This window comes from Taurulus bubalis (genome assembly GCF_910589615.1).
Source record: "Taurulus bubalis genome assembly, chromosome: 19".
Lineage (NCBI taxonomy): Eukaryota > Metazoa > Chordata > Actinopteri > Perciformes > Cottidae > Taurulus > Taurulus bubalis.
In genome coordinates, this window is record NC_136607.1 from 11,547,766 (window position 1) to 11,609,285 (window position 61,520).

Below are 61,520 nucleotides of genomic sequence, written 5' to 3' on the forward strand. Positions count from 1 at the left end.
GCCAAACTGATGTTCATCATGTTCCTCTGTTATACATCACACTGAAGAAACAAATGTTGGAAAGTCAATGATAACTAAATATCGTCATATTCTTACAACGCTGTTTCTGTTCCCACTATGGGTTAAACATTTAGTTTCCTCCTGTATAAATCAGGATCTCACGTTGTACAAGTCGAGCACAACAGCTCACCAGAGTCGTTCCCATTAAATACCTCATTTAGCCGTGTGATGTAACAACCTTTGAAAGTCCAAATGAAAAGACGTAGCAGGCCCTGCGTCGGCCTTTGAAGTGAATTCACTCATGCAAAGAGTGACTGTAAATGACTGTCACCCCTGCAGTGTGCACCCCATGCCCTGCAGCCAGAAGGATTTCACCGGCGTCCAGCCGAGGACTGCGCTGGCACGGCCTCAATGACCTCTAGTCTCCAGGCAACTGCCTCTGAGAAGAAGAGTGGTGTGTTTTGGAAGTTTCAGAAGTCACAAGTGAAAAGGGACTCCGAGCAGCTGGAGGCCCCCCAATAACCAAAGTAATTGTTTGGCACGTTCGGTGATGGAGAAAAACAACTTGCTCGTAGTAGTTATTACCACATTATATTGGTCATAATATGATGCTTTGCTGGAGATGAAAATTACCGCTGAAACATTAGAAAAACAGTAGAATGCACCATGCATTTGAAATAAAAATCTAATGACATAAAAAAAAGCCTTACAAAAGGGGCCATTCTGTCATCAAATGAAAACTTGTATTTATGACACATGAGTACATTTAGCTGATAATGCTTTTTTACTTCTGCTTAAGTAAAATTACATGACTTTACTGGTTATGGAGTATTTCCTGATGTTTTTTTACTTCTTCCGCCACTACCTTGAACTTAAACATCATTTGAGAGCTATACAATAAGGTGATTTGTCTCAACCACGCCCTTGTTTTACTTTTAGCCAATTACAACATTTTAAACAAATCCCCACAAAGTAAGAAAGGAGCAAGTTAATAGTAGTACAATATACATTAACACATAGACAAGCTGACTGTGAACGTATGTATTTATTTTGCTGCAATATCTCGTGCACTTCATTATGTGAATGAACTAACAATAAGATGCAAATGTGGAGGTTCATTTTTTCTTTTGTTGCATTTTTTAGCAAGTAAATACTTGTATCATCTTACAGGTAGTTTTAAATATTCAAATGTCTTCATATTTAACTTAATTCATGTGTTAGGTCAGTGATACGGGCCTGGGGGGCTCTGGATATTGACTCAATATACACTAGAAAGAAAATGCAAAAAATCAATAAATTCATAGGTCAAAATGCACTGTACCAGCTTTACAGGGATCTTTGTAGTCGATTGCATCACCGAGGGTAAAATGAGAGTCCACCAACTCCCAATCAGCCGCCAGAGAAACGCGCAGGCTGCACAGCAAGAACAGAAATGTTGGAGCGACTTCCATCAGGCTACTTGTGATTAACTATCTACGAGAGGTAAAGTTGCTGACAGCAAGAAGAGAAAAATAGCGCAAAAAAAAAAAAAGTTCCTCGAATGCGGCGGTGTGATTTCAGAAACTCAGCGTCTCCATGCGGCTGCGGGGATTCGCTGCCAGGACGGAGAGCAGAGCGCACACAGTTCACAGCACAACACACAGCCATGCATGTGAAGCCAGAGGGTGCTTCACCTGCAGGCAGATGGGTTATGGCCGTTTATGTAACGTGTGAGCGCGCTTCATTTAACGTGTATTTATTCATTTCTTTACGTTTTCATGTGTGTGTAGTTTAGTTCTGGTGGACCCGAGAGAATCATTTGAGCAAAATGAACAGTTAAGATTAAAAAAAGAAAAGCTTCAATGTCTACTTTACGTGCATGCTGGGACAATGTATTTAAAAACAGCATTCCTTTGGCTTTGGGAATTCCTATACTTTAAAAGATCAGCTGTACGCTGACTCTTATTAAATACCAGGCTGTTTCTTGAGAGCTGCTTCAAAGACATTCTCAATTGGTGTTGATTCTTGACCGGATGCACCACCTGCAGGTTACACGGTCCAAACCACACACACTTACACACCCACATAGGGTGTGGAGAAACTCGCTCATTAATGCAGGAGCTGATTGAAGAACAAGCTAAAGTACAATTCAAGAGAGGAAAAAATCCACTTACCAAGTGTGATGAGTTCAATGTCCTCCAAGCTCATTCACCCCTTTATTGTTGCATGTAGTTTTTTTAGCAAATACATAAACTTTTAAATAAATCCTGTTTTCTGCTCTCCAGCCGAAGGTACTTTACTGCTGCAGTGTGTCATGCAGTGATGGCAAGCGAACATTCAGTCTCCTCTATAAACTGTTTAATGTTGGCACAGACAGAAAGGACTACTGCCATGTTTTTTTTGTTTTGGGTTAAAGGCCCAACATCTGTCACTTCAGTTTAGTTGGTTTGGTGTCAAATGATCTCTCTATTGAAGCTGCTAATGTTGCTTTAAGATTATCAAAAGTTATTAACCGAGTCTTCTAGTCTGATGCAACATTCAGGTCTCAAAACGGCCTGTGTATTTCAGGCACACATACAAGTAGACACACAAACGTTTTGTTTTTTAACACCTTAAGGGAACAGTTTGATATTTTCACTCATCCTAAAATACAGGCACACGCTCGTAAAATAGACCAATGTGTTTCTTTCAGAAATCTCACAAGTGTTACCTTTTATTATAATACTGAGATTATTCAAATATACTTTGTCATTGAAGAGAAACTCTTACATTTGGGTGTAGCATTTTCAAGCAAGGACCTGAGACACAGAGTTCAAGAGTTTAACTGAAAGTCAAACTCTGCAGTGATGAACTTGTTGAAGGAATACACTTACGCTTTATTGCAGACTAAGGAGAGAGGATTGATACCACTCTGATTTGTACAGTAGGTACAGTATGAAGCTGCAGTCAGCAGGGGATTAGTGTAGATTAGCATAAACCCTGGAAGCAAACAGCTAGCCGGCTCGGTCCAAAGGTAACAAAATCCACCTCCTGACTTTTCTTCAACATGTTAGGCTATATCATTAGCAGAGTGCTTCATGGCTTTCACAGTTGATAACTGAACGTTCTTATCTTATTTCATATTATGAAGAAATTCTGTGGATGCAGTTTAGTCATAAATGTATTTCAATAATTTCTGAATGTATGACCCAGCTATTGTCAATCCTCTTCTCAGGTCAACCCATTAAGTAATTCATCTTTTTCTTTTATGATCATTAATCAAGCTGGAAACTGCACAGAAACTCTAAAAGATCAGATTTTTGGTATTCTTCTCCTATATCATTTCTTTTCTTTAATGATTACCTTAAAGATTTCCTGTCCTTGACATTAGATGGTCATTTTGTATCAGCCGTTCCAGCAAAGTGTTACATATGAAGAGATAAAATATGTCATTATTCCAGTTTTTACTTTTAAATAAACTGAACAGTGACTTACATGTTGCATGTGTTAACCACTAAGTGGCACTGATGGGTAGATGTTGAATTGAGTAAACCTGCAAGAAAAGTGAAAGAACACAAAATAGTTCTATATATATATACATACAGTATATATGTTCAGTAAATGCATATTTGCAAGAAGAAATAGCTGGTGAAAGATGTCAGGTCAATCAGACAAACAACACATTGAATCCCCCACTAAGACTTTTTCTTTGTAATTGTTGATGTGAGCTCACGGCACCGTGTGCTAAAATGATTTAGTGTGAAGAGAGAGAGGGAGTCAAAGACTCCAATCAGCTTCACTCCTCCTCAGCGCACAACTGCTGCTGAGGAGATGGGACGCTGACCCAGAGAGGAGCGCTCAATGTCTTGGAGATTTGTGAGAGGGAGAGTGGCCAAACAACTCCAACTGGAGAGCATTGATGTTCAGCTTCTCTTTGGTTGAGCTGGTGCTTTCTCTTTACTTGGGGTGATGTCCCAGTGCTGGTGCAGGCAGGTCCTGCTCGGTGTGGAACTGGGCATGCTGGTGGCGGTGCTGGTGGCCAGCAGTGCAGGACAGACCCATGACAGGAGGGAGGCCGGGTCGTCCTGCTACGGAGGATTTGACCTGTACTTTGTTTTGGACAAGTGAGTGAGACTACTTATACTCAGGTTTTGGTGCATGACTCATCTGAGGTTCTTTTGAACACAACTATTATTCAAAATCATCTCCAGAGACATTAATGGGCCACTTGCTAACGGCAAAACACTCATTCAGTCATCAGATCTGAGGATTTCTTGTGGCTCAGGATATGACATTATTTTTACCACAACATCAGAATCAGAATCAGAAACCGTTTATTGCCAGGAAAGTTTATACAAACGAGGAATTTTGCTAGGCGGAACGTGCATGCATTAGAAGAGACAAACTTCAATCAACAGTGCAATGATATTTAAATAAAGTATAAGATAAAGTGCTCAGACAAACAGATAACGTTAATATGAGTGGATGTTAAAGTGACATGTGTGTTTAAGTTAAAAAGTGTATGTTAAGTGGCATGAGTGTTTAAATATGAAGTGTGCAGTGAAGTGACCGGTAAGAAGAAAGAAAAGAAAGAAAAATAGTCCGAAAAATTGTCCAGCATTTTCAGATTTTTGTTTTTAACTGAGGAGTAAACTAATCAATAACATTGTAATTATTTGTCATTCGGCCCTGCATCAAAGTATTTACATCAATTCATTGATTAGTGATTGGGTCTATAAATTGTCAGAAAATATTGAAGCATGCCTATCACAGGACAGGTGAGGTCTTCAGATGTCTTGTTTTGTCTGACCAACAGTTCAAAACTCATAATAATCAGTTTAAAAGTCATAAAAAAAACTGAAAAGTATAAAATAAATCAAATACTCAATTTGGAAAAACTGGAACCAGAGAATGGTTTTCACTTTGGCGTGAAAATGACGAAAATATTATTATCGTAGTAGTTGTTATAGTATATTAGTTGGCTGTGTCATTTTATTTTCCAAACATAGGAGCAGATTTCTCCAGACGTGAGTGCCCTTTGAGTGCAGACATAAGGGTTCAATTAAGCTGTGCATTAAACTGTCATGATGTGAAGCTCCTGAACGAGTCATGTCATGTGTCAGTGGTCCATGAAGTCTGAAAAACAGAAGCTCACACAACACAAGCTATAACGTAGAAGTAGTAAGAGTTGACGAAACCTGTGTTTACACAATGATAAATCATTTGTAAAGTGCTGATGGGCTCACTTCAATGATAAAGTGCACAGCAGGGTTTCCTGTTGTCAAAGTGTGGCCACGTTCCACAGACAGTCCCGACTGCAGCCCTCTCTGCTTCAGTCTGCAGAACCCTTTCTCCATTAGAGCCAGATGTTCCAATGATCCAGAGTTATTGGCTGTCTCTGCACTGGAGTTCACATCACAGGATAACTGAAAACATAAAGAGAGAGAGGAGAAGAGAAGCAGTGCAGCATGAGAGGACATTATATGTGCAGCACGATTCCTTTTCATTTCTGTCTTCCGCTTCAAAAGCTGCGTTCTTCTTCTGACTGTTGTATCTTAGTAAGCACCACAAGGCCACAGTTTGGCTATTTAAACTTTTCTTTTATGCAAAATTGTACTTTGTGTGTAATCTAAAATTAATTTTGCAGTACTTTTAATCAGACTCAAATAATTTAATCTATCAACAGTCACCACAATTGGGGTAGTTTCATTTCATTCATAAATCATTTAATTCAAGCAAAAATGCAAAAATAAATAGCTAGTTCCAGTCTCTCAAATGTAAACATGTACCACTTTTATTTGTATACTCAATATATTTTGGGCTTCAAACTGCAGTTCAGACAAGACTAGCAATTGGAAGATGTCCCTTTTGCATTTTCAGATGTTTTATAGACCAATCATTCAGCAGATCAATTAATAATGACAATAATCATTCGATCTAAACTCAGCTGGAGAATGACTTTTCAGTCCTTTAACTGCAGTGCATGCTGCAGTGTTTACAGTTTTTATCTTGTTAGAACTGATGTACAAGTGCTGACTCATTGTGTTCAACATTATCTTTCATGACAATTTAGAAAACCATTTAGAAAATTCCTCTCTTTCAGGTCTGGCAGTGTGCAACATTACTGGAACGAGATTTATTACTTTGTTGACCACCTTGCTCACAAATTTATCAGGTAGGTCCACACAGAAACATCAAATTTAGAGAGAAAATGTCAGAATGTAAACCATGAGTTGTCTCCTCTTCTTTCTTTTTTTCCAGTCCTCAGCTACGGATGTCTTTCATTGTGTTTTCAACAGAAGGACGGATTCTCATGGCACTAACAGAAGACAGGTGCATACATGCACAGCCTCACTAAAACGCCTTCATGATTTTATTTGCACGTCTGTTGCGTTTTCTTATATTCAGTTGAATCATCTGTGCCATCTCTTCCATTTCTATTAATATACATGTTTAACCTCTGTACTACGTCAATGATCAGAGAGCAGATTCGGGCTGGACTGGAGGAGCTAAGCACGGTGCAGCCAGGTGGAGACACCTTCATGCACAGAGGTTTTCAAAGAGTAAGCCATCTGTTAAATCAATGGGAAACTGATCCTAGTAACCCACCAGTATGGCATTTAACTTTTTTTTTAAATGAGGCCCATTTAAAGTTATAGTCACTGACGCCTCTAAACTTCTCTCTCAGGCCAGCGAGCAAATATATTACGGCACTGGCTATGGTGAGTAGTACATTTTCCCTTTTAGCACCTCATCATTCTTTCTACTCTTTTTTTTAATCCCTGCATCATAACTCATGTGATACAATCATTGAGACAGAAATAACAAAAACACAGCCATTTTTTCATCAAGTGACAATTATGTTAAACACATTTAGAAAAATGGATTTCACTGGATGAGAAGTTTTTTTTAATCATAATTCAACTAGCTTTATTATGCACTCTGACTTTCAGGTTACCGGACAGCAAGTGTTATCATCGCCCTGACGGACGGTGAACTGAGGGAAAACCAGTTTGACCTGGCACAAAGAGAGGTGACTTGAAAACCACTAAATGAACCATTATATTAATGCACTAGTCTCCTTTTCTTCAAACCCAGTCTTCTTAAATGCCAGTCATAATAACGTATAATGTAACGTTATAGTCATGCAATAATATGCATTATATTGCTTATGATTCCCCTCACATGGTTACTTGAAAATACTATAAAATACTGGAGATCTTAAAACCGTAAATCCACACTGAAATGCATACGGCAGAGATGTTGCCGTCTTTGGGTTAAAATCTTAAAGGCCTGCTGTGCTTGTGGCTGCACAACTCAGTGATGTCACAGCAGATGGTTCCAGCAGCTGCCATTGACATCATAATAACATCAGCAGCAACATCACTGAAGGAGGTGTGTCCACAAGTGGAAAAGCTTTCAAGTTTCGGCCCATAAAGAAAGGGCGGTGCTACCGCATTTGTGTCTCCATTGTTATCAACTAATCATTCAGTTACTGACGCTTATTCGTTGCTTGTTTTGTTCAATGTCTCAGGCCAGCAGAGCACGCCAGCTGGGCGCCACTGTGTACTGTGTGGGAGTAAAAGACTTCAATGAAACCCAGGTACATCAATCTGACAACCAACAAACCAGTAAGCCAACTGATGAATCAATCAATCCACCAGTTAATCGTTCAGTCATATGTCTCGTCAGCTTTCAACGATAGCTGACAGTAAGGACCATGTCTTCCCGGTGAATGATGGATTTGATGCGCTACAAGGGGTCATTGACTCGGTGCGCAAGACACAAGCATGGCACTTTCATATCACAGAAAGATGATTAAATGCCTCATTGAATACCTTGATCTGCTGTACTATTTCTTCAGCTTTTTATGTTATTATTATTTTCCCTTTCAGATCCTGAAGAGATCATGCATTGAGATCTTGGCTGTAGAGCCCTCCAGCATCTGTGAAGGAGGTGAAGAGGCACAGAAGAAAACACATTAACACCTGTATTATTTATTTTATACTATCATCATATTTAGTTTAGATACAATACTGCAATTGGAAGTTACATACAAGCACATTATATACAACATATCTAAGATTATTCAGAAATACACATGCATAACCTACTGCAAGGAAAATGATATGATGATAAAATATAAAATATGGTGCATTTAATCCCACTTCAGAATCTTTCCAGGTGGTTGTTAAAGGAAACGGTTTCCTTCACGCCCGAGACGTACAGAAAGTTCTCTGCAGCTTTCGCATCAATGAAACAGTTACTTTGAGTAAGTACATCCTCCAAGGCTTAGCTAGAATACATTGTATGTCTTCTTTAGGATGTTTTTTTTTTTTTACTGAATTAATCCACATTTTTAAATATACTATGGGTCAATTTAATATGCGTTATGTGAACGCTCGCAGTAACAAACCCACAATGGAGTAAAAGGAGTTGGATCAGTTGACCAGAAACAGGACGTCAGATTAATGCTCAACTTGCTGTGTGTCTGCTGGATGTGTAAATAGGCAAAATAACAAACACGTTCACTACATCAACTTTAAAAAGGCCGTACATCTTCAAAAGCGAGAGCTTGTTGTGGAGTTGTGAAGCACAGTGTCCACAAAGAGGGGTAAACAGCGAGTCTGGCTCAGTCCAAAGGTCACATAACCATAGAGGAATGCAAATATGTGAATAAACTATGCACATATGTATTGTGAAGCGATCGACAGAAGACAAGCGGAGATGTGTAGGTGTGTGAATCCAAACTATTTATAGACATAGATTGGGGATTTCACTCGGCAGCCATTAACGTCATTGTTCCAAGTTGGTTTTGGCCGTGCAGATGGAGATGGAGATGGGTGGAGGGAGAGCAGCTCTTTGTGGCTCACCATGATTTAAATCCCTGTCCTCCCCCCGTAAAAAAAAAGCATCAACACCATCTTCCCCTTCTTTGAATCAGCTGGTATAACGCTCAACGCTTCTCAGATGTCTGAAGGGGAATGTGGATCTCATCAGGGACGAGCACTGTCTTTGCACACACTAGACACTCACTCAGCCAGGGCAAATAAACCACAACCCTCCCTCATTTGCTTCATTTTCCATAAGGAGAGGAAGTACAGGGATTTAATAACAAAAACAATATTTTAAGGCTTGAATCTCCTGAAGTTTCAGGACTGGTAGAGGAAAATAAAGTCAAATATTTCCTTACTTTCTCTTTCACCAATGATCCTGACTGATTACTTCTCTCAAATCACATCATTACAGAATATTGTCATACAAGTTCTCATGTTAGTTCTATTTCCACAGTGAAAAGACCGTTGGTGGTGAGGGATACCTACCTTTTGTGCCCAGCTCCTGTTCTGGAAAAAGAGGGAACGTAAGGGATCGCTTTCACCGTGCACAGACAGAGCTTTCTGGCTCGTAGACTGAGCGCTGAATGTGCCAACTCTCCCACCATTTTCTACAGGTCTGCCACCCTCCACGTCAGCATGAATAATGGCCTGAGCTTCATATCGAGCTCCGTCACAATTACTGCAGTCACTTGTGTAAGTACAATGTAAAGCAAGTCAACTCACGGATAAATGTACTCCATCTAATGAACTTCAATCTAATCTTATGCTTCTAATTATTTTACCATGTAACTCCTGCTACGAGTATTGTGTTGTTGGCCATATGGAATCATTGATAACAAAAAACGATTTTCTTCTTGTGTGGGTAAGCCGTTTCATAAAGTTTGTCTTTAAAGAAACTTCTCCTACACACATGTCTGCAGCTGCAGCAGCTTGACCCTTTGACTCAGATTTCTGCATTTCATTATCATGTTATAAAAGGTGAAAGTAATCCATAATGTCCTCTGCAAGTACTTCACCCTGAAAAATGGTGTTGAGTCATCTAAAAAAAAAAATCCATCTAGTTTTGGTTGAAAAGTGAAAATCACATCGATATGAAACAATTATGAACATTATTTAAACGCACAAAAGCAATGTTTTCAGAAAGCAACATGAGGCTTGATGAGCTAAAGACTCCCCCTGGTTCTGTCCCTTATACTTCCTCCTCCAGTCTGATGGGACCTTTGTGGCCATGGCTCTGCTCATCCTGATGCTCCTGCTCATCATCATTCTGCTGTGGTGGTTCTGGCCTCTCTGCTGCACCGTGGTACGACGGCCATCTTGGATCCTCCCAGAGTGAAGAACATACAAATGTGTTTATGTTGGGACACATCAATACACTTTTTTTTTGTTCTTCATGCTTGCAGGTCATCCATGAACCTCCTCCTCCAATAATAGAGGACCTCTCTGTAAGCAGTTTTATTTTGTCATCACTTTTCTGCACCTCATTCTTTTACAGTAATCATTACCTTGTTCGTGCAGCACAACCCATCTGCTCATCAGCTATGGCATAATCTATTTGCTTTACTTTTGTGAACAGTAATAACGTTTCCTTCTTTAGGATGACGAGGACGGTTTTCCTAAGAAAAGGTGGCCGACAGTGGACGCCTCGTACTACGGAGGACGTGGAGTCGGAGGCATCAAGAGAATGGAGGTAGGGAGAGAGAATGGCAATGCAGATAGCAAATTAATTAATATGTAATGAGACCTAGCGTTCTACAATATTTTCCCGATACTTTTAATCTAAGAAACAAAGATGAATAATATAAATATTTTCACAGTGGGTATGTTGCACAGCTGCTATAATCATGAGGTCTTTCTTACATTGATTCAACATCAAACCAGTGTTTCATGCTTTATCAGTGTAATCTACTGCATATCTGTATCTTTCAACCGGCTTCAGGTTCATAGACGAAACACGTGGCCACCTTGAATCTAGCACTCGGCTACTTTGAGAGAGATCACACACACAAATACAGCAGGAGTACAAAGAGAAACAGGAAGTGGCTCATTCCTTAAAAGAGATGATTATGCAAGTCCTTACTGGAAAGGACTGAGTCACTTTGTTGTCGAGACTACTTCGAGGAGCCAATGAGAGTCAAGATGAGGCCATCTGGCCAGTAAACATGCAAATACGACAGATTTAGCAAATTGCCGGAGGCTAGAACGTGTACTCTGTTAGAGAAGGAGCCTTAAATCTTGTGCAAAGGCTTGGATTTTGCAGCTTGAGAAGGAAAAGGTCCTTTCAAATCATGCGAGGAAAAGAAGGTAAAAGGTAAGCAGAGGAACGAAAACTTCAGAGTCATGATGTCAATGGATTTTTATGGAAGAAGAAGAGGCAGTCATACATCTGAGCCACGTGTCTGATACACGACTACGTGAACAACAGAATGAGAGTGAGACATCTGCAGGTTAAGAGAAGTGTCTGTTGTTGAAGAGGAAGATGGTCAAGGAGACAGAAGTCACCTTCTCAGTGTGAGATGCTTCACTAGTGCAGAGGAATCTCTGCTGTTAACTTGAAGCCTCCAAAAAGAGCAATGGAAAATATGCACAACTTCATTTATGTGCTTTCTCTGCCAAGTTAAAGCCTTCATGGCTTCTCTGTGGCAGCTGCAAGGGAGTTAATCTGAGTAATGAAGTCCCAGGGTTGCTTTGACAGAACTGGTTTCACTCTGGATGTGATGGATCCTTCTTGACATTTACTGAAGCTCTTTTAGTGGTCCTTTGAGTATTAAGTTATTATAACTGGAAAAAGTGCTTTTAATGAAACATTCTTACATTTGGGGAGGCTTCTACAGGAGTGCTGCATTTGTAGGTGTTATACTATAAAACAGGTTAAAAGTAATTTAGGATAATATTTTGAACCATGGGAGCAAACTTTAGATTTCTTGTGGATTTCAGAGGACTGGGTTTAATTAAACTCCATGTAGACATGCTACAAACATCTGGATATTAAAGGAAAGCGTAATTGTTACATGTGCAAATAAAGCAGTAAGTTGTTGCAAATATTTACATCATTTACATCTGTTGCAGTCATTTAATGTAGATGCATTGGTAAAAAAAAACATGTATTTTACTGGAGCTAACATAATCAGCTGATGTGATTTAATTGTAATATTGTCTTGTAATATTAAAATAACAATTGAGGATTGTCTCCGAGTCTATGAGCAGCTCTGCGAAGCATATAGCTGTGTTTTGAGCTAAATGCTAAAAGCCAGCAGGCTAACATACTTACAATAACAGCGATAAGATGCTTAGATGTTCAGCCATATTCTTATTCTGAATTTATTTTAAATTATGAATAAATGTGTCCTATTTATCACTGATAGCAGCGTTTCTTTCTGTTCAGGTCCGATGGGGTGACAAAGGCTCCACTGAAGAAGGAGCCAAACTGGAAAAAGCTAAAAACGCTCGTGTTGTGATGCCCGCAGAGGAGTTTGAGGAGTTTGATCGGCCTTACTCCAACGTGCACAAATCTACCCGCCCCCAGAAGTGGTACTCCCCCATCAAGGTGCTCTATTATTCACTTATACTTGTGTTATTCCCTCAGGACTTTTGGGATTTGGTGCATACTATTCTCATCATGTGCTTGGATATCAGATATCCGATCATATGATGCTAATTATAACGCTAAAGATAGTTTTTTTTTATTCATCAATATTCAACATCCAAATTCTTCTTTAAAAAAAAAGTTCTTAACCTTAAAAAAACTTAGCCTTGTCTACTAGCTAGTTTTTTCTAGAGCTTTCAACCACATCTTATAGTCATCCTCAGTTCTCATAGAGATGTTTAACTGTCAGCAAATGTATTTAATGAGATGGATCACATTGTTAACATTGTACAGTATGGTAAATATCCGATGTTTTAAAACAGACATCATCCTTACGATGGCGTCTATCCACACCATCATTTTTAGTGTTTCTGCGAATGACATGTGACCAGGAAATAGTTAATAAAATGTGTTTCCTAACATATTAGTCAGCTGGATGGACGGTAATAAGAACCAGACATCAACTAAGCTAACCCCTGAGTATGGAATGTGTTGAGCTGGTGTTATTTTTAACTAAATACATTCTTTGTTTATCTGCCGCTCTATTATATAAAGCTTCCAATGCAAGAATCAAAGAGAGACATCTGGAGCACAAAGTGGAGCAGATACAGTCTGGCAGAGCAACAATCAAATAGACAAACTCTGTTAGTCAACTCAGCTTTTAAAGGATGGTTTGGCCACTGCACTGGAATTGTGCTAAGTCTGGTTGTCATAAGAGATCACTGGTATAACATACTGGTTTGTATTTGTGCTATCATCTGATCGACTCTCTACAGGGCAAACTGGATGCTTTGTGTGTATTCCTGAGAAAAGGCTACGACAGAGTGTCTGTGATGCGACCTCATCCTGGAGACAAGGTGAGAGACATCAACAAGCCAGACATAATGCTGCAATTTCCTTTATGCAGTAATGTAAAACAGCATCATCTCAGTCAGAAGATAAGCTGTAAGAAAACAAAGCAATCAATATGATTGTGAACAAGGTTACTTTTTGCAGACAAACGTGTACAAATTTGCCAAATTCATGACCTCAGGGAATAAAAGGAGCTGCGGATCAAAGAACGTAGTAGAAACCAAGTTGCATGACATTAGATACACTTACAGTATTCAATGGACTACATTTTAATTTTCAAAAACAGTCAACGCTGCATCAAAGTGACTCCAAGCAGCAAACTCTCAAGAGGCAAAGTGAGGAGACAAAAGGTAAAAACAACTGCAGTATTGTCTGGAGGAACGCTCTTGTCTGCAGAAGTCATTTTGAGTAAATGCAGCGAGCGTCCTCCTCCTTCCAGCGTCAGCTCTACTGGGCTGGCAGGAACGGTGTTTCCTTCCATGACATCCACTAACAAAGGAATTTACTTTTTCCATCTGTTGAAAGCTGCACCCTTCCAAACCTGCCAACCACGTTGCCACAATATAGATTCAGTAACGCAGTTTCTTGTCTTTACAGATTAACTTCTATTTACATCACACATTGCACAGTTAAGTTAATAAACACAACAAGCCTCTGCAGTGACCTGTGATTACTTTTTTCTTCTTCTTCATCACAGGGCAAATGCATAAACTTCACCCGAAACAAATCCTCCCCTGCTCCTCGCTATCCCATCTACAACCATCCCTCCACGCCCGTCTACACGTTGCCCCACAGTTGCCAACGCCACCCTTCAGAGGGCAGCCACGGCTTCTATTTGCCCGCCTCGCCAACTTCAACACTCCCTCCTCTACCGTCCACACCTCCCCCATCCTCCACCAGTCCTCCCATGTACACACCGCCTCCAAACAGAGCACTGCCCCCTTCCAACATGAGCTCAGTCTCTGCACCTCCATCTCCAACCGGCTCCCTACCGCCGCCACCTACGGGTCCACCTCCATGCAGAGCGCCTCCTCCGTCCCGGCCTCCTCCACGCCCAGATCATGAGAACCAGTGAAGATTATGAAAACAAAGAGATGAGGAGAAGGATACAAGCTCAGGATGGAAACCTGAAGGAATCCTCTCACCGTGCCTCTGTCCAAACAGAGTGACTGTATATCGTTGCCTTTTGAGGCTGCAGCTGGTGATTTAACTCCTGCAGAGTCTGTTTTCCTCAACACGCATGAACTCTGGCTTTTTATTTTTTTCAAAGTCTAGAAAGTGAATATTTAGCGCAGTGAGCACATCTTTGGCTATTAAACGCTATTGGAGCTAAGCAATGTATTCTTTTTTTAAGAACACTTTTTCCTAATATCAAAACAGACACAAGCGTTGCAGTTATGGAGTCTCACAGTGTTGCCTTTGCTTGATGCAAATCTTTTGACCTAAAATGAATCTTTCACTGCTTTTGTGGAGTGAAAAGCAATAATCATCGAGTGGCTCAGCAACTCTTTCATGTGTTTTATACATGAACATCTGTTTGGCAAGTGTTGCCTTGAACAACGCATATTTTGTCAATGAATATTCATTAAAATCACAGAAAGATATACAGTACATGATATTGCATTATATGACTGATTTCCATGGACAATGACACTTTTAATTTTTATAATCTATGTCGGTAAACGTAGGAAAGGCAGCTACGGAATAGTTTGACATTTTGGGAAATACACTTACTTTCTTGCCAAAAGTTAAATAAGAAGATTGATACCACTGTCATGTAGTATATGGTCAATATAGAACTAGAGCCAGCAGGTGATTTGTTTAATCAGTAAGTAACTATAATAGTCACAGTGTGTCACTTCCTGTTAAACAAAGCTTGTTTTTACATTTATTTGTGTCTATGGAACAAATGAACAATGTTTATTGTGTTAGTTAACATAGTTCTCCTAAAATAATTGAGTTAGAAACCAGAGACTTTCATCTGTAAAGATGTCTGCAAGAACACAGGAGTTACATATTTGGCTGACTGTTGCGATTCAAGTTACTGACAAAAGTGACTTCTGGCAAACTGTTGCTTAGTGGTGACAGTTTAGGATTTACTCATAACTTTAAACGCTCTCCAGACCAGAGGTTCACCTCAGCAGGTGATCTTCTGCCCTCACTCACTGTGCATAGGTGCACAGACATGCATCCAGCTGAACACACTTCCAATGAAGGTTGAAGACAGCATGCAGCTTTTACTGGAAGCAGTTGTGAAGCTGTGAAAACAATGAGTAACAACAAGCGTTAGACCAAAGGTGTAAAGCACGACTTAGTAACATGAAAACAGGATTCACAACATTGAAAAAGAGCTGAATGCAGGTAAAACCACATCAAGTTCTCATAACCAGTACACCACAGTAATTAATCAGTTAATAAAATAAAGTTTTAACTGTTAGAACGATGTATTAGCTGCAGACATTTAACAACAGCTGATTTGATGAGCAGTAAGCTGCTCATGGAATCCAGCAGAGAGGTTGCAACCCACTCATAGGAGTGTATGGTGCGAACCACAGACTGTGAGGCCAATAAAAGTTGTCCCGTGTGCATGCTAAGTGGTTGTTACTTATATTACGGTGGCCCTATCCATAGCCAGTGTTTGCTTTGTGACCTGCTGTAAAAACGTGTTGGTCAGCTCTGTGAAGAGGACCCGCCTCGTATGGAGAAAAAACAGCTCATTCTAAAGTAACGGAAACACAAGGATTCCCATTTTCAGGGGGTTATACACTGAAGACACATATTACCAGATTACATTTCTGCCAATAGATCCCCTGAATGTTAAACACTGTACCTTTGATCACAATCAACACATCACATACAAGGAGCAGCCTACTAACAGACAAGGCTCCAACAGTGCATTTGATAAAAGCTGACTGTCATGCTGGCTTTCACACTGTCATAACTTATATTAACTTAATGTTATTAGTTGCATCTGTGCTTTTCCTGCTATGACCAGTCAACATGTGTGCTGTGGGACTTTGTGATGGCTGGACTTCTATTTCAATGCTCAGAATTCACACCCTCAAATAAAATGGCTGATAAATATATTACATTACATTTTATTTAGCTGACACTTTTATCCAAAGCGACTTGCATTCAACCATGAGTACGAACTCAGAACAACAAGAATCAAGAAAGCCCAAACTACAAAGTGCTATAAGTAAGTGCCATTTAAAGTGCTACTTTTTATTTTATTATATATCGTGCACTATATAGTAAATAGTGAGTGATTTCAGACACAGAGTAGGGCTTTTATTGCTGTATAAAGGTTGGTGACATCATACTATTCTCAGTGCAAATGCAACCTGAGCAGAAGTCTAATCAGACAGAATTGAAAACACCTGTGTGCGTGTGCAGGGCCTTAACTGTAAAAACAACTGACGAAAGATGATACAGTATGTAGAAGACTTGTTTTAGATCGGGCCCCTGTACCTGACCAGACAATTAAATACATTCAAAAGGGATTTTATTAAGTTTGCTTTTATGCCCCTATGGTTTCAGAAACATTTTTGGTGACATATCCATTGATCTTACAGGAGAAAGCATTGCATTGTCTGTCAGAATAATGAAGAACAATCAAAATAAGGCTTTACATCTTTGACAAGCGGCGTTGTGGTTGAGATGGTTGTTGTTACACCTGGTACGGATGCCCCCAGATGTCTCCATATAAAGCTATTTCGGTCACCGCTAGATGCTTATGGAAAAACTGTAAGAATTTGCTTGGGAGGAAAAGCACATCTGGGCTGCTCTGCTTTCCTGGCTAGCACTGCAGGAAATGTGCATAAGTCTAGAAAGTGGATGGATTAACAGAAGGAGGAAGAACGTGAAATAGTTTACTTCGTAACTCGAAACAGTTTGGACTAAATAGTTTCCATGTTGGGTAAATTGTGTATAGACTCTCTATAATACAAATGTAACTTGATTTTCAGAGTTTGGAATTATGCAATAAGCCAGTCAGCAGAATCATATTGCATTCAGATCTACTGAAATAAATCCTAATATATATTTTCCATGTGCTTTCCTTATTGTCTTCGCTCTTTCTTCATTCGTAAATGCTTTCACAGATGCATGCAGACGGACTCGCAGTCCTGTGGGCAGTGAGCTCATGAAGGCGTGTCTGAGAAAGCTGCCAGGAGCAGAGGCAGTCGGATTGGAGGAAGACAATAAAATCAAAATCCAAATATGATGCCATGCTCTGGAGGAGGTATTTACACAGCGTAACACTTTACCAAGTGTATTTGCAAACAGCTGCAGTCAACACAATGTTTGATTGTACCGTCCCGCTGAAGAGCATATGTAACTTGAGCATTAAGTTGAGCCCTTTGGGTCCACTTAAAAGTATTCTTTGTCTTTTTGACTGTCAAACACATAACACAATATTAAATTATTTCCTATCCGAGAAGACAACTAAACAACATCCATATGCTGAATGGTCGACTCAACCTTCCTTGACAGCATTTGTTCAGTTCAGTCCTACCTTGGCTACACAAACAATAGCAGCCACTGAGGTCACGACTCACACACAGCCTTGAACTAATTTACAGGAAAGCCTCAGACTTATCTTTTTTCCATTCACGTATACAAATCCTGACGTGTTTACTCTGATGAAATCAGCTCTCGACCCGGGGCACTCTCTTTTTCCATGTGCTCTTCATTGCTACTTGATGTTAAATCAAAACAAGCAGCTCATCTTTCACACAAGCTCAATTTACCTTTTTCCTCCCCAACTAGATAGAGGATTAAACTGTAACTTGCATGTTTTAGTGCTGGTTTATCGGGGGCTTAATCTGACAAAGGGTTTACAGTACATTTCGGTAAATCTGTATAATGTGGAAAAATAAAAATGAAGATAAACTAAAAACCTTCCGTGAAAGACTACTTTTAGTCTCCCTGTCCCAGATTCAGCAACAGCAACAGTTGAGCAACAACATCCTGCTGTGTATAGGGACTCATCATAAAGTAAACATCAGCAAGTCTATCAACACACTTAAGACATGAAACAACTTCTCAGCCTCATTAAGGCCTTGCTGATCTCTTCTTAAAAAGTAGCTAACATTCTAACAGGCATTTGGCCTCATGTCCCATCTCAGGCCATGAAAGCCTGGATCCCTGAATATTAAACGTCAGCAATGAGGCACAAGCAGAAAGACCAGGATGTCATTATGTTTACACACCTTTAATAAAATCAGTTAAGTTTTCACTGATGACATTTTCTTTAGTCTGGTATTAATAGCCAGATAATATAGGAATATACAAATACTTTGCACGGCAAGGCAGCATGGTTTACAAAAAGTCCTCATCTGTGAAAAAGTATGAAGCAAAACTAGAAGCATTATCTTATCACTTTGAGAGAGACTTACTACAAAGCTGGCTCGGTGGAGGCGATGCTGGTATTTTCTTGAGAATCCCTTCTGATCCGTCACCTTTTAACCACAGACATGATATGTTTCATTTAAAATACTAAGAACAAAAGAGCAAAGGCAAACAACATTAGCAGGGAATACATCATTTCAAGTCTCTAAAAGGTCCAATAACACTGGTGCAGTTTGTTGGGAAATGGCAGCATCAACCTGCAAACAATTATTAAGCAGGTAAATTGAGCAGAAAATCATGTAAAGTCCTTCCGAATCTTAACATCATACTGGTTCCAGTCATTTGGGATTTTGCGTAACTCGTCTGTGTTTTCTCAAAAATCTCTATAAAGAGTTTACTGTGCTTTTACTTGTTAATATTGAAGTAATAAATGCATGAATATGTGTTGTCCTTCAACTGTCTAAATAACATTTCATATATATTTCATTTCCAATGGTTTCTTTGGCTTGCAGCAGAATGTTTGGTATGTTTTGCAGCATTTAAGCTGAATATTGACCAACAACCTGCAACCATTTGGAGAAAACAATACAACTGATATTAAAAAGGCACAATCCGAAATCTAAGTGTAAACATAAGGAAGAACAACTAGAAAAGTTTAGAACGTGCAATAACTGCCAAACTGGTTGAAATGTATGGAAAACAATGCATTAAACAGAGGCTGTTCAATATTACAGCAAATAGCAACGTTTGTAAAGGTCTCAGTAAAACAGCCATATTTTCAATTCTAAAAACACACTTCATGCTTTTACTCATTATTTGAATAAAACTGTTATTTAGCTGGCCAAAATGACAGATTGACAAAACCCTTTTTGATATCCTAAATTCAGTTTAAAATCCAGTCCAGGACCAATCCTTCATGGTCATCTCAGAAACATCTTAGTCAAAGTTCACAATGTTTTAGTATTGAATGATGCACTGTTGTGTCAAATGACTGAGGTAGAACATTCATCTTTAAACAAGTACGTAATCGGTAAAAGCATAATTTACTCGTTTTAATACTGCAGTAATAATGATAAAAATTAAACTACACTAGACATTTTGGTAATACTGCGACTGAACTCTGACTCTGCATATTTTCAGCGATGTTTATAGAATCAAGGATTCCCCTGAGAGCATCTGGGCTGGAAAGGTGCGCCAGTGAACGGGTCTTCCAGAGGTCTTCCCCCGATGGTCCAGGAATGCAGCGGCCCCACCGCGACCGAACCCACGGCGGCCTGCTGACCGATCCTGGAGACGACCCGGTGCACCGCCACCGGCTGCTGGAGCAGAGGCGTCTTCGTGCGCAGAGGAGGGGCCCGAACACCACGAGACTGAGGGCCGGGAGGAGAGGATCCTGGGAGCAGGCGGCACTGTTTGCTGGTTTGAATCTGCTGTGTACCAGACTTTAACATGCACGTGTTAGCAGCATTAGCGTTGGTGGTTTCCTGCCTCTTTCCAAACGGCGCCTTGAGGAAAACATCAGCAGGTTGAGATGAAGAAGAGGAGGAGGAGCTGCTGAGGGCTATCTTGCTTTCTTTGCCTGTTTTAAAAGGGGCCAACTGGAAGACATCAGAGCGGACTGGGCTGTTTGGGGCCTGGAACTGGGATACTTGGTTGATGGGTGTAAGCGGCAGGCTATTGGAAGAAGCTGGTATTGTATGTTGTATGCTCCTCTCATCTGATGGCAACATGTGTTTATTATGGAGACACGCAGCAGTCCTCTGCTGGATCCTTTGCTTCTCCTCAGTGGGCTGCACAGACGCCTGAGCAGCTGGTAGCACATTACTGTTTAGCTCCCTCTGCAGGTCTGTATGTGGAAAACACGAGAGAGAGGTCAGATATGAAGACGCATGAAAGCTTTGCCGACATCTGAATCTTATAAACATATTTAGCCATCTATGATATTAACCAGAGAAACGTATGCACGATTACGTTTGAATTCTTAACATGTGTTACACGCTCTTGTGCTTATTTTGGAAAGGCGATTTAACACTGGTGGACAATAACGTTGTATTCTGTTATATGTTTATCTGGACAATCTTTCCCAAGAGGATCAAACCCTAACAACTTAAACTGGTCACAGGAAAATAGAGTTGAATTTTAGTGAACATTTGTTTTCTCAAAATAACATATCCTGTATCTGCAAGGTCAAATGGGTGAAAATGGCACATCATGCACTCAATTTCTCAGGCCGATAAGATATTTCAAAGTTCCAATAACGATATATTGGTCAATATATATATATTTTTTAAATACATTAAACACATTTTTATAAAAATACCTTTTGAATTTGATTATTAGAGATTTGTGAACAAGACATGTACTGAATGGGACATGTAATAGTTGAAAAGAATACTTATCAGTGCTCGCTGGAGACAAACTATCTGCAATAAGATAATATTGTCTGATTTGTTGGTCAGAAATTATCCTAACCCACTTAGTTACAGGTGAATCCCTGACTCTCGACTCCAGTTAGCCGAGTGAAAAATAAAAGCCTCTTGGAAGGTAAACAAAAATAAATTGACATTTTAGTGGGGCATGAAGGTCTTACCTGAGTTGAATTAACCCGCTATATGAGCAGAATAAGAATTTGATTAGTGCATCACACAATTTAATATTAAATTAACTAAGCCCTGAGCATCTCACTCAAAGTACTTAATGCAGACATATTTGCACACAAGTCTGATGAGAAGCGATAAAAAGAGCACAACTGTCCATTGTGAGTCTGATGTTAAACATCAGACTCACAATGGACAGTTGAGAGAAAAAAAGGATTGAAAATGTATGCAGCAAAACCAGAGATATTGTCTTCTTCCTTGTCAAAACCTGGGGCCTACATTACCCAGAATGCAACTTAAACCGACGACAGTTCATCTGAGATTTAAAAGCGTTATGCTAGTTGCGGCCTGACTGACTTTACCAAACTTTGTGCAGCTCTCTGGTGCCACAAAAGGATTTCAAGTTTTGTTCGTGTACTAAAGTTGTAAGTTATTCCCCAAGACCTGTAAACAGACTTTGTTAAAAAAGGTGGAGTACAACAGTTTAAAGATGAGACATTTTCCCATGTATTCAAAATGGGCAAAATACTTGGCCATTTTTTCTCACAAAACACTATAAACCCAGTAATTTTGCGTAAGTTTCATGTTCTTTTGTTGAGTTACATAAACCACTATCCTGGACCACAAAGACAATCTTACAATCAATACTCAACACATTGACATTCACATTTGTATTTTATTTGCCATCCCTTTTATAATTCTTTAATTATCTCACAAAAATAGAAGGAGCACACGATACCACAGCTCGGATGCAGGTTTGGGCCATAAAGACAAGTGTCTCAAAACACTCAATAATATCAGATAAAATCGACAGCTTTCATTTGTGGCAAAACAACAGAGAACATGAGGGGCTTCTGTTTCACATCGAGGACTAATCATAATCTCACTACCTGCTCGGCTTCACCGATTACAACAGCACACTGGCGGCTACAGGGAGAAAGCTCGGGAGTTGCATAGGTTCAAACAGTGACTGCAAATGTTGTTCAGAGCGAGGATCATAAAGAGGATGATTAAACACGTATGTAAGCGTTTAGTTGCACATGCAGCACCTACGGTAAATACAGCTAAGAGACTGATGCTTTGAAACAAGACACTTTCAGTTTTCGTCAATGTTCTTTCAAAGACCAGAGGATGCAAGATAAAATGTTAACGCAGGAGTTCTAAACAAAAAAACAACAACTCTAAATCTGAGGGGTAAAAGGAATACAATTGAAATAGGACAAAAACAAAAGGGTTTAAATTCATGATCATGACTTCTTATCATCCAAGAACAACAAATGTACTCCATGATTTTGGCACTATTTTAGATTCTGAATTCTAATATTTAGTTTTGAGGTGATTTATTAGATATTACGCTTGTGCAAGTGGAATATATCTAACTAGCAAATGCAAACTCATTAAGATGTGTAACATTTCTTGTTAGGTTTAAAAAAACAATTAACAAAATGTCTCAAGTCTCACCTCCAGAAGGAACTATTTTAAGTAAATCTCACAAAAACAATCACTTCCTAAGATGACAAGATGAAAAAAAGTGGTGGAGGCAGTTTTCCCTTATAACATGCGTGCCAAATAATTGAGTTTGATCCTACAGAAGCTTATATATTGCTGATTGGAGCTCATCATTTCAAACCCTGTGCAGCTGACTTAATGCTCAGTGTTGTATCTCCAGATTCAACCTGTTCACACTTCACAGAGCCCCTCACACATTTACCCATCAGACAAATCGTCTCAACTGTAATGTGGAGCGCAGACTTCCACTGGGGAGCAGGAGGCCAAAACGTATCCAACTCTCAGATGTAGCGCTGACTTCCTGAGAGAATTTAGGGGGGCTGTGCTTTCAGAAGAGATTTTAATGACAACGCAATCGTTGCCATATTTGCAGAAAACAATAACACCAACAATTCTGACTCCACACACACATACATACTTATCATATCACTGTATACCAACACACATGAACATAACATTCAACAACACTGCCATGCTTTTCGATATGAATCATGTGATCAGTAAAGCAGGTAAAGCAAAACAAAGCTTTACAAAGTACAAGTTTCGGAAAAGGTTCTAATTTAGCGATGAAATGAAACAGGACTAAGATTCGAGGTTCCCGCTTTCCAGAAAACGGGTTTGAATAAAAATATAATCCTTCATCTGTCCATGTAAACAAACAAAACACAGGCTCACTTTCTTTTCACAAAGGTAGAGGTGCTGGAATAAGACATGGGATTCAGTCTAATCTCCAGGTTGAACAAAGACTAGGATTTTAATGTACCGACAATAGTTGGATAGGTATAACCAAGAAAAACTTTCTCAACACACAATTCCACAAAGAGGAATGAAATATTTATATAGAGTATTCTTCAATATTATTCAGTGATTATGGTGTCAGAATCATAGATATTTTTTATTAAAGACTAATATTCATTTTTTACATTCATTCTCTAACACTCTATTCATATTAACATTTATTAACAGGAAAACAATGTCATATATATATATATATATATATATATATGGATATATGAGAGATTTCACAAGTAAAGCAATATGTTTTTCACAAGTAAAGCTTCATGACAATGACTTCCTATTTACATGGGAAGAATAACCATCTCCATGGTCTGGATAAGAGCCTGCAGGGGTCGCAGATATCTATTTACATAAATTAGGAGTGAACAAATGTCAGGAATGTAGGAAGGATTGCACAATGCGGAATGAATGCTTGTGTTGATATAAAACAAAAAGTGCGAGTGAGTGAAAATATATTTTTTAATGCCATATCCGACTGTTTCTGTTGGTGTCAAAAATGTACCTGAATAGTCATGAATGGTCTCGCTCTAGATAAAAACTACTGCATTTCTACTATTTACTATTACTGCTTATTTTTCAAATTATTTTCATGATTTCATGCATTTTCTGTTGATATGGCATACTGCTATAAAAACTGTTAAATGAACCTGATTTGTCATTTAAAATCTCAAACGGCCTATTGCTTGCCCCAAGGATGAAATCAAAACAGCAGCAAATGAGAACAGCTCCTCATTTAAAAAGTGTGTCTGTAAAGACATAATTTACTTATTTAGACTGACGCTGATATACTTTCTCCACCAGTCAGCAGTATACTCACGGATTATTTTCTGGCACCGTTTATCACAATGACTCAGTATGGTGGTTATGGGCGTTTTGTTTCCAGTTTTGGATTTTTCATTCTAATCTAATCTATGGCGTTTTAAATTGTTGAAGATATTCAATCCAAAGACGGAGGTAACATTTATGCTACTGTGCAAATCAGGCTACATGACTAACTTTCCCCTTTATAGAAGAAATAAACTGAGCATATTTGAACAAATGGTCATTCAACTTTTCTATGGTTCCTACTTTAAAATGTGCAAATAAATCTGGGGAGGAGAATTTAAAAAGGCAAACAACAACAATTTCACTTGTGCACGATAATAACTACAACCACTTATAACTATGCATATTGCACATTACAACAATGATCTTCTATTGTTTGCTATTAGACATAATGCAATATTGCTCAAACAAACTGGATCGTAATAATACATCCTGATTGACAGAGAGATGTTATGGTTAATGTTTAGAAAGGATGATGTTAGTGTTCTGGCCACTTTTTAACCCAATGGACAATACATGAGACTACAACAAAGAGAAAATGTCAGTGAGAGGGTGAGAGATGAGAGGTGAAGAGAAGCCAGATAATGCAATTGATACGGCGGAGAGGACAGGTATGAAGAAGCGCTGAAAGGCGAAGGACGTTTCTACTGGAACTAGAATGGAGATGACAGCCAGGGGGGGGGTGTGGGAATCTAGCTATGACAACAGTGTTGATTGCTGTTATGCTATGCCAGTCTATAATCCAGTGTTATAGCTTCTACAGGGGGAGCCGCCTACAAGTCGATGAGCTGGTCCACCAGCAGCATGGGGCGGGCCAAGCTGGGCAGGCTGGATTCAGAGCCGCCACTGTTACTGCGCGAGTGGCCTCCTGAAACTGGCCGGAGAGACAAGGGAGAGGAAGGCGAGACGAATACGGGCAAACAGAGGGAGGAGGGGGGGGGGGAGAGAAGCAGAGGAGCGGGAGTCACGATAAGCACACAGAGCAGTCAAGGAGGGGGAGAGAGAGAGAAAGAGAGAGAGAAAGGGAGAGGGGTAAATTTACCCATTTACCTCCACTGGTTTTAAAACATTTTGAGGATGCAAAAATAGTGCAGGCAGCTGATCCTGTTATCAGTAGGTTTTACGACTTCATTCATAATTTAGCCAATAAGCATGCAACTGAAGGAAGCCCAATAAAGAGCAAATCACTGTGTCTTTAATCCTAAAGACCAACGTGACGCACCAGGTGGAGAATGTAAAGACATACCTTGGGAGTTCTTTCGGCCTATGACGGGAATGGGATCAAACTCATCCTCGGGGCCTCCCTCTGCAGTGGCCTGCTGGGGCTCAAAGTCTAAGATGAGGAGAGACGAGTCTGCAGAGGATGAAAGAAAGGTGGTTTGTCAAAAGAAAGCACAATTATGGCAGTGTGTGAGTGAACAGTTTGGGAAAAGGAGCATTGTGATTGAATAAAAAAAGAGATAGATGGTTAGAGGTAGATGCTTCATCGACAAATTGTTTAGGCCAACAACAATAAGACTCAATACCTTCATCAGCGTGATAAACATTTTTATAAAATCAGCAGTTACTTCAAAACCATTTCGGAAGCTCTTTAGTGGTACAAAGCCTGTTTGATGAGATATTATGAGGAGGAAGCAGCAGTCATTAGGATCATGCAGCTGATGAACACAATCAGGCTGTGATTCAGAGTTGGCTGGCGCTGTCATCAACTTTCAAATGCCATCGTTCACCTGCCAATAACCTACAACTGAACCACAGCTGTGGAGCTCTCAATGTGGGACACACATTGTGGGTAATCCATTAAAAGAAGCACTCTGCTATTTAAAGAACACATGTTTTTATTAATGTGAAACAGATTTAAGCCGGACCATCACTCTATTGTACACAGGGAAACCATTAGAGTGAATGGATAAAGTTTTTAATTATTTACGTGCCTTTAATGTGGAACATATTTGAAGTTATGTCATAACAGTCTGTCAAGATGAATTTATTAAGACGATGAAAAATCTTCTGCTGACACCCATTGTTTAATAATTTCATAATACATATCTTATGACAACATATGTCAACATCAAGTCTGAAAGTTGATGTAGTTTCTGAAGTTTGTTTCAGAGTTTTTCTGCCCTCTAGGGTTGACAATAGTTTAGGTCCAACTGAAATTAAATGTAATTTTTTGCCTTTTAAAGCATGAATATCAGCTCTGTAGATCACGTGAACGATGTTCTCATTTGAGAAAAATAAATAAAATCACAAACCAAAAGTGAGAAATTTGTATTCTATATCTTTTGGTTTCATGGTATCTTTGCATTGATTCATTGGAATACTGTTTGCTATCTGTCTATATCGATGGAGAACTTGTTGCTATACAGAACAATCAAATCTTTGCATAAAAAAGTAATGTCAGTTGAATGTAATAGTATTAAAGAGCTGCTGTACTATTTTAAAACTATACAAGGGCTTTCAAGAACTAAGTGGAGAGACACATTGAAGAAGTCTACAGGGTCTTACAGCTTACCTGCTACAGGCTGTGCACAGTCTCCAGACAACAGACTGAAATCATCTAAAGCAGAAGCAGCTGAGGTGGGAGCAGAAGAGACGGAGGAGGTGGCACTGCTCGCTGCCAGAGGGGCGGGCGGACCGGAGATCAGAGAGCAGCCCAGGAGAGAGTCGTCTGTGGTGAGAGGGTCTGCGACGCCAACGGTAGACAGGAAAGAGGGTAAAGTTGAGTTAAATAGTGCACTAACCCTCTGACTTAGGTCACTGCTACTAGTTACACAGTTGTAAGATTTGAAGACCTTTTCAGCTCTTAGTAACAGAATACATGCCTGCTTGCAACGGCACATACACACCTTTTGCAGAATCTTCCACGGAGCCACCGAAGGGATCGGACAATGACAAGAGGTCGGGAAGCATGAGTGAAGAGGTGTCTGGAGATTTGAGTCCTTCAATCAGCTTCTCTGAAGAAAATAAGGAATCACGACACGATAAAGGAGACGTACTTGAGCGAAGTGCAATAACAATATCAGCTGTTTCAAACATGTAATAGGCTCAAAGGGAAACGTAATTATCCATTTTGATCATTTATTAATTTTACTAACGATTAATGAGGACAATCAACACATACATTAGGTTTCTCAAATATCATATGTCACGATTTTGTTTTTTATCTGGACAATATACTGTATATAAATAATTTGACCATACTAAAGGCGTATTTGTGTATAATATTATGGATCCACGGAGAGAGATATTTACCTGGAGCATCTGACAGGTCGAGGATACCAAAAGGATCCGGGACAACCAACAGTGAGGCTCCTGACTCCAGATCCAGAATGGTTGATGGTCTTTCAACTAGGAAACAGAAGCAGTGTTTTATGGCAAAGACTTATAATCCATTACGAAGCCCAACAATTAGTCTAAAAATGGATAATGGGGTGAAGAATATTGTTCTTTCTTTGTACGTTTCATTACAAATGCTTCAAACTTGGTTTAAATATTTAATATTTTAGGCCAGTTATAACTATTAATACCAAGTGAGTCTTTGTTATCTGTAGCTGGTATTAAAAAAAAAAAAGACTATGGGTGCCTTGCATCCAGTTTTCCAATTAATTCACATGTCTACATACACACAACACTTTCTTGAGTGCATTTGTATCACTCCATCACACCAAATTAAACTTTATGAGTTCTCTCTTGAATATTTCCAGACTATGTGAGACTCTAAGCAACAGTGCTACTTAAAACAGTATGACAGTATCTTTCTCGTTATAGAAAACATTTAAATAAAATGAATAAATCAGTGGCTACATTAGTACAGCAGCAGTACTATCAGAACTCTTTACATTAACATCGTGAAAGTAATGTCATTAAAATGTTGCATTTCCCTCATTCTGACCAAACCCATTTATTTTATTTACGTGATGCACAATTGGCAGCTTGCTTTTGAAAGCTTCTTAAAGCCATCAGATTAATGGATCAGGTGCATTAACAGGTTTGTATTACATTATATTCCTCCAGACTCAAGTAGTAAAATGCATTAGTACAACAGTGGGTATGGAAGTGGGGAACAATTTATCGAGATATCTTTACTGTAAATCTCCGTTTGAGCTACCTCGCCAAAGAATTGTCTTAACAAGCGCTCAGTGCAGTCGAGGACAGCGAGGTCATGTCCCACCTGTCCCCCCAAGATATGGAAATGATAACAAATGTTTGTAAAGACCAATCTTTAAATGCCTCCACAACTAGCATCTAATTGGTTTATTTTTTCTGCAGTTTAAGAAGATTAAATTCCCATTTTGTATTTGTTTGTTCCAGACCCTGGTTACCTGCGTTCATTAGGAGTTTAAAGCTTTATCATTATTATTGTATGAGAAATTAAATAGTGAAGTTTTTGAGATAGAACCATTTCATAAGAAGGGGAATGTAGCTGTTGCACATAAAGAATTTGCTTTTTATGAAATATCTATACATTTCTTTTGTTAGTTTGACATGCTTTTGTAGAAACAGCGCGACTGTGATGATGCCCCTAAGGGGACTGCAGGGTTTTATGGGATCAGGTCTATGAAGAAGAACAGTGAATTTGAAGACTACCTAAAAGCAAAGAAATGTGACATACCTGTATCTTGGAGTGTATTATCCAGAGATGAGGCCTGCAGGCCTGGTATCAGCTCCTGAGAGGATGAGGGCTCAATTTCTGAAAGTAGGTCTGAAAAAAGGAACTTCGCAGTTATTAACAGTTCACAACATATAACAAATACTACACATATTCATAGTACTGTACATGGTAGTACTCATAATAGTACCAGTCGGCTTTTTGTCCTCGGTTTTGAATTCTTCTGCAGTGAGATTGGAAAAGTTGTCATCGTCAAAAGGGTTCCATGTGGGGGTGATGGTGGCATCGCCGGACGCAACAACAGAGGGTCCATCTTTGTTTTGGCTCTGATCTGAATCACCAAAATCGAGCTCAACAAGCTGGGCGGTGCTTGGTTGAGATGTAAGTGATCTACGGATAAAAATACACACAAAATATCATAAATAAACTGACAGGCGACTTGAATTTGAACTACTCTTTAGGTTTATGCCAGTACACGTACTGGTTGAGGGGAGCTTCTTCGTCAGGTCCTTGAGGCTGCAGTGAGGAGTCGCTCCCTAGAACGCCAGCAACGCCGCTCGCTGTGGCGTCACTCGGTGTGCGTTGGTGGCCTCGCTCTTCAGTTGTCTTTGGAGAAGCAGGTGGAGTCTGATCCAAAAGGGGGGGAAAGCAAAACACACAAGATCAAGACATAGCCCACAGAGGTCCTCACACGTCACAGAAAGTCTCACAGCCAAATGTGTTTAAATGTTAAACACAAATGTGTCCAGTAGCCATGTTATTAACTTTTCATTTCAATCACATCCACATATAGTGAAGGCAAAAAGTCTCAGACCAAAAAAAATTAAAAGGGGGCAAGATTAAAGCTAACAAATAGAGGTAGTAAATATTATTACAATATTTGTATACCTAAGGAACAATGTAAACAATATATGGATATGTGGATGAAGAAAACACCAGGCCATGCCACTTAAACCATTATCGTCAAAAAAGAAGAAGAATCTAAATCAATTCTGACAGCTCTACAGTGATGATGACGTTCAGCGTTGTTTGAAGCTGGATGGTGAGCAGAAGGCCACTCACCGTCTCCGCAGCTTTTGCGCTGATCTCAGTGGAGGCGGGCTGAGCCTGGGCCGCTGATGTCTGAGCTGTCTGCTGCTGCTGAGATACAGGTATCTGATCAGAGGCCGGTTTGCTGGGTGAAGGCTGAGCAGCTGGTTGCTGAGCCGCTGGCTGCTGAGCCGTTGGTTGCTGAGCCGCTGGCTGCTGAGCCGCTGGCTGCTGAGCCGCTGGCTGCTGAGCCGCTGGCTGCTGAGCTGCTGGCTGCTGAGCCTGCTTGCGCCGAGCTGGGCGTTGAGGTGGAGCCGGGCTCGATGGAGTCTGAGCTGACTGCTGGGAGGTGGCGCTGACCACAGAGGGAGGTGTGGTCTGTTGCTGGACTATTGGCTGTGCTTGCTGTTGGACGTCAGCCTTGGTCGCTGGTGACACGACTGCTGCTGCTGTTGCTGCTGTTGTTGCCTCTGCTCCTGTAGCTGCGGCTGGCTGCACCTGCTGTCACACAAAGACAGAATCAGTTGTCACTCATTACATTACAAATCATCTTAACCACATTAATGTTCCAGGTCCTGTGAGCAGCTGTGAATTTATATTTGTGTAGGACTGATAGATATGCATATTTTGACTATCCATTTAGGCTTACAATTAATTGGTTTCCTGATTTAGACTGTAATAGGCTCATCACAATTCCCAAGAGCCCATGGTTATGTTGAAATGTCTTGTTTTATAAGAACAAACCAGAAGAGCAAGATCTAAAACTCCCACAAGTTTCAATTTATAATGATTCAAGACAGAGTGAGGCATCAAATCCTCATATTTACACCCAATTTAACGTGATGAAGGACAATCATCAAAACTGTTGCATAAACGTTTTCTGTCAAACGGCTAATTGATTAAACAAACAACACTCATGTTAAGACCTATTTATGCCAACCCTGACACAAACAGCCAAACATGCATTATACTTTACTGAAAATGTTTGTTTCTGTCATTTTCGTACAGAAACATATGTTTCAGGATTTGTATGTACCTGCTTCTGTGGAGCCACAGCCTGACTTGAATTGTTTTGTGACTGGACGAGTGGCAGAACTGAAGGCTGTGCCTTCTGCGACTGCAGAGCTGCAGCTGGCTGAGAGAGGTTTAAGCTGACTCCTGTGGGATGTTAAAAAGAGGACAGATTACAAATTACTCTAGGAAATGCAGAGAAACGTGTTCATCTTAATACATATACAGATGTGGTTAGATTGCATAAGTCTTAACTTGTGCAATTGATCGGTTCCTGTTGAGGATTGCGGTATTCAGTGTGTGCACAAACGATTAGAGGGATTCCTATCTATGCACATCTTTATTCAAGAGCTCAGTTTCCTTTCCTTACAACGGATATGAGAATAAGGACGGAGTGCTGTACATACCCACAGGCTGAGCTGCACCACCTGGGAGATTAGCCCGCTTGCGAGGGGTGAGAGCAGCAGGCTGGATAGGTAGGATGCCAGCCGCGGGCTGGGTATGGGATGCTTTGGGCCTCTGACGAGGGGTGATGGAGGTTTCAGTGGTGGGAATTGGATCAGTCAGTCTGGCAACAAAGGGAGCATGTTGGCCTTCTTGGTAATCATGGCAAATAGTGTTAACATAATTATTTAATGAGTATCAATGCTGACTGTGTCTAATTACTTCCACAAAATGTCGTGTTACAACAGCTTTAATGGTGACACCATGTAAGCAGGTCATGCTTGCCTGGGTTTAGCCTGGTTCTTCTTTGCTGCTGCAGCCTCACTCGCTTTGATTGGCTCAGGAAGTTTAGAAGGAATTGGAGAATTCTGGATTATCGAAAGAAAAATGCAAAATCTTTAAAGCAATTGAATTTCCATAAAACAGCATTATCAATGACAATGGTACAGAAACAATTGGACAATGAAAACTTAATGAAGAATATCATCAACGAGCATTTTTCAATGTTTGAAACTGATGAATTAGTGCAGATTTTCCTCCCACAGTGCGACAACCGGTCGGTCAGGCAGACAGCCTATAGCAGATTCCACTGATATAACATGAAAATCAATTCCAGATGAGAAAGCCAAGCATTTCCAAATAGTTCAGCTGACGCAGGTGCTGAGAGACACTGACCTTTATATTCTGGACAGGACAGGTCCGCTGAGCTAGTTTAAAAGCAAAGAAGGACACCTGGTAGATATCTGGCCTTTTGTCTGTGTCTGGCTCCAACATGTACCCTGAAAAAACACCATGAAGAAACCAGACAGTGTGACTCACAAAGTGGAGCGTTTTAAAAGTCAGTAAGTATTCACGCACAAGTACATGCCTTTGTGAAAACATGAATTAATGTTTAAGTAGGACTAACGAATGAGGCAGTGAAGATCATAAGAGTAGCGCGAGTTGTCTGGAATGGTGAAACTGCCATCGCAGATGGCCACCTGGCTTTCACCAAAGGGCAGAGTGAAGAAGCACACTTTGTAGAGCAAACAGCCCAGCGCCTGGAGAAGATAATAACATGCACGCCCCGTCACACCAAACAAACACAAGAGAGGAAAAGGGGTTAATAAAGAATATCAATAACACACAGTAAGTCACACAACACATACCTTTTCCTCTCTAAATACCAGCGGATACGATGTTAAAAAGCATGTATTCAATTAGCAACTTTTAAAGTACCCTTTTAAGAACAAACAGTCACTAGAATGTATATATCTGCTACTTAACAAATCCACAGGTTTAATATTAGTCATGGGCCACTATGTCCAACTTGGATTCTACTGTAAAACATACTGTAGCCATGATTGATACATATTAGATTAACAAGGTATACCACAATCAATACATTGATCATGTTTTACAGGGCAATGGTCTTTTATAAGAGTGTATGTGTTTACTGCTCTATGATTATCACAGAAATCTTCCCTCCTCACTCACCCAGACATCTGCTTTGGTGGTGATGATCTTGTTATTGTAGAGGTTCACCATCTCAGGAGCACGATATGATAAAGTGGTGTATCTGAAAAGAGACATGGACGAATTAGTAAGTATAAAGCAGGACAAAATGACTGTTTTTATTGTGGCCTAAACATTATTAGGTGCTCATAGATGCACATAAATGCAAATGAAAGTAGCGATTTCATGCATTACAAATTACATTTTGCATCAAACAAAGCCAAAAAGTGCTGTGCAGAACCCTGCAGTATATTTGAAGTATGAGGTGAAAGATTCAATGAGTCTGTAAAATGAAAACAAATCTGCTTATGAAAGAAAAACTGCAGACAGTTTCTGTGCAGCCATAACTAAAAGGATTGCTAATAAATAAGAGCTGCAAATATCGTCAAAGCAGACGAAAAAAGAGGCACAAACTTCTTGATCTCTTCCTCCACAACAGCCGCTCCTTCAGTCTGTGGGCTCTGGAACTTGTTAGTGGCGCTGCCAAAGTCACACAGCACATAATGACCCTTGTCATGCAGGAGGATGTTCTCCACCTGGAAAAATACAAGAGATGAGACTGACACACAGTCACGTAGAGCAACATGGAGGTTATACATGAAAGGACCCTGTTAGGAGGCAGAGCAGTAATTGATCCAGTCTGCCAAATCAAACACAGGGTTTCCTGCTTCGTGCAACATGTAAACTGAGATAATGATGAATACAAGAGGTGAGGCCATCTTAAAGTCTTTAGGATTCAAGTCAAAATTGGCCTTTTCCTTTTATAAAGCTCCACAACACTTTCACACACACTCCATAACTTTTATTTTTTTATTTGTAAATCAAAAAATCTGAACTGCAATAAAATGATGAGTTCTAAAGTTGTGTGAATTAAAATCGACTGAGTGACAGAAACTTAAATAGGATACGACAAGCACACTGCAGTTGACTGCGCTCAGCAGAAATAGAAAGGCATTTGACAACTGACAATCTCCTCTCTCCTCCTATTAGAGCTATCCATAATGAAACACTACATTAGGAGTTGCCCCTGAGTTAACACAGAATGGGCTGCCTGTCCTGTCCTACACACTGCAGAGCATTTCACAGGAGAACAATGGCAAAATGTGTCACCTTAAGGTCTCTGTGGATGATGGGTGTCTTGCGCTGGTGCAGGCGAGAAACAGCATCGCAGGTGTCACAGAAGATCTGCAGCACCTCCGCCTCAGTGAAGCCGGTCTGCAGCCTCTGATTCATCAAATTGACAACCTGTCCGCCTGCAAACAGAAAATTCAATTATACAGCGCCACAAACAACAGGGAGACCGCGTCACTGGCATATGACTGAACCTTAATTAACTCTTCTTTTTATACACGGATGTTGTTCAAATTATTCTAAAACTTCTACCCCAACTCAAATTCCTTGAGTATTTGAAGCACATTTCCCTTTCAGCACTCACCCTTGCAGTAGTCCATCAGTATGAGGACCTCCCACACATCCCTGGATCCCATAGCCGTAATACTTGAGTCCAGGTAACCAACGATATTCTTGTGACCGATAAGGTCTTTCTACAAGAACAGACACGGTAGTGTTAACAAACCAAAAAGCACAACTTCTGTAAAGCTGTTGCATAGTGCACACACACACACACACACACACACACACACACACACACACACACACACACACACACACACACACACACACACACACACACACACACAACGTGACCCGTAAAGGGGATGGAAGAATTTCATATTGACATGATTTGCATTTGTTATTCTACAAAAATGCCACAGAAGTGACTAAATGATATGCAACATACAACAAGTGTAATACCAGAAATCATTTAATTATATCTGATTATTGTTTAAAGATGCAGTTGGAGGCCATAACCTGCAGAGGGAGCTGGAATGGAAAGCTGAAAATCAGCAGCCTATTAGGTAATGAAAAAATGTCAAGTACTGCTCCTGAGGTGAAGCACTGTCTGTCAGTCAATGGGTCTGTGTGTGTGGGTCTGTGTGTGTGGGTGTGTGTGTGTGTGTGTGTGTGTGTGTGTGTGTGTGTGTGTGTGTTTATTGTATAGAGCGGTGAAGAAAACATGTCATGTGATGGAGGAGAATGACACACCAGAGATCATCTTTAAAGCAAATTTCAGGGCCCGTCATCCTTGGTTTGAAAAGCAAAACTAGGACCTTAGTTGTTAGAATGTACTGTATGTGCTTCTGTTTAATGTTTATACAATCAGCCATTTTTTGTAAATGACTGTCCATTGCTGCCTTCATTCCTTCCTGAGTAGTGCTTTTCAGACAGAGAAGAAAAAAACCTTTGTGAGAGCTAACTGAATGTAGGAATCCAGCTACAAAAAAATGCTTTGAAAATAACTCTCCAAGCCTTCTGATTGAATACCTACATATTGTGACAACCCACCATGTACATGTCTATTATACAATCTAATTTCTGCCATTTTCACCAGGTCAGGTAATACAGGGATAGTCTTCCATGTTTTTAGCATGTGATCGTCATGTACATTACATTTATAGCAGGGACACATTCAGCTCAACGTTATGTTATACAAGCAAAGGGATAGGAATTTGGCAAAGACCCCACAGTGGAAAAACTAGAACTTAAGAACGTTTTACCAATTTCGACAATGAATGCTTCAAAAAATATCATGGTGTTCATATAAATATCACATACAACTCATTCAACAACCTTGCAGGGGTAGAGCAGAACATACAAGACAATACTATGAAAACGAAAATAAAGCACACTAGATAAATAAATACAGCTCAACCATCCAAACTCCTGCAGGCTGGATGTGTTCTCAGCACTTTTTCAAATAAATAATTTACATGTGTGGATTTATTGCAATTGTCAGGCACAATTCGAGTTTCATTTAGTTTTGTAGTTGCCTTCATACCGTATGTGATGTCCCATAGAATAATCACATGAGCTCAGAGGGAGAACAAGCAGAAATATTTATCTTCAGCCACTCACCATTATTTGAATCTCGCACTTGCACACCTGCAGATCATGCTCATTGTTGACATACATCCTCTTCAGGGCGCATCGCACCCCTTGATTTGTTCGCACGAGGAACACGATTGCAAAGCCACCTACAGGATTGAGAAAGAGAGCAAATTAAATTGTCAGGCCTTAAAAGATATGACAGACATATCACACGACAAGATTATTACCAGATTACATTACAATCAATACAAAGTAAGATGTAAGAAGAAAGCATCACAACATTTCTTAGTGCATCTGAATTTGGGAAATGTAGCTGACATGCTCCTTTTTACACTCAATTACTGCCACAACTGTTGCAATCTATGTCCATGTAGCCTTACATCAATACGGACAATCAGGACCAAATGGTGCAGCCTTATAGTGTTATGTATTAGTCATGTCATCGCTGGAGGGTTTTACGTAGAGGCCTACATCGAGGCCAAACCATCTGGTATAGCTCAGATCACAAATTCACTTTGCAGAGTTTAGTTGTGACAGAGTCATCAATTGCAGGCAGACATCACAGCTTATACTCCATCCTCAACTTGACATGGGTGAAATGGTAATGTATGACACAGTAGCATTATAAATCGGCAAGAGATACCCATGAGCATGAGTGCATATTGCATCAATATTAATAATACTGTAAAGGAGACGTAATCAACCACACCGTGTGGTTAATAACATTAGTAGCTTATGTTCAATCAAAAGTCAATAGAGTTAAGAAATGTACGGAAGCAAATACATCACCACAAAATTGTCTTATTACATTGTTATACTGTAGTAAATGCTCTTGGCACACACAATGTTCAAAGACACTATTTTACTCATTCAAAACAATAGAAATAGAAATGTAATAACAACACAAATGTGTTGTGCCCCCAAGTTTAAAATTATGAATGATCAAGCCTCTCAGTCAGCATCAGTATTCTACCACCACTAATATTTATAAAGAAATGCAAGAATCATGTGTTAGCAATAGCTTTCATTGTAAACTAAACTCAATTATTGATAAATAAATAAAAAATGAAACAACTGCTGTCCAGCACCAGGTAGGTCTCCAACTCCATGAATCACACTTCTGAATCATAAAACAGTGAACTGTTAGTCAGAGCACAGCTGAGAGAAAGCAGTAGGCCTCTTTTTTGTGCATTCATGTTTTCAAGATACATAGATGCAAAGCTGCATAATTCCTGTGGTGATGGAATTAGGCTACATCCCTGCTCTGCCATGCGAGTCATGCATGTGGCTTGCAGGACACACATCATACTCTGGCTTCAACATGCATGAAACTATAAGTGGGGAAAACAAACAAACCCTTCTCACCTTCAGCAATGATCTCCTCGACAGTAACTTGGTGCCGCCCGATGGTGAAGGCTCTGCCAATGAAATTTCCGCCAGCATGACTGGACCCAGAGCTGCCTCCTCCAGAACCAGGCCCAGAGCTCACCAACTCCCGACGAGAGTCGAAGAACTTCCTCATGTTAGCGAATTGACAGGAGTATTTGCGGCTTCAAACGCAGACGCTGATAAAGTGCTTGATTCCCGTGCACTGAATTATTGCACTGATATATAACGCAGGTCAGATTGTAAACCTGAAGAATTCGACGCTTCGAGCAAGTCTTATTTGCAGCCTCAAAACATGCAGCGATGCCTTTGTCACTTATAATGTTGAGACAACACCGATTTTTGGTGGCAAATGTCCCATTTGCTTGACAAAACGGGCCAGTTGGTGATAGCTAGAGCGGTCGCGACTCGCTGTTATGTAAGTGAATTACACCACCCAGGAGGCTAAAGCATCTCCGGAGAAAGTATTTCTTTAGCTATCCATGCAGCTGTTCATGGTCGGCTGCTGCTGCTGCTGATAACACAAGGTCCTTCTCCATCTCGTGTAGCCGTTACCAAGCTAGCTAAGTGCTAGCTGCTTACGCGCTATGACATTTCGTGTAAGGTTATCCAGGTTATCCTCTGAAGATAGTGTCTCCGAGTGCGATGTATCCGACGTCTAACTTGTGTGATAGCGTTCCCCGAAAAGATCTTTCCATCCTCAGTCAAGTGAAGTGACCGTTAGACGGCACATAGCTGCCTGTTCAGATATGTAATTGCTCCCATTTACATTAAAGCTGTGATTTAGGTAAGCTAGCGCGTTAGCGCGAGGCAGCCGTTTATCAACACATTCACGCGCAGAGGCGACAGCAAACTAAAGCCTCCGTCTGTTGCAGCTGGAAGGAGAAACCATATCATTTGACATCTACCAAAACATTCGGCAGAGGTTTCAACCCAGCAGCCTAATCTCTGCAACCACAGCAATCTTTGGCTGCCCGCGATATCGCTGTTGCTGCTGACGCGCGGACGGAATTGTGGGTAATGTAGTTCGAAGCGCCGCTGCAGCCTCCCCTCCCCCTTGCGCATGAGGTCATACGCCGCATTCAAGTGATTTCGCTCAGCTCGTACACACCAGAAGTTAGGAAAAACGTTCACTGTCAGCCTCGATTCATATCGGATATTTAATATGATTCTGTTGAGGTGTGCTTTTACCAAAAAGAGTTAAACCATTGGAAAAAATTGTGCTGGCGGTTATATCTAAATAACATCAAATATCAACTGTAATGTGGCTTTCTAAAATAAACTACACACAGTTTGTATTCTGGTTTCGCTTGTACAAATGTGTAACCAAATACAATAAAGATAATGTGGGCTGTTTATATGGCCTGCCTATATCTACCAGTGGTAGAGCAAATTACTAATGTAAAAGCACTAATACCACACTGTTAAAACATATAACGTAAGCTAATATAAATGTTTTTTCTAATTATGTTTTCAAATATTCTATTTTTTTTAAAACAAAAAAACAAATAACAGATTATTGAACCGAGTAGCTTCTACTTGTACTAAGCCTGTTGTTTTTATTCGTTTGAGGAGGAGCATTTTTAAAACTATCTCTTTCATTATGGGTTTATCAGCTGACTATATCGTTTTGTTTGGATTGTACAAATTCTGAAAGTAGTGGGACATGTGTCACAAATAGGCAACCCAGAGCTCAAAGTTACACCATTCCAATGTGTGTTCTGTTCAATCAATAGTATACAATTCAAAATGAAAATAAACAAATAATAATAATTAGAAGCAGCACATTCTCACATCTGTGCAATAATTTAATTCAATTTATAAAGTAACTAAATCTGCCAAATAATTGTAGCGAAGTAAGAAGTACAACATTCCCCTCAGGTGTTGGAGCTTCGACATTCCGTGAACGCAGCGTGAAAGGATGATCCCTGTAAAAAAAAAAAAAAAAAAAAAGAGAAAAAAAAATTAACATCAAAGTGGGTGGGACGTGACACAGCTATAATACATAAGCTTTAGTCTTCTGGTACTTTGACGCTTTAACCTTTTGACGTGCTTCACGCGGATACTTTGTCTCCAGGACAGGTAAGCTGCTGCTCGTGGTCAGGAAGTCACGCTTCCTTGGGGCTTTTTGTCGTCGGGTTCGGCAGAGGACTTAATCCTCCGTCTGCAGGGTGTGCCCACCAACTTCTAAGCAACTGTTCAAAAGCTTCGCTTCCTGAATCACTTTGGTTGCGACTCTTTTCTTAAAATTGTTATAATCCGACTCAACTATGCTGATAATCATAGTGTAGAATTTGTTTTTACAATTTTGTGCAATACATTTCATTTTGAATAACTTTGGAAACAACTATGTGCTAAAGCCTTTTCAGTCTTTGCTTGTTATAGGATATACTCCCCTTTACGATTGCGTAATAGCCAGTGAACTTGCTGACGTCGTAAAATACAACAATATCCAATACATAAATAAATAATCTAATAAATAATGCATTTGAGATGAATCCCCACACTTGCATCCAGGATACTTATCCCAGATAAAACTTTGACAGGTGAATGTAAATGACCTTCAAGCCCTGACACGCATAATGTGCATGTTTACACAATTAAAGTGAACAACTGTAACACCCTGATGTGGTTCACACGTGGAGCTACTTCAAATAACCCACGTCATGTTGCAACAGGATTTCATCATATTTTAATGAGTTGTGCTTGAGAAACAGGATCCACTTTGTGTTTATTTACATCTGTGATCCATGGCATGCACGTGTTGGGACGTGTTTGTACTCACCTGTATTTACATCACAAAGCACTCAGGTGAGGCTATTGACATACAGAGTTAGGTCAATATGTTTGATTAGTACGTGTCTCCACTCTCCAATTCCAGGACAGGAGTCATGTGTTTGTAAAAAAAAAAGTGCTTGAGTGAAAATGGAGGCAGTCAATGTAGAACATAAGGATTGTGTGCATGCACTTTCTGCAGCACTAGTGTAAACTAAATAAGTATTCTCAATAACTAAAAGGATTTTGACAAATACATGATAATTGCATCAAAGGGTAAATTGATCCCTACCTGTAGGAAACAGAGTAGGAGTAAAAAACCCTCCATTGTTGCTCTTAGTGGAGTAATTACAGGTGTGTCCAAACAAACAGCAGCCAAATGAGATGAGCTCTGGGACGCCAGCTCAGACGACGGCTGCAAGAGACCCCAAGACCAAATGTGTGTGACAGAAACCCTTATCGAAGCTAATGAACTGCATTGATCAGAGGTCAATGAGGGTCACATGAAAATGCCCCTGACACCTGACGCTGCAGTGAATGAGTTATTATTGTATTAGTATTGTTATGAATGTGAGTGACAAAACTAACATTGTGTGTTCATTCTTTTGTAGCTTTTTGCACCTCCAGTTTGGAAACCCTCATTCTTTCTACAATGGCAGCGGTAAGTCCGTCCCATAGCTGATTCTCCATCTGAACAAACAATAGTCATGTAGTTTACATTTACTACATCTACATTTGCATTTATTTGCATCACCAGCGGAGAATGTACACTGGACATGAGACAGTTTTGTTGTGCTTGGTTTTGAATAGGCCCGGGCAGCAATTTAATATTAAAATGTGTAATCTTGTATTATAATTATATTGTATATATAAAGTTACTGTTGGTTCACGATTGCTACTGTAACTGGTGATACAAGTATTAAGTCTGGCTGGTGTTTGTTTTTAACTAAATAGAGACACAAGTTGTGGTATGAAATTATAATCAATATTGTTTTTAAGTTTGCATTTTGAATCAATGTGAAAAGTCTTATAGCAGTTTTGAAAGTCTTTTTAAATTTTGACTAAAAAATTGACCATTCTATCTGTGGAAATTATTCTCCTAATAGATGTATACAAGTCGGCTATGAATTAATCAAAAAGACATTTCACAGCTCTTAAACTTGAAATGATAAAATATATCTCTTTCTGAGACATGAATGATCCCCTCCAAATGTTTTTAAAGACATATAAAAAATACTCTACGAATAATTATTTGTTTGAAATGTTCGACAAACCCCCAAAAAACTATTTACAAATTCTTAACAGCACACCTCTTTCCTATCAAAATCCATAACCGTTAATTTCAAAAGTTGAACTGCTTGACACAAGATGTCTCTTAATGTGCAATGGATGTTTCAAATCCTTACACATCAAGATAAGAGTGACGCTGAAAGGTGAGCAGTGAGGAACGTTCTCCCTTCATCAGAAACATGTGAAAACAGCCGTCTAGTGTCAAACTGCACATGCATCCTCCTACACAGCGAAGTTCAATCTTTCAAGTGAAAGTAACGATAAGCAAACTCATTTTTAAGTGTGTCTGTTTATGTTTGTATTTTTTTGTCAATTATGATCAGATTGGAAACCGTGGATCAGTGACTGAGGCGGCTGGTTTTAATGCCGAAGCAGATTCCCAGAGTCTCAGAGAAGCCATGAAGGGAACTGGTGAGTGGTCCAGACGCTGTCATCTAGAAACCACCGTGAGCTAAAGATGTGTTTGACTGTGTTATTAAGACTAAGCTTCCGTGGGGAAAATTACTCTTTTCTTTGGTCTCTCGCCTCCACTCGAGGAAACTCTGAAAGCTAAACACTGTGTTGTCATGGCAGCTTTAAGTTTTCTATTTCCATATCCCATTCAGCTGGGCGTTGCCTCACCTCTACACACGTTGTTGTAAAGCTTTCTCTTCACTCCTGATACGGAGGGAAGATTACTCTTGGCCTTGCTTATCATGCAGGAAGTAGTAGTGCATTAATCTCATTATGGGTTGCTCTGTCCTGAAACCATGTTGGCAGGTCTGCACCCCTCAAAGAGAAACTAACATTCAGGAGCACATAGCAATGCTATTTCTTTCACTATCGGCACATTTATAGCATAGCATGGTAATGCTGTTAGCTCGCATAATCATCGTCAGCTGCCTCCAGTTTGAGGGCGATTGAAAGCAGATGGTTTCCATGTTGATGCAAACAAACAACTGGGTGTTGCTGCTGGTGCCGGATTCCTCCATGTCCTTCACATTGGGGCTAAACTCTTCTTTTCAAATTAAGCTCCAAGAATAGGAATATATGATCATTTTAAGATAGATATTGGTTAAGGCAGGGGTCTCAAACTCAATTTGGCTTGGGGCCACCGCTGGTATTGTGATCTCATCGGAGGGCCACACAGAAAGCGCAATATTTTTTTGACATTCATAACATATTTTCGTAAAAAAGGCAACCAGCAGTTTCTATACATTTTTATAATAGTTTTTAACAGTGCAAATATATTTTATTTTTTTAAATAACTTATTTAACTGCACCGAACCAACACATGCATTACATTTGTACTTTATTCTATTTCTTGCCAGACACCTGGCAGCGCTTTTGCTCACACAGCTGAGCCACATTGACCCTGATCCAGGTCACAGTATAGAAACCCTGATCCAGGTCACAGTGGAAACCCTGATCCAGGTCACAGTATAGAAACCCTGATCCAGGTCACAGTGGAAACCCTGATCCAGGTCACAGTATAGAAACCCAGACCCAGGTCACAGTATAGAAACCCTGATCCAGGTCACAGTATAGAAACCCTGATCCAGGTCACAGTATAGAAACCCTGAGTACAGCTTCACGATGGGCATCACTAAGCCTGGACCTGTACTTGCATTTATTAAAGTCCATAGTCGAGAAAGGTTTCTCACAGATATACGCTTCCAAAAAGGTACATTACCCGACTGATCACTTTTGTCAGCTCAGGGAAGGATGGAGGCAATTCTCTCAGAAATGGTCCAGTCATGTCTGGTTTAGCTTTTAGATCACTGTTGCAAGTCCATACGTTCTATTTGCAACAGACTCGGGACTGAGAAATGACTTCATACTACAGATGAAGCTTAATGGAGTGTGTGCACATGAAACATTAATAGTACAACAGTTTTTGTTTTCAAACAAAACAAAACAAACTATTTACAATGTTTACACAATGTGCATGTTTCAGTACGAAGAACAGTTTTCAGAACAAGAACAACATATGTACTCTGTATCTATGTGTGTACTATGTACACTGCAAGTTTTTATTTTCTCAGGTAGTAGTGTGTTGTCTGTCTGAATAAAAAGCAGTGTATCTTTGCAGCGTATGTGTTCATTGGGTAATTTTACACAAAATGTCGACTGACACCTGAATCAACAAATCACGGTGAAAGGTGGAGGACACAGAAGCCTCAGTCTGTGTGCTCCTATGAGAGGCGCGTACGATCACACAGAGGAGTGGGGCGAAACCTCCAGACGTTGGCGTATCGAGCAGCATCTGAATCTTTTTTCTACTCCATTTAATCACGGAGCTATTAATAGAAACGTCCAGTAAACGTTATCTTACGGGGCCGCGCGCGCCGACCTCAGAAAAACGCGCGGGCCGCACTAACACTAAACTTTGATGTCAAGTAGGGGGCCACAAAATATCGGGCCGCGGGCCGCGAGTTTGAGACCCCTGGGTTAAGGTTATACGATTCTGTATTGTATTATTTCTTGCAGGCACGAATGAGGATGCTATCATAAAGGTCCTTGCACACCGTACTATTGCCCAGAGGCAGCGCATCAAGGAGGCCTACAAACAAACAGTGGGGAAGGTGAGAGTTTTGACTGAGCTGTACTCAAAGTTCCTCTGTGAGTGCGCTTTTCAAAATCAGCCTACATGCAGAAATGGCAGTTAGAGCAGCAGAATACTTTTTAAAAAGCAGCCTTAAAGGAGACTATTGGCAGCAGCAGTGGATGTGTCTTTCACTTTAAGTTTATTTAGTAATGCACAAGTTAACCATTAACTATAAAGCAGAAATTAATACCCCCTGTAAAGAAAGAACAGGACTGAGAGGACCTTGTCTTCTGTAGGAAAAAACACATTTTCCCTACCATAAAAAAATAAGTACAATGAACCCACAGAGGTATGCTTCCCATTGGCCGTTACTTTATGTCTTAATTATATGTATCAATATATGCACTAAAAGGGAAGTTGGATGTTTATTGTATTGACATAGGGAGATAATAAGCAGCACACTGTACAGTGTCCGGTTCAAGGTCGATAAAGTTATCTGAAAGTTCCACAAAGGGAGCTGCAGAAAAAACAGAAAAGATTGTGAGAGGAATCCTCGCAGGCAGAAAGAGTGAGTCATGTTGCACTTGGTGACACCCACATGTGCTCACAAAGGGGAGTTGTGTGGAACAGTTTCACAAAGCTGTGTCCAGAAACCACACCCTCTAGTGGAGACACGTCCTGCTGCTGGAATTTGTGAAGTCATGTCTCATGTCCACGCTGGCAGCAAAAAAACTCAGACATGAAGCCAAGATTGACTTATTTGAATGTGAAAGTAATTGGCTTTCGTTACAGATGCCCCACTTGATTTAAATTATTGAAGTTCTTGGAACGAGTGCTCGGCTGTTTTCCTGTTAATCCATCTGTTCCTGTCCTCCTGCAGGACCTGGCTGATGATCTGTCCTCAGAGCTGAGTGGGAACTTCCGTTGTGTCGTTCTAGGTCTGCTGATGCTGGCGCCTATGTACGACGCCTACGAGCTGAACACTGCAATGAAGGTCAGAGTTTAGGATCATATGATGGCCTGTATTGTTCATATTCTTAACAAATCCCATGAAAAGACCAAAGCCACGAATTCATCCTCAAACATGTACTGTTTGAGTATCGTCTAAAGCCTGATTTATCTTATTCCTCAGTGCCATCGAGCACCAATCAAACATGTTCATTTATTATAATATTCCCCAACAAATACACAATTTACTCCTGTTTGAGTAACATTTACAAAAAACAACAATGCCCAGCTGTTTTAGGTAATTATTAAGAAAACAGGTGTGTATTTGTGACATGTCATCAGCACATGTTATTGGGCCTGAGAGACACAGACAAGGTAGAAGAGTTAAAGTATTTTTTAATGGGATAGAATACCACCAAATGTTTCCTTTTTAGCTACATTTCCTTTGGTTCATAAACTTAACCCTTCTCATGTCTTCTTGTATTGTTTCTAACTCCAAATCCATTCATCAACAGGGAGCTGGAACTGAAGAGGCCGCTCTTATCGATATTCTGGCTTCAAGGACAAATGCTGAAATAAAAACCGTCAATGTGGTCTACAAGAAAAGTACGTGTTTCACTTCTGTGAACAGAAATCTGTCGGTGCCTATGGGCTGTGAATGATATTCGATATTGTGTATCAGTGACACCGTCTCTATTCTTTATTTGGAGATGCAATGTCATCAGTTATTAGAAAACAGTGGATGGCATACATTATTCAAAAAAGCCATTGCTGCTCTCTATGTGGCAGTTGATTGTTTACGTAATAGTTCTTTTGTGGTTGCAATGACGGCAGTCGGCAAGTGGTTTACAATTTATTTCGGTGTGTATAAATTGTTTTGTGGTGCTTTATTACATTTTTTTCAAACATAGTCGGTGAATTTAGATCACAACCCAATTATTATTAATTAAGCTGTATGCAGTTGTAAATATTTGATTTCCAAACCTCTTTTTTTGTGCTAATCTCATAGAAATCCATCTTGTCTTGATTGTTTTGCTCTGTAGTTGTAAGATTTATATGCTTTATATCTTAATTTATTGTCATGACAGAATATGAAAAAGACTTGGAAGACGCTGTGTGTGGAGACACATCAGGAATGTTCCAGAGGGTTTTGGTGTCTTTACTGACGGTGAGCAAACAGCCGTTTACCTCTTCTAGCTTTGGTCAATGAGAACGTTTTAATTGCATTTTTAGAGATCACAAAGAAGTGCATTCTATACATTGTAAATAAAATGTAATGAAAAGTAAAAAACAAGTAAAACTTCTCATAGTACAGTATAAGTAGTCACTTCCTTGCTGGGAAAGCGTTTCATGAAATACATTTCCTTTTGAGTTGATTTACCTAAAAGTGTTTTGAAATTCTTTTGGAGACGTAAAATGTGGAAGAAAACCTTATCAACCAATGTTTGTTTTCATAACAGGAAGCATCAGGCGCTTCTGCGTCATAAAGATAAAATGTGTTTCTTCTTATTTTTTTCTCAATTCACCAATGTTGTGCAATCCTAGCCTGGCTTTCTGTTAAGTTGCCGTGTTTTCTGCATTGCAGGCTGGCCGGGATGAAAGCGACAAAGTGGACGAGGCCCAGGCTGTTCTCGATGCCAAGGCAAGAGTTCTGATTCTTTAGAAATGTGTTTCAATTATGACACAACGTTTAGTTTTTTAATGGCTGTGATTTATAGGAAATCTTTGAGGCTGGCGAGGCCCGATGGGGCACGGACGAGGTGAAATTCCTCACGGTGCTTTGTGTGAGGAACCGAAACCATCTGCTCCGAGGTATTCTTACTGCACATTCACAAACATCGTGTTAACATCTACACACTTCATATCCTTGCATTTGAAAATACTACTTTTGACATCATGTAGTAGACTCTGGGGGATTTTCCTGACCCTTTGTGACAGTTTTAGGAGGAAACACTATTTAGTGCCTTGCGCAATGGACACAAACCCACTAACGTCCGGATTTTTGCCTTCAGTGACAAAGGTTACAATTGATAATTCATTCCCAAGACAAATGACTTCAGCGCCGATGGAAACATATGACAAACGGGTGGACACGCTCATTTTTGGCCCTTTTCCAGTGCGACACTATGTGACGTGCATATGTGAATATATAACGAATAAATCAACAGTGATTAAGAGAATTATAATATATTAACAGACAAAATATACAATGAATATGATCTCCTTAAAGCCACCAGACCTCAGTCAGACATTTTTCCTCATCAGTTGTCGTAAAACACATTTCATTCATTTAGACAGAAACAAAGCGGGCAAAAAAAATAAAAAAGGAAGGCCAGTGAAACAGCATTCTCACTATTGGAAAGGAGTCTTATCGCCCAATTATAATGGGTTTTCCCGTTGAAAAAAAACCTGCACTGATTTTTACATTTTTTTTGTTGAATTACTTTAATCTTCGTACATGAAGTGAGTGGCGACATGAGTTTGATGATGAAGAAGCAGAGTGTGACGGTCGTCCTCTTCCTCCAGTGTTCGAGGAGTATCAGAAGATTTCTGGGCGAGACATTGAGGACAGCATTAAGAGGGAGATGTCCGGATGTCTGGAGGACGTCTTTCTGGCCATAGGTTTGTTTCTGCTCTGACGTGCGCCATCAAATAGACATCTATAATTTATAAAGATTTAACAATGTTGTCAAAGCTGTGACCATTCAAGTTCAAATGAGCACAGACAAAGAAAAAGCCAGAAGCCATAACTCAAACTTTACAGACAGTACTATACTGGACAGTATTTTCTGTGCAGAAACACATTGCACTTTTAAAATGGCACTTACACACTTACACCACTGAGTTTACTGTATTCATGTTGTGAGAGCTTTGCACCTCATGTGCTGGGATTTGTTTTTGCTTTTTAGTGAAGTGTCTCAGGAACAAGCCAGCGTTCTTTGCAGAGCGATTATACAAATCAATGAAGGTAAATATTTCATGCTTCTAATGGAGCCACTATACTGAAATGCAAAGTCACTGCACAAATTAAATCTATCTATATACACATATCTCTATCTATAAACTCTAGCGCCATACAAACATTTTGTTTCTTGTCAGGGGCTGGGCACTACAGATACTATCCTCATCAGAATAATGGTTGCGAGGGCGGAGATTGACATGCTGGACATCAAGGCGCAGTTCCTGAAGATGTATGGCAAAACGCTCTTCTCCTTCATCAAGGTGAGGCACTAAACACTGGGGGAGGGAAATACTCCAGTCAGCAAAAACTCTGCAATAAATCAGCTGTGATATTATTATAATAATTGCAATTCTAACTTCATGATTTGCCTTAATGTAGTTTGGAATTGTGACAAGACTTCAATGTATTACCTCTTTCATTTCAGAGGATTACCTTCAGTCATATCATTTGTATTATCTGTAAAAAAAAAAAAATGTAATGATCTTGAAATCTGAATCAGAATATCACAGCCTTTGTCAGTTTGGATTTGTGAGTCTGATTGCAGTTATTCCCTGCACTCGTCCTTTGAAGTCTCACAGATCTTTTTCTCACTGTGTAGGGAGACACATCTGGTGACTACCGAAAAATCCTGTTGGAGCTGTGTGGAGGAGAGTGAGAGACATCAGAGCAACTCCCAGCTCTCTTCATTTCACATGATGAGCTATTATTCTGTTGAAGACTTCCTTCATCTTCCTTTCTATTCTTGCTTCCATTGCCTTAACATTTCACTGTTTGAACGTGCCTTGTTTTACTGTTTGACCTTTTAATACCAATTAAACCAAAGACCAGTGACCTTTTAACACGTCTGTTTTTGTTATTGATTTTGTGTTAAGGATTAATGAATGGTTTCAGAGATATTTATGCTTCTCACAAAGATTACAAGCCTCCAGCTGCCGGTCTTGTTACAGCGCAACATTTTCATCACTATCCAGTCAGTGAAGTGCATTTGTTTAATTGGTAGCAATTACTCATTTGTTGAGTCAGCCCTTTGTCATTTGACTCAATTACATTAACGGGATGCTAGCTTGATTTGGGAGGCAGTAAAATGTGTTCTAATCAAGTTAAGGAGAATGTCCCATAGCTCATACAAACTTGCAGTCCTCCATTTCAGGGCAATAAGTCTGGGAAATATCCTGCTGTGGTTGTACTCAAGGAGACCACTAGGTGGAACCAAAATAACTACTTGAAGTTTGCCTGAAGCCACTGGGAGCCCAGCAGAGCAGGAGAATCTAACAGCACCATGTGTTTGGGAAACGTACAGAACTCAATGTCCTGTTTTTTTCCTTCATTTAGCTGCAAAATATGACTCACTCGCAATTTAGTTTCTGAGTAAAAGCTATTGTGATGTTCTTCCACTGTCCTTGGGCAACATACGTCTGACTCTTGAATCTGCCTTGTGCTGCATACTTTCAGACAAAACCAGTTCAGACTTTATAGTAAAACGCAGATCCCTGCAGCGCATTCACTCTGGAAGAAGAACCATCACTGACCCCCATCAGACCGTTTTGCCCACCAGTCACGCCATTAGACAGCCAAAACGACTGCATCCATTTCTGTCTTTGAGGGGCTGCCTCCCTCTGTGGCCATCTGCTAAAAGCCTCATTTAGTTACTTCAGAGTGTTCAGTCGTTTTAAAGGCAAAAGCTGAAGTTGAAATTGTCTCAGTTATACATTTGTTTTCTGAAAAAGATGTTGTCCTTGTATATGCTTAGATGCAGCAACTACGGGTGCTAATCAAATGTTAAACATGTGACATTATAGAATACTTTTAGTATATTATTCAAATGGAATGCTTGCAAAATATATGCTTCTGCTTTATCATGTTCAATAACCGTTTTACAGATCTTCATTGATTTTAATTCATGGTATGAAGTCTATTCATTGGACACAAAGAGGACTTGCTTGTTTAATTGTTTCTCAATACAACATGCTCTTAAACTAAATCACTTAAATCACTTTCTACAGGACAACCAAAAAAGCCACTTCCTCCATCAACTATTCTTGATAATGTGAAGAAAGCGTCACAGCCAGAAGGGTTTTATATGATATGTACACTTGTTTAAAAAGAGGTTTGAGACGTGCAGGAGGTCTTTGATGAATGTAGAAAAGCCCAAGTAGGTGTGATAAACAAGAGAGGCAAAGTGTGTACAGCAAAAAGAAACATTTACTGAACAAAATATTTGTTCTCACATTGTAATAATCCTAGTAAGAATAGGAACACAATACTGCACATATTACCATGGCAACTGAAACAGAGGACATCCGAATACTTTCTGTACACTCAAGCCTCTGGCAGCTGACGTATGTAGGTGTAAAGATGAGCTATACCAGAAGATAATCAACATCATGCCAACAAAGAAAAGACCACCACTACTGTCAAGTGAAAGTAATGCAACTCTGGTTTCCACCCTGCTGCAGCCTCAACGTTACCTTGAGACAAAAAGCCTGAAAGATCGAGTCATAGTGAATCATTTTCTTATAAAATCATAAATTCCATGGACAATTTATGAAGGCGATACACTACAGGCAATACATTGTTTTTTTTGTCTTCTTTCGGACGAGTGGAAATAAAACTTCCAAAATACAAATTTAAGTGTTTATTTTACTTATTTTATGTCCATTTAAGTCTATAGATATATCATAAATTCATTAGCACAAGATAATATCTAATTTTGATATTTTAACAAGAATTGTCTTAATGCAAGTAATCATTAGGCCAAGTTTCATGGAGATGTCCATGGTGGACTGAAGTGGTTTCCCCGTGTTCGAAAAAGTGTCCTCTTATATACAATAACATGTGAAGTGCCCTTACAGTGAATTAAAAGGGCTAAAATTACCTCAAGGGCACTTTCTGCAGCTGGTGCCCTTTTGTATTTTTTAGCCCCTTTGAACATACATCAAACCTTCTAGTTCCATTATAATATATTGAATGTGTATATATTTCATTCATATCTTGATTTATAGAACATTCTATTCTTCGGACCTTGTACTTGGGATGTATGGGCTGATCAAAAGAGATATCCACTAATGTGTCAGCTCCTAGTGTCAGTTCAGCAGGTAGTTGGAGGGTTCCGGATTGAAGAGCTTGACCAAAAGATGAGTAGACCAGAATCCCAACATTGATGGTTCCTCAGTAGCTGCCAGGAGAACCAATCAGAAGGTTCCCTTGCAGTTGAAGATGGGATCCTGATTTAGCATGGGCTTTGAAGACAATCTGCTTTCCATCCAGTGTTCCACAACAGAGAGGAAAATTCCTTAAACCTCACAGTAATCGGCCTTCATATGTAGTGGGCACATATCAAATCTTTCACAAGGCATCGCAAACAGCTGTCAACATCTGGGACAATATTAGAGACAGTGGAGACCCCAACACGAAAGCTGTTTGCAATGGTCCTAAATGAGTCACCAGTGGCAAGATATCTGCAGCACAGACAACATTGCATTAAACTGGATTGTATTTAAGATATATTGTAGGGGGTAGTCTATAAATTGGTTGTTAATAGTATAGCATTTTATTGATATGGCTGCACAGCTGTTATCATGAATAATACACATGAATGCTGGTGAGTTTACAAAATACATTTATTTTTTATTTTATTTGTTCGAGAGGGACAATTGATGAAAACTTTAAATTAAAATGTAAATGCACCCAATTACAGCCATAAGGCTGATTTTCATTGTCTGTCTGAGTGTAGGAAAAGGTCATGCCAAAGTGCGGTAGTAATAAACTACAATCAATTATAGTCTATAGCTGACAATACACAACAGTTGATAATAAAAAGTTAACATGGATAAAAAGGAATCGCATATATGTGTCTCATGTGTGCACTGCTGCTGTAATCCTGCAATTTCCCCACTGCGGGACTAATAAAGGATTATTTTATTTTATCTTATCTTCCATATTATACTGATCCAAAAGTTATTATACACCAGCGATAATTCACCCATCCCACATTTTGCTTATGCGTTAACATGCATACATATCAAAGAGACAATATGTTAGCAAAATTAGCCAGGTACTGTATTAGAAAATGGACCTCTCGATACAATGCAGTCCAGTTCAACACCAGTGTAAACTACAACCTCAATAAAAAGGCATGGCTAAATGGTGCACTGCTTCTTTAATGTGTATTTTAAGGTGTCATGTTTCTTCTAAAAGAAAAAAAAAACATTTCTCTTTGCTGCTTAAAATAATTAGTTTTATCCCAAAGTCAGGCAGAGAAGAAACAGACTGTCTCTTTTGAATTGCCCTAGCAAAGGAGCGACTAACTCACTAACTTCATGTCCTTTTCTCAAACACATTTAATTAGCAGTAAAACTGCATACATCTGAACACTGTCTGGGTTGGCTGCCTGAAAGAAAACTCAGGTAGTAAAATGTGTGACACGTTCAAACCATCCATCAAGGCATTGTGCAGAGCACATGGGAGACAGAAGAACAACCAGGAGGATAATGTCAGTCAGAGGACGGCTCCTTCGTTCTGACCACAGGGGACGGCAGGAAACTAGGAGAGAGTCAAGTGGAACTCCAGCAGTCCACAAAGCAATGGGATGGGGGAGATGAAGCTGGTTGTAAGGCCTATAACCACCACAGGACCCTACACAAGTTATGAATAGATTTTGCATTTATTCTAAAAAATGAACATGAAAAGAAACAGCTTTAATGGACCCGTACAGCACTTTTCTAGTCTTCGACCACTCAAAGCACTTTGATACTACATGACATCATTCACCCATTCATACACTGATGATAGGAGCACCATGCAAGGTGCCACATCAGATTGTCAATCATTCATACACCATAGGTGCAGCTACAGGAGCAATTTAGGGTTAAGTGTCTTGCTCAAGGACACATCAACATAGGCTGGCAGATCCAGGGATCGAACCGCCGATGCTTTGATTGAAGGACGACCCTGCTCACCACTGAGCCACAGTCGCAGCCATGAATTGAGGCCAAAATCAGGGGAGGCAAACACTAAAACTCAAAGCTGTTGAAAAGCAGGCATTAACCTTCACTACAGACAGCAGCAGCAACTGTAAAGATGAATTGGAAAAGCCAAGGAGCCAAGGATAATGTGTTATTGACGGATTCGGAGAAACGCGTAGGATGTTAAGCAGCATCAACACATGTAATCATGTGGAAAAAAACATACATTTTCTCTGTTCTGGCCATCTTATTGTGTGATCTACAGGGTACGTCAGCACACAATGTCTAACATGTCAAGCTCTTGGTCTTTTGGAGCAGCATAACAAACTGTTTCATTTGGGATGAAATCAAAGTTACACATCCAGCGGGTCATGTTTTGGCCACAGACAATATTCAGTCTCCTCTTAGCTCAGTTAACTAACTGCAGGGGAATTATGTTGCTCTTTCTCTGCTAAATGTGGCATTATAGTCCAGCTATTTTGCTTTTTTTTGCAGAAAATGTATCTGATCAAGTTAAGATATTGACATATTAAGATATTTAAGATATTAAGATATTTTACCCTCCTTTCAGCTCAACTTTAAGGGACACCGTAACCACCTTAAAGTAAGCTATACTTTCAAAAATGGAAATTTAAACACCCAGGCTAAACTTCCATGAGTAAACGTTATACTTCATGTGCAAAATCAGTGGAGTTGCACGTTTAATAAGAGATCTGGTGGAAATGACCCTTTAAAACAGAAAAGCATTTGTGTTTATTTCTGTCGTCACTAGACCAGTATTCTTGGGTCCAGTTCTTTACTGTGCTTTACATCGGCGTCTGGTGCACAGAGTTTAGTCTCAGTAAATGTGACTGGGGATGTAGAGATAACGTGCAGCCTCTCTCTCACTACTGTAGCCACTTGTTAAGTTGTTTATGGGCTATTCAGAGCGAGGAATTATGCAATTTTGTGATGTTACTTTCTACACCATTCATTTACTTTGACCAACACTCTTATAGTTTTTATATCTATGAGTGATGGGTATTTCTGATGCTTTCATGCTACATCTAACTTCTCTGAAACTGCTGCAGGTGTAGCATCCACACGGATGCTACACCTGCGTTTAGAGAGCTGGGTGTGGTTGAATTACCTGTCTGCTGATCCGATTACATTATACTCATTTCAAGTTTAAGAGCATTTTGTGTAAATGTTGCAGCTTTATATAATCAGTGTTTCTCATTTGTGTAAACACTTTGAGACACCTGCTGCAGGGCCGAGTCTCCTTGACTACTGATCACTCCACATTGGACGGAATAGCATTGGCACATCAACATATTTTAGCATCTGAACAAGGCTTTTTCTTTTTTAAGGACATTCTCCCCCTCATGCTACTTAACTCCATCTGGTATACATTTCTGGATGGAACCATTGCACTAGATAAACATGTTGCTTCCCACCAGAAGCTCATTTCTCTGCAGCGGTCCACTTAGCGATTCTGCTCCTCTGCGTATGTGTAAAATGTGAACGAGTTTACTCTGATATTGGTAGGGACAATTCTGTTTTCCCAAAATATATGTAGTGACATGTCCCTACATATAGTCCCTAGATAGCCTCTTTAAATGTATTCTTAATTTTTTTCTTTCTTCTTAGTGTTGATTGACAAGCCTGACAACATAAGATGGCAGTGCTGTCATCAGAATGTACTGCTTTTTGTGATGTCAACACAGTGTAATGTGTATGAAATGTGTCACAAGAAGAATGAAGCATCAGAGGCATACCTTCCTTCTGACTTCCAATATTAATTTTCCGTCTGCAGCGAAAGGTCATTTTTAGCTAAATAAATTAAATGTCTAAGCCTATTGATATTTGGAACCAAGGACATATGTAACTGTGAGTCACAGTGCACTTTAAAACATTTTATCCAGAGAAGGTTTGGTGAACACTGGAATTAATGGAAGCCCTCACTTGTCAAAGCAGGAGTTTGTGGCATAATGCTTTAAATGGGGACATTTTTCAAAAGCACATTCTTGTAAAAAAAATTGTCACTTCCTTTGCAATTAGAATGGGTTTTGTTGGGGAAAAGGCTTTAATACATAATCTATTTTAGTTATTGTAAGGGAAAACTACAGAAAATAAGTTGTAACTGGCATGTTCTGCAGATGATAATTACAGAAAGATTTAAATGCAATTATATCTAAAGTAGAAACATTAAAATTGTGACATTTTTAGCCACCTAAATAGTAATATCCCAACGATTAAAATTCCCACTTTAATCAGCTACATCCTAATCAATGATCGATGCAAAATTTGTGAAAACAGTGCACTAACGGCACATAAATACAATGTTTAATCAGAACTGTCATGCGTGCATGCATCGACAAACAATAATATATTCGCTCTCAGATATAGAGTCCTGCACCTCTGTGAACAGATCAATAAATACTGTTACTGTCATTATTCTAATCTATCAGTCCTGACCACGAAGCAATCAGTTCAAGATCAAACGACATCATCAAGTCCAACCCAGACATGAATCTTTTTGGGTTCCTGCCATCTTATTGGCTTACTGTCATTTTCACAGAAATCTCTCTCTCTCTCTCTCTCTCTCTCTCTCTCTCTCTCTCTCTCAGCAGCTTCTTCAACTCACTCACTGAGAAGAAGCGCACAAGGAAGGTTCCCTCTTCATACTCATTCAAGTCATCTTTACACCAACACAGGTGAGTTACTGTGTAAATTGGGTTATCTGTATTTGTTTGAATGTTTGTTAAGAGGTAGTGATAGTATCTTTTCTCATAGAAGAAGTACATAGAATACAATTGAAATGACAATACTGCATAAATATAATATCTTGTTCGGTAATAATACACACTATTTTCACATCATCTTCTTAAATATCAAAAGTCACAGTGCTTATGTTTGTTTGTAATTCAGGCAAAGCTGTTATGGCTCAAAGAAATATGTATTTGCACACCCTGGATTATGCAAATGTTTTGAAAGAAATAACCTTTTTTCTTTTTCATTACATGTGTGTTGAGAGATATATGGGTAGGGGGTAACAGCATGGGCCAGAGCTTGGTCATATCTAGACGTCTATAATAAATCCAGACCATAAATATGATATGTTATTCACATAATTTAGGAAGAAAAAGACACTGTGAACATGAACACACAGGAATAAAACAGAGGGAAACAGGGGACAACAAATATCTTGTTAGTATTATTACATTTATTATTTTGTTTCTGCACTTTAGCATCCAAGTTGATAACATGTTGTGCCATTGGGCTTGAGTTCATACTGTATGTGTAATCATACTCAAGGAAATTCGTTCAAGTGTCTGCTTGAGAAGAATAATTACTTTATTTATATTTATTAATCCCCCGGGGAAATTAAATAGTTTCACTCCTATTTATTTTACAAACACACATAGGACCCATAGGCATGCAGTTGGAGGGAATTAGCAGGTAGGGGTTCAGTGCCTCGCTTAAGGGAACGTCAGCAGTCCACACTCGGTACTTGCTCCATGCTGGACTTGAATTTTTAAAATGAAAGTACTAATTTGGTTATGAAGATGAATATTGCATTTAATTCAGAATTTAATTTCTGCGGATATGATCTTTTGAACTGGATTCAAGACAGAATTGTTCTACTGATGATTAGCAGCGGTCAGTCTGTAAGATGAACACAGAAAAGTCAACCTTCTTTATGCATGAAAGATAAACTCTAAAAAAATGACCTTCAAGATGAATCATCAGACAAATCCCAACCAAAGGTTTGAAATCATTTTAAACTAAGTTTGTCAATGCAGCAGTATTATTTTGCAAGTGTTTCTGTTATTTTGTCCATGAACTGTAATTTTAATTCAGTTATCTGATTCAGGCGGACGTGAAGCATAAGAACTCTGATTTGACTAAATCAGGTAATAAAAGTGTTCATATCATAAAAAAAAAAAATGTTGTCGCAAAAAACTAACGATATGCAGACAATATAAAGTTTAAAAAGCAATTATTCTCTTTAGACATCAAATTCCATCTGGCTTTGAGTTCAACATATTGTTTTAAGTAATTTTGCACTCAAGATTTAATATCTAGAAAAGTCTTGCCAAAGGGAAATGTTATGTTACAGTGTTCATTTAATTATCTCTCTAATTCATTCTCCACTGTGACAATAATAATCAGCAAAGTAACACAATAGTATTTATTTAAGAAAATGCATCAAAATCCAACATAATACAAACTGATGCTGAAAAATACTAAAAACTGGTCTGTAATCACACTAACACAGTGCTGTCTTACCTCTATGTGCAGACACAATTCTGTGACCTTTTAAGTATGTACATTTCAGTGAAAGAAGCACAATGTTGTGCATTTAAATGCCTTTGTGATTATAAACCCTTTAACAGTGTGGTCTTTGCCTCTGTGAAAATACGTTGGTAAAAGCATTAATTATCTAATAATGTTCTTCCATTTATTAAATGTCATGAACAGAATGTTGTTTGCAATATGCTGATTTGACATTTGGAGAAGTTGTTAATGTTTTGCAAATGATTGTTTTTTTGGACAGTGCAGGTGCTGGCAGACTGAGCTTTGTTGCCATGGAGGGAAATCACAGTGGCTTTGTTGGGAACACACAGCCGTCCATGTCAGGAGAACCGACAGATGGACACATTTATGAGGTTGCGGTGCAGAACAGCTCCACCAACCGCACCTCTCAGTTTGCAGATGTGGCTCTGCTGCAGACGTTCAAGCCTCTCATCATCCCCTGCTATGTGCTCGTTGTGGTGGTGGGCGTCTTTGGGAATTACCTGCTCCTCTATGTCATTTGTCGAACCCGCAAAATGCACAATGTCACCAACTTCTTCATCGGAAACCTGGCCTTCTCTGACATGCTCATGTGTGTGTCCTGCGTCCCTTTCACCCTCGCCTACGCCTTCAACCCACACGGTTGGGTTTTTGGCCGCCCGATGTGCTATCTGGTGTTCCTCATCCAACCAGTCACAGTCTACGTTTCGGTCTTCACGCTCACTGCTATTGCTGTGGACAGGTGGGTGGTTCCCTTTGCACTGCAAGAATTGACTCCACTAAAATCACAAAAGACCTTTTGAATTATCTTTAAACGTTTTCGTTTTGGTCTTCTTTCTCTTGACAAGACAGAAATTAGACAACCAGGAAATTCTACAATTATCTGTCATCAATTTCCATTCATATGCATTTAGAAATGATGGAGATGTGCAGAAAGATGGAACCTTTAATAGCACCACTTTAACATGAACGGTTCACTACTTAATGACTACATTAGGACTTAGTATGATTCAGAGTATAATATGATGTGAGTAAGACTCCTCTGGTTTAATATATATTAATAATCAGGTTTTTGTTAGCTCATATAATGAGTCGGTAAATTATAACCTTTAAGTAAAAATTATAAATTAATTATATAATGAAAAAAATCACACATGAGTCAAACTCTCATTTATTTTTATATATGAAAACAAACTTGTAAATAATGTGTAAACGACCACATACAAAACAATTTGGGCTGCTTGCAGCAGTACGTGCCTGATGGGCACAGACCAAAATCCAATTATCCAGCTTTACACTTTGTGCACAGACAGAACAATGTGCTGCAGAGACATGTCCCCCGGTAGACCCCTGAGACTCTGCTGCTCACTGTTATACACATTCAAACGGCTACAGAAAAGCTTCCTTCTCCTCAAATTGTTCAGTCATCTCCTTTCAGCTGAGCCGAGAACAGCAACATCAATGGAGGCTTCTAAGCAGCAGCTGAAAACCCGCCTTAGCTTTTTTCTGCCGTTTTATCATATAGATAGATAGATAGATAGATAGATAGATAGATAGATAGATTTATACTTTATTCATCCTCAAGGGGAAATTTGTGTGTGGCAGCAGCAAGCAATGTTACATAGAAGACACACAAATATTAGGTATGGAAAATACTCAATACAACAAAACAGCAGAGCATATGAATTTAAGGAAATTAAAGTGCAAAAATGCAAAGTGTATGCAGTGTATATGAAGTGTGTATACGTATTTACAGTTAAATACGCCTCTGCTCAATCTTAAGAGTTTGAAATGTAAATGATTTTCCTCTTTTTCTTATTGTTCTGGGTCAAATGTAAAGCTCTGTCTTTGTAATTTTGTTGGGTTTTGCTACATATCTTCCACATAAAGTGCTGCTATATAAACAAAGGTTACGATATCATTATCGTACTTTTTTTTTTTTTTTAAAGGTACATTAAATGCAATGTTCTGAGATTCTGTGCAGTGACTTTAATAGCCAATTAACTAATTTAACAGTTATACTTTAAGTAATCTCCTGTTCCTTATAAAACAAGCCATCATTCCTACATTGGATCATGACTAGCCATGCATTAATTAAAAACAAATGTTGGACCCTCATTATAAAGCACTCCTCTTTCTTTATTGCAGATATTATGCCACAGTTCATCTCATGAAGAAGCGTACCTCTGTGGCTACCTGTGCCTCCGTCCTCACCGGCATCTGGCTGCTGTCCTGCGGCCTGGTGGCTCCGGCGGTCACCCACACGTACCACGTGGTGTTCAAAGAGGAAGGCTTCACCATCTGTGAGGAGTTCTGGTTGGGTCAAGAGAAAGAAAGACGCGCTTACGCATACAGCACCCTGCTGGTCACGTATGTCCTGCCGCTGTCAGCCCTCTTCGTGTCTTATCTCTGTATTACTGTCAAACTGAGGAAGTGTGTTGCACCAGGCCACAGGACACAAGACCAGGCGGGAGCTCAGCAAGCTCGCAAGAGAAAGATCTTTCGCCTGGTTGCGCTCTTGGTGTCTGCCTTTGCAGTGTGTTGGCTTCCCATTCATGTGTTCAATGTGCTGCGAGACATAGACATTCACCTCATTAACAAGCGCTACTTTCTACTCATCCAACTGCTGTGCCACCTGTGTGCCATGAGCTCCTCTTGTTGTAACCCCTTCCTCTATGCATGGCTACACGACCGCTTCCGCGCCGAGTTACGGAAGATGTTCACGTGTCACCATCGCATTGGAGTGCATGCAAATCACTGTCCTGCCAGTGTGGTCTTGTGATTACCTGGTGAAGAGAATCATTTGACATTATTTCAGTGTAATTTGACGATTCTTTTTGAGTACAAGGGGAAACTGTATGTAATAGTGCGCGGTGCAGTTCATCCTCTGGCACCCAGTACACTCCCCAGTAACTTTAATGGAAATCCAGCAATCTTTTTAATTCATGTTGTGTACAAAGACAATCTATTGGCTCTTGAGGAGAAGTCAATCTGTTGGGCAGCATGAAGGGGTTCAGACAATTTAAAGATATTAGATATAAAATAATATAAAAAGTTACATTTGTTGCAGGACTCAATTGGTGTTCATTCTCTGTGGATCATGATTGTAATACATTTTATATCAATCCAGCCATTAGATATAGTTTGTGTTAAAGATCCAGAGCTGAAAGGGTTCATCTACTCAGAACATGAGTGCCGATTGCCCAGTAAACTCCATGGCAATCTGCCAATTTTATCATTATAAGCATGTTGTCGCTAAATGAAGGGTCACTAGTAACATTATGGCTTATCCTCCGGGGACAATTAATACCAACAGCAGATTTCATTAAAACCAGGCTGTTAATTTGTTAGATTAAAAAAAATAGCCATGCGAAAAGATTTACTACAAACCTACTACCTCTCTCAGTAGCTAATTAAACGTGAATAAACTGTGCCAATAAAACTGAGAAAGCTGTGGAGACATGAATGTTCGTGTATCTGAAATACTTAATGCAGTATATTGTACATATGCTGCACATCAGATCAAACATTATTAATGCAGCATTTAAGCGTTTGCTTTAACAAATGAATGAGGATTCTTTTTTCAAATGACATTGAAAGAAGCTAGATAACCGGTGTGAATGTTGAACAAAGTGCCAAACTAATCCTAGTGTGGTGTTCCTTTCTGTGGATTAAATATAATGTATTAGCCTGTATTAATATGCACCGTAACATTATAATTCATCAAATTATTTCTGATAGTGTAAAATGGCTGTAAAAAAAAGTATTCATTGTGTGGTGGTTGGCTCGGTGTTGCTTTGTGTTCTCTGCTTTTGCTTCTATTGCTTCTTGAGATTGTATGCAAAATTAGCAAAACTGAATGTTTTTTCCCCCTCCCATTATTCAGTATATGCTTTATAGCTGTCAAGTCTCCTAGTGTGTATTCTCTGTGTACAGTTGTGTCTCCTTCTCCACCAGTTTCAAGCTCTACTGTCATTATTTGAGCTCCACCACAGCAGTGTGGATGTTAAACACATGTGCCTTTACTGTATGTTTGCTCTTTTCAAATCAACAATTGCTCGTATGAGGATACTCTGTGATTTCATTGTTTTAAGCATACACTGTACAGTGTACTGTCTTATAACTTACTGTGTAAACTGTGTATGGGATTTGTGATGTGACATTCACAACATGTATGTTCTCTGATCTGTTGCCTATACTAAACACACTGTGGTCAATTGTGACTAAAAACAGAGAGATTGAATGACCTCTCTGCTTCAGATCAATGTGACTGCGTAATTAAATTAAATTCTATCCAACTTGTTCAGTATGGTTTGTCTTGCTGAATTTACTAATTAAATAACAGGGAGGACAGAAGTGTTTTATGCATCTCAACTAGACCTGTTTAGGATGTTGAAACAATGTGAGAATTTATTGATTGTTACAGCGCGCTTGGAGCTTGCCAACAATGATGTCAATTTCCTGCAGTCTAATGATACAGTTGTTAATTCGTGAAATAAACCCCATTTAGCACAATTCTGCTTCTATTCAACACATT

At 39.5% G+C, this 61,520-nt stretch overlaps 5 protein-coding genes across 5 annotated transcripts in view; 3 read left to right on the forward strand and 2 right to left on the reverse strand.

The window, feature by feature from the left end:
• LOC306751174 (bone morphogenetic protein 1-like) overlaps positions 1-1,451 on the reverse strand; it is a gene marked incomplete at its 5' end in the record, with an annotated part of 11,902 nt that extends 10,451 nt beyond the window's left edge. Inside the window, one exon of the mRNA XM_079234716.1 lies at positions 1,322-1,451. Within this exon, the coding sequence (XP_079090842.1) occupies positions 1,322-1,451 (130 nt within the window). The remainder of the gene's footprint in view (positions 1-1,321) is intronic.
• Positions 1,452-3,927: 2,476 nt separating this feature from the next.
• On the forward strand, positions 3,928-14,844 carry antxr1b (ANTXR cell adhesion molecule 1b; the record flags this gene model as incomplete). Its single annotated transcript, XM_079234717.1, has 18 exons — positions 3,928-4,082; positions 6,062-6,133; positions 6,220-6,291; positions 6,440-6,521; positions 6,647-6,680; positions 6,912-6,991; positions 7,493-7,561; positions 7,651-7,731; positions 7,854-7,914; positions 8,132-8,230; positions 9,250-9,319; positions 9,410-9,488; positions 10,003-10,098; positions 10,199-10,240; positions 10,393-10,485; positions 12,181-12,342; positions 13,158-13,238; positions 13,931-14,844. The coding sequence occupies 18 exons, from the start codon at positions 3,928-3,930 to the stop codon at positions 14,306-14,308; spliced, it is 1,806 nt and encodes a 601-aa protein (XP_079090843.1). The 3' UTR covers positions 14,309-14,844.
• Positions 14,845-18,461: 3,617 nt separating this feature from the next.
• LOC306751173 (AP2-associated protein kinase 1-like) lies at positions 18,462-37,375 on the reverse strand (the record flags this gene model as incomplete). Its single annotated transcript, XM_079234715.1, has 20 exons — positions 18,462-20,431; positions 25,561-25,668; positions 26,830-27,000; positions 27,164-27,271; positions 27,570-27,665; positions 28,930-29,019; positions 29,117-29,316; positions 29,408-29,553; positions 29,989-30,456; positions 30,992-31,113; positions 31,374-31,534; positions 31,696-31,778; positions 32,086-32,189; positions 32,318-32,450; positions 32,887-32,968; positions 33,319-33,440; positions 34,015-34,157; positions 34,340-34,448; positions 35,881-35,999; positions 37,219-37,375. 20 exons carry the CDS (start codon positions 37,373-37,375, stop codon positions 19,740-19,742), a joined length of 3,414 nt encoding a protein of 1,137 aa, XP_079090841.1. The 3' UTR covers positions 18,462-19,739.
• Positions 37,376-39,192: 1,817 nt separating this feature from the next.
• Positions 39,193-48,574, forward strand: anxa4 (annexin A4). Its single transcript, XM_079234724.1, has 13 exons — positions 39,193-39,321; positions 40,626-40,675; positions 41,628-41,715; positions 43,774-43,868; positions 44,712-44,825; positions 45,295-45,385; positions 45,868-45,947; positions 46,365-46,421; positions 46,498-46,591; positions 47,306-47,401; positions 47,689-47,747; positions 47,879-48,001; positions 48,340-48,574. The coding sequence occupies exons 2-13, from the start codon at positions 40,667-40,669 to the stop codon at positions 48,394-48,396; spliced, it is 963 nt and encodes a 320-aa protein (XP_079090850.1). The 5' UTR covers positions 39,193-39,321; positions 40,626-40,666; the 3' UTR covers positions 48,397-48,574.
• An 8,702-nt stretch (positions 48,575-57,276) lies between these two features.
• LOC306751180 (prolactin-releasing peptide receptor-like) lies at positions 57,277-59,765 on the forward strand (the record flags this gene model as incomplete). Its single annotated transcript, XM_079234723.1, has 2 exons — positions 57,277-57,725; positions 59,132-59,765. 2 exons carry the CDS (start codon positions 57,277-57,279, stop codon positions 59,763-59,765), a joined length of 1,083 nt encoding a protein of 360 aa, XP_079090849.1.
• Positions 59,766-61,520: the final 1,755 nt, after the last annotated feature.

Coding starts and splice junctions, on each gene's coding strand:
- anxa4 (XM_079234724.1), top strand. Junction 43,869..44,711: donor ACAAACAAACAGTGGGGAAG/GTGAGAGTTTTG, acceptor GTCCTCCTGCAG/GACCTGGCTGATGATCTGTC. Junction 46,592..47,305: donor CCGAAACCATCTGCTCCGAG/GTATTCTTACTG, acceptor CTCTTCCTCCAG/TGTTCGAGGAGTATCAGAAG.